Below are 72,089 nucleotides of genomic sequence, written 5' to 3'. Positions count from 1 at the left end.
TATAGACCAAACTACAGAGCGTTAGGCCGGTCTATTGTGTGCCTAATTTATCAAAAGTTGCATGGCTCTTGATGAATTCTGTGCACGGACTTCGGGATCCATGCTTTAGACTGTATTTAAACCTGCTCCAGCATGGTCTGACATTTCAGTGTACTTTTAGTCAATGTGACTAAAAAAAAGTCGCTTTTGATAAATTCAGCACCAATGCATTTTCCCGTCAAAAATAGACTAGAATGCATCATGTTCTAAAAATCCTCTAAAGCAAAAGTCGCAGAAAAGTCGCACATATTTAGACTGCGACTTTCTGTGCGACAAATTTAGACAGGAAAAAACAATCTAAATCCTTTGATAAATCTCCCCCAGTAAGTTTCAAAACCCGTTATAGATTGTAAAGAACCGAAAATTGTCATTTGTTGTGTTTGCAGCATATATACTGAAATCAAAAGCAATTTCAATCAAACTTTTAACAACATTTTAACTTTTTAAACATTTTAACAGGTCACGTTACATTTTAACATAGGACCTCTTATTTGACAGCAGCTTCACAAGTCTTGCTTCCATTGAACTTGTGAGTTTTTAGACAGTTTCTGCTTTAATTTGTTTGCAAGATGTCAGAATAGCCTCCCAGAGCTGCTGTTTGGATGTAAACGTCCTCCCACCCTCATAGATCATTTGCTTGAGGATGCTCCAAATGTTCTCAATAGGATTGAGGTTAGGGGAGGATGGAGGCCACTCTATGACTTTCTCTCCTTTTAACCCTATAGCAGCCATTAATACAGAGGCATTCTTTGCAGCATGAGATGGTGCAATGTCATGGGTGAAGATGATTTTATTACGGAAAGCATAATTCTTCCTTCTGTACCAGGGAAGAAAGTGGTCAGCCAGAAACTCCACATACTTTGCAGAGGTCATCTTTACACCTTCGGGGACCCTAAAGGTGCCGGCCAGCTCTCTTCCTAGGATTCTGGCCCAAAACATTACTCCATTACAGACTTGCTGACATTGCAGCCTTATTGGAACAGGGTGGCCATCCACCAACCATCCACTACTCCATCCATCATGACCATCCAGGGTTGCACAGCACTCATCAGTGAACAGGACTGTTTGAAAATTAGTCCTCATGTATTTTTCTGCCCAATGCAGCCATTTCTGCTGATGAGCATTGTTTAGTGGTGGCCAAATAGAAGGTTTATGCACAGTTGCAAGACTCTGGAGGACTCTATACCTTGATGTCCCTGGGACTCCAGAGGCACCAGCAGCTTCAAATATCTGTTTGCTGCTATGTAATGATATTTTTAGCAGCTGCTCTCTTGATCTGATGCATGGATCTGGCAGAAATTTTCTTTGATGTGCCTTTATCTGCACAAACCTGTCTGTGCTCTAAATCAGCCACAAAAAAAACTTTTTTTTTTAATCAACTGGTGTTAGAAAGTTAAACAGATTTGTAAACTACTTCTATTAAAAAATCTTAATACTTCCAGTACTTTTTAGGGGCTGTATACTACAGAGGAAATGTTTATCTTTTTGGATTTCTCTGTCACGACCACAGTGCTCTCTGCTGACATCTGCTTTCCATTTTAGGAACTATCCAGAGCAGCATATGTTTGCTATGCAGATTTTCTCCTGCTCGGGACAGTCCCTAAAATGAACAGCAGAGGTCAGCAGAGAACACTGTGGTCGTGACATCAGAGACATCCAAAAAAATAAACATTTCCTCTGTAGTATTGGAAGTACTGGAAGGATTAAGATTTTTTTAATAGAAGTAATTTACAAATCTGTTTAACTTTCTGGCACCAGTTGATTAAAAAAAGTTTTCCACAGTAGTACCCCTTTAAAAATGGTGCTCTGCTTAATAATGTGGAACACCCACCGTTAGTAGTTTTTCCTTAAATTGGGCTCACCTGGCAATATAATTATCACAGATGTCCGAGATTGTTTTCAGTGATCAAAAGAGCCCTGAAACACAATGCCATCCATGAGTTAAACTGAAAAACAAAATATTTAATCTTTGTGACACTTAAATAGAATTTGCACAATAATTTGGAACAGGGTATAAATCAATCATTTTGATCTTGTGAGTTTTCATAGAGATTATTAAGTACGGTGTCCATTTTAGGACATCGTCAGTCATCAGCCACAACTCTGTCCCCCATCAAGTGAAACACCGTCCTGCCTCCTCCCTTACACCAATCTCTGTCAGTCATCAGCCGCAACTCCGTCCCCCTTCAGGCGAAACACCATCCCACCTCCTCCCTCACACCAATCTTCATCTTCCTTGAGCCTACACTCCCTTCTCCCTTCTCCATCATCCAAAACTCCTTCAGACCTCAGACAATTCTCCCTCAGACGAATCTTCCTGCCATATAGCAGATCCAACACTGCACAACATGTGTAGCAGAGTAGACACTGTAAAACTGCACATGTACTACATACACTACATGTTATACAGAGTCTGTATAGCAGAGCCAACACTGAATAGCATGTATAGCAGAAGCCATATAGCAAAGCGGAAACTGAATAACATGTATAGCACAACCCGTATAGCAGGCTGACATTGAAAAGCATGGATAGCAGAGCCCATGTAGCAGAGCAAACTGCACAACATGTACTTAAGAGCCTGTATAGCAGTGCCAACACTGCCCAGTATATTTAACAGGTCCCGTATAGCAGAGCTTTGTAGTACATGCTGTACAGCGTCAGCTCTGCTATACAGGCTCAGCTACACATGCTGTTCAGTGTTGGCTCTATTATACAGGCTCTGTAGCACATGTTGTGCAGTGGCACAGTTCCGGCTCTGCTATACGGGAGGAAGTTTCGTCTGAGATCTGAGGGAGAATCGTCTGAGGTCTGAGGGAGTTTTGGATGATGGAGGAGAGAAGAGGGAGTTTTGGCTGATAACTGACAGAGACTGATGTGAGGAAGGAGTCAGGACGGTGTTTCGCCTGACGGGGGACAGAGTTGTGGCTGATGACTGATGAAGATTGGTGTGAGGGAGGAGGTGGGATGGTGTTTTGCTTGATGTGGGACGGAGTTGTGACTGATGACTGAAGATGTCCTAAAATGGACAACATGATTAAGGGTAAACTTACGCTAGACTAAGTTGCTGTAATAAAAATTTGCAGTAAATTTGCACAAAAATTCCACCTTGATTTTGAAATGGATTTTTTTAATTATTTGAATTGGTAATTTAACTGTGGATTTAATGAAGATTTAAGCTCTCCTATTAATTCAAATGGGGAAATCTGCAACGTTTTTTTTGGCAAAAGATCGTAACAAAAATACTAACTAAAATATTGACCAAAATCAATTTGTAAAGCCAGCATTTAGGGGTTATCTCTTAAGAAAGCTCTCTAACTCCACTATATCTTTCTTGTACACTGTTGCCCAGTACTGTACATAATATTCCATGTAAGGTGGATGAATTATTTCTTTGTTGTGTACATACATATGCAACTTTATATGCACCCCATGATTTTATTTGCCTGACATTGGTTGATACAGGTTAATTTACTTTCAAGCTCCTAAATCTCTTTTCCATGTTAGTCTTCCCTAGTACTTTCCTATTTAATACATAATCCTCACCTGGATTTTTCCTTCCCATGTGCGTAATCTTACATTTATCAGTGTTGAACCTCATGTGCCACTTCTCGACCAACCCTCCAACCTATCCAGATCCATTTGTAACATTGTACTGTTCTCTACTGAGCTTAATATAATCTGCAAACATTGAAAAGAATAGAGCCCAGAACTGACCTCTGGCATGAGCCAGTTATTTACACACTTACAAATATTTACCCCAGCCCAAGCAATCTCTTTTTTTATGTGCCAACCTACTATATGGCAAAGTATCAAATTCTTTGGAAGATATATATCTAGTGATTCACAATGGTCCAGTCTTGAGCGTACCTCCTCATAAAAGCTAATCAAGTTAGATTAACAGGATCACTCCCTGAACTATACCTTCCTAAAGTTCATGGTCTTGTGGCTCATCGAGGAATTCCCTTAATGAAGGACAAGTTATGATGTATTATATTGTGGTCACTTTTTCCTAGGTGTCTTCCCACCTGCACTTTAGTTACTATCTTTTTTTAACTTTCAAAACAAAAGGTTTTATTATATACTGGGTCACATAACAATGTTATACACGATGTAAATACAAGAGTGTTCAGTCGGTATGGTCAAAGCATATACATAACTAAAGCGGGCTTCAAGTGAGGGCATGTGTAAACACAGTTATCACATAAGAGTAGTAATAGCGCAGCAATGTCGTGCGTTATGGAACCACTCCCATAAGTCAAGAGTGGTCAACAGGGTCCACGGACCAGAAAGAAAAAAATAAATAAATAAATAAAAAGTAAAAGAGCAAACAACTTATTGAAAACACAGCATGGAATAGGGGAAGGTAGAGTGAGTAGGAAAAGAAAGGCGGAAGGGGATGGGGGCAGAGGAGGAGACAAGAAAAGGGATGAAGGGATGGGAGCGTGCAGAAGAAGGAAAAAAAGGGGGGGGGGGAGGGACAAAAAGCACTAACCTCAGGTCCACTGGTCGTCACCTTCGAGCCGCCAGCCATCCAATGACCAACTCGTGTATTATTCTAGGCCTACCAAGCACTAGGCCTAAGTAGGTTGGGGTCTAGGGGAGGGGACGTGTAGGGGCATCAGTCGGCTCTATAAGCAGGGGAGTCTACATGCAATATCCAGGGGCGCCAGATTGTCAGAAATCTATCATTGCGGTCTGAGGAGTCTGCCATTATCTCTTCCATTCTACACAGGAAGAGAACTTCGGAGTACTATTCGGACAGTGTCGGGGGAGCGGGGGATTTCCACTTTCTGGGTATTACTGTTCTCGCCGCCATCAGCAAAAAGTGGGCGAGGATTTTAGCAGGAGTTTTACGGGAAGAAGGTAAGATAGTCAGTAAGAGCACCTTGGGGTAATTTTGATAGACAATATCAGTAATGGATGCAATGTGTGATAGAACCACGGTCCAAAAGGAGGCAAGCAAGGGGCAGGCCCACCAAATGTGAGTCATCGTCCCCTTCTCCTGTCCACATCTCCAGCAGAGATCTGAGACCTGAGGATACATTTTGTGCAAAACCACTGGTACTCTGTACCAGCGGGAGAGGAGCTTGTAGTTGGTCTCCTGTGCTTTACAGGAGATCGAGAGCTTATGGCACAGTGTAAAGGCCGTCAACCAGTCAGACGCGGCAAAGGAAGTCTGCAGTTCCGCCTCCCACACCCCAACAAACCTTGGGGGACTGCTTTCAGTCTCAGCCATTAGAAGGGCATATATTTGTGAGACAGCCCTAGGCGCGGGAGAGGAGGAAGCGCACAGTGTTTCAAACGGGAGCAGAGACCTAGCTAAGCGTAAGCGGTCTCCCATGGATGAAACAAAGTGTTTCAATTGTAGATATTGCATGTAAGTCAGAGAGGTGCGAAGGTGTGTCGGGACAATGCTTTCATAGGGGGCTAACAGGGTGCCATCTAGAAATATTCTTAGGGGCAGTGCCGGCGGTTCTGTCTTGCCTAGGAAGGATGAGCTCAGAAGTCCCGGGGGGAACTGAGGATTACCCAATATTGGGGTCAGGGGGCCATCTGAGGAGAAGAGTTGTGTAGTGGGTAGGTAGCATTGAAGTAGCAGCCATATAGTAGGCCCTGCAGTCAGGAACCGCAAGGCCACCCGACTGTTTGCGTCTAGTCAGTGTCTCTCTGGAGACCATCGACGGCCGTCCCACCCAAACGAAGGAGCGAAGCAAACCCTCCAATTTCTTAAAAAAGGGTCTCGGGAGGGCAATAGGTATCGCCTGAAAAAGGTAAAGCAATCTTGGTAGCACATTCATTTTTATAATGTTCGCCCTGCCCAGCCAGGAGAACGTACCCTTAGTCCATCTGGTCAGATCATTAGCCAGCGTAGAGAGCAACGGTATAAAATTAAGAGTGTAACTATCGGAGGGATTAGCAGGGACCTGAATGCCTAGATAGGTAATGGACCTAGTGGCCCATCTGAATGGGTATGAGGCACGGGCCTGCCTCAGTTCGCTTCCAGGGAGGGTGATATTCATGGCAGTGCTCTTGGTCATGTTAATTTTGTGATTGCTATATTGGGAGTATGAGTGCAGGATTTGAACAATAGCAGGCAGGGAAGCGGTGGGGGAGGAGACAAATAGAAGAAGATCATCCGCGAAGGCAGAACAGAGATGGTCACTCCCACCAACCTCAAATCCTCTAATACACGGGTTGTCACGTAGAGCAATCAAAAGGTGCTCCATACACAGGATATAAAGGATCGGTGAGAGCGGACACCCCTGCCTGGTACCATTACGGATGGGGAAAGGATACGAGAGAGACCCGTTCACCCGCACCTGTGCACTGTGGTTATCATACAGGGCGAGTATACGACTCAGCATGCGTGGGCCAATACCTATTTGACTTAGCGAGGCCTCCAGGAACCCCCAGTCCACCCGATCGAACGCCTTCTCGGCATCCAAGGAGAGGAGCATCAGCGGTTGGCGGCGGGCTATGGCCGGTGTATGATCGAGAATGTGCGTACAGTGTTGTCACGAGCCTCACGAGAACACATGAAGCCAGACTGATCGGGGTGAACTAGGGGTCCCAGAACCGCCGCCAAGCGATTCGCAAGCAATTTTGCAAACAATTTCGTGTCTACGTTGAGGAGGGATATTGGCCTATAACTGGAGCACTGGTTAGGGTCCCTCCCCTCCTTTGGTATGACTGTGATGTATGCTCTGAGAGACGAGGCAGGGAATCCTGTAGAGGGGGTGATGTTATTAAAGGATTTGCACAGTATGGGGATTAATTCGGCCCTCAGTGTTCTAAAGAATTTCCCCGTGTAGCCGTCCGGTCCTGGGTTTTTCCCGGACGGCAACCCCTTAATCGCTTTCTCAATTTCCGCGAACGGCTCCTCTAATGCTACCATCGCAGATTCAGGCAGTGTGGGAAGGGCAGTCTGTCAGATAGTTACTATCTTAAATTTGCAGGTTAAAATTAAATCCAGCCAAAAATACTATAGGCTAAAGGGGTTATCTGGGCAAAGAGATCTTATTTCCTAAAGGGGATAAGATGTCTAATTGCGGGAGGCCCGCCGCTGGAACCCCCCGCCATCCGCAAGCTCTTTCTGAGACTGGAGATGTGACGTCACGCCACCCCCCCCCCCTGGTGACTTCACGTCATGACTTCAAGACACACATAGAATGCGGGTGCTGCACAGAGATTGCGGGGGGTCCCAGCGACAGGTCCCCCGTGATCAGACATCTTATCCTCTATCCTTTGGTAGGGAATAAGATGTATTTGCCCAGATAACCCCTTCAAGGTTTACAGAAAATACAGGTAGGTTGGCCTAAAATGCATATTCCATGTTCATTCTCAACACTTTTACAGCATATTTATGTAACACCCATCTACAAATACTATGAAGGAGATTTATCATTCTTTTCAAATGTATGGCTTTTATATGACAATTTTTTTTAACTTACTTTTGCTTACATGTGACCTATTTATCAAATAGTTGCACAACCTTGACACATAAATCACACATATGCAAAACCCTGGAAACCCGCTTACAAAAGCATTTTTTAAAGCAGAAAAGTTTTCCCTTATGTTAATAGCCGAAGTTCTTTATCTACCCTTTATTACTAGTAGCATTGCTAGAGAGTGACAGGGAGGGGGGCGTACCGCATCGGGTGACACCCTGACTGGCCTGCCTGGCACTAAATAGCTGCACTCCAACTATCCCACAACAACCCATCCACTCTCCACAGAAATTAAAAAATATTAAAAACATACTATGCCGCACCATGAATATCCGTACTCTGGAGGCTTTTTTGTTTAAATTTGAGTCCGCATTTTGTGATGTTGGAGAGCAAAATCTTGCGTCGCTGCGCTAAGGCCAGAGTTTACATCAGGAAGGAAGACAGCGCAGCACCAACAGGCACATAAAAAATTGTGAAGCCACAAAAAAACAAAAAAAAAGTCAGTACGTTACCCTCCCCAAAATGTGCATGAAGCTGTATTACTATGGATGTTTCTTCTTTTTACTGAAAAAATGTTATGGCACATATGGGTTATTTACGAAGACTGTAAAAATTCTTATACAATCATTTTGTGTCTTATTCTATTTTAACACGACATTAATTTCAAAATGTTGTGGGTACGCCAGCATGTACGTGTCCTAAAATTAACAAGATGTGCAATGTGTATTTTCAACCTTAAAATGAATAGAGTTATTAGTTATATAATAAATTTTTTCTATAATTAACATTAATGTAGTAGCTTTGATTCATGATGTTGTTAAAGTGGGTGTCAATTTCCTTTTCTGCAGACATATGCACTTTCTGTAAGCCAGGTTGGACCTGGAATACATATGCGACTTTTAAATGGAGATACGACTGTCACTGTCTGCGGTCAGCCCACTGCATAATGCTTTGCTCAGATTGCTTTCTATTTTATATGTGAAGGCCTCCTAGTATCAGTAGTTCCTCTGTGCAATGCTCTCTGCTCATTTTTTTTCCTCCAAGATGGCTGCTGCAATACAGTGCATAGGTTTTTATCAGCCTCTTAAACCCACTTCTGTCTCCTTATTCACCTGTAAGCTGTTTATCACATAACACAAGGTATGTTTGGTTAACCTAGGGTCATGTGAACAAGGTATGCTGGGCTAGAACCTTCACTTCGGACCAATAGGCAGACGGCTGGCAGAGGACTCGCCTTCAAAGCGTGATTCATTGCTAAAAAAAAAAAAAAAAGAACTTTACCCGGGCATAACTCGCCAGCCAGTAAAGGATAAAAAGTAAGTGACCTCTGTATGGACTCCTGTTCACCCACACTATAACCTAATGTATTGGGTTAGGTGTGGGTAAACTGGCTGACAGTTTTCCTTTAACCCCTAAAGGTTTTTCCTCCTCACCTTTTAAAAATCATAACGCTTTCGGTTTTCCTACAGCCCCATGTGATGGTTTGTATTATGCGCTACCAATTTAATGCACTAGTGGTACCATTTTTGTTTTGATGGGACGTTTTGATCTCTTTTTATACACTTTTTTAGGGTATACAAAGTGACCAAGAATATGCAATTTTCGACTTTAGAATTTTTTTTACATGTACACCTATGAACATGCAGATTAATTAACATTATATTTTTATAGTTTGGAGATTTACGCATGCAGCAATACCGCATATGTTTATATTTATTTTTGTTTCCATTCTTATGGGAAAATGGGGTGTGATTCAAACTTTTATTAGCGGAAGAGTTTAATCACATTTATAAATTTTTTTAAACTTTTTTTTTTTTTACACATTCATAGCCCCCATAGTGGACTGTAACATGCAATCTTCTGGTTGCAGACACTGATCAATGCTATGCCATAGCATATCCTTGATCAGTGTTATCGGCATTCTGCTGCTCCAGCCTGGATCTCAGGCATGGAGCAATAGATCGCTGATCGGACAGGCAGGAGGAAGGTAGGGACCCTCCTCACGTTCTCTCAGCTGATTGGGACACCGTGTCTAAGGGGTTAATACCGGACATCACCACGATCGGTGATGTCCGGTATTAGCCACGGGTCCTGGCCATTGTTAGCCGCCGAAACCGACACGCTATGAAGCGTATGGTATGCCCTGCATTCTTAAGAGGTTAAGGCATGCTGATTTCTTATTAAAATGTGCCAGACCCTGGTTGAAATATCACTGCTTACTTCTTCTCTGGGCTGGATAGAAATTTGGGTATTGGTTATTCCTAATCCTTCTAACATTCTTGGCAGATTTGAAGTGAAAAGTGGTGATTTATAACTCTCAATATGAGCGGTCAATACGAAACACCCCAACAACAAACCCCCCCCCCCAAGACACATATATATATATATATATATATATATATATATATATATATATATTTATTTATTTTTATTTTTTTTTATTGAGTTGCATAGGTTAGACAACTCCCTTTGGGGGATTAAAAATGCTTTTGATAATTATTTGCTTTAACTAACATTGAACTCTATGAAAGTACAGTAGAACCTATACATGTACTTTAAGGAAATAGAGCACATACATTTTTTTCCTCTTACACCTTATGAGTATAGTTATATAACATGAACTCCCTGAGCTGTAACATACAGAATAAAAAGCATATATGTAGCAATGATTAATGACTGGCAGGAACTAAATTCAATATACATGAATCATTATTCTGCTCTACATTTCAGTCTTGACATATAGTGCATGTGAAGGTTTAATCTCTGTAACAGGCTTCCACATCATCATTTTCCTACCATTCAGATTACTTTCTGTAATTTATCTTACAGAAAAATATAAGGAAATTATTTGATTATATTATTTTCATTGTGTATAGAGACTCTAGTGGATTTTGCTGTTAAACTTACTGCATGCTCCATATGTTGCTATTAAATATGGATCCAGCATGACCTAAATCCAAGCTTGCTAAATATAGCAATAACTGTGAATTCGAGGGGGAACAAATCTCCCGTTTGCTGTTTGATGCCGATGAGTTATATTTAAAATAAAGTCAGCAATGGATAACCACATTGATCTGACAGAAAAAAATGAAAATGTCAAATTATGAATACAGCGAAATGCAACTTAAAAATAGAACAAGCGCTGGACTATTTTCTTTAGCTGGGGTCACATATAAAAATTTGGTATTTTTTTTCCAAGTTAGAAAGCATTTGCTTATGTGGCTGTGCAGAGAGAGCTCGGTTAATCCTCTTCAATAAATATTTAAAAGAAAAAACAGAACCAGCCTTGGTAAATGTGTTTTCTGGGTCAGCAGAGATGAAGTAGAACCAGCTGATTAGTAAGGCAGAAAGAATCCACCAGGGATTGCAGAATAGCAGCTCGCTTATAGGAAGCTTTTTGTGACAGGACTTTCTTGCTAAATCCTAAGTATATATGTTAGCACAGTTTTTGTCAGTTTATTTTTTGCCCATGCTATTTTTATTTTCTACTTACCATATTACTCTCCCAGTATAATCACTGTTACCGATAATTTGTCGGATCAAACTATTTTATTACATTCACTGCGATGATCAATGATCATTCTGCTCCACATAAAAATACTTAAAAAAAATCAGTTAATATTTAATACATGTAAAAAAAAAAAAACTACAAGCTGTCTATAAACGTTCAAAAACTTTTAGTGACCAGAAAATCTATCTGGGATGAAACGGTAAGTAATGGGGAAGAGAGGGAGAAGTGGAAACTGCAGCTAGATCTAAGTGCTATGAAAGAGGAGGGTGATTGTATTAAGGCAAGAAATAAGCAAGAAAGCAAGAAGCAGAGATGTCTGATTGCTCAGAGCACAGAGAACCTCGCTTACAGCTCAACAGAACACCATCAGCACCTTCCGCAGGGTAGACCTATCAGCTACCCATTAAAGGAGTACTCCAGGATGTAAAAACTTAAGTGTCAGATCATGAGGGGTCCGACTACTGGGATCCCCTTGATCTCTTGCCCTGTGCCCAGCTCTCTTCTTGAATGGGAGGATAGGATAGCGGATACATTTTTATATCCCAGAGTACTTCTTTAAATGTAATTGAAGTGGTATTCACAGCCCATGCTGCTCTAGACACTAAGCCTGAGTATACCCCCAGTGAAGGCAAAGTTTCACTTGTCAATAGTAATTCACTCACTTTAGGGCAATCGTAATGATAATTGATTATTGTCAGGGTGAGAACACAAGTAGCAGCTGCCACATGCAGATTGTTAAAAGCCGCACAGAGTTGGGGTGTAGGGGTGGATTTAAATGCTGCATTTTTCACATTTTTATTCAGTTTTGAAGGTTAGAGTACAACCTAGCTTTCAGCTATAGATTGCAGAAGTTGTACAATGTTGTTATTGACAGTGTAGATTTATAAGATAAAAAATTTTAAAAAATTATTTTACCTGTTAACCCATTAAGGACTCAGACAATTTTCACCTTAAAGGGTAGCACCCACCATCCTATTTTTTTTTCTGTCCCTGCCTATTGCCAATCTATCCCTAACCCCCTCCCTGCTTTTAATTTTTATTTTTACTATATTAAAAATGCCTTTTGTCTGCCTGGCAGTGTGCTCACTACCAGGCAGACTTCCCCAGCAGGCACCACGTCACTGATGCCTGCTGGGGGGGGGACTTCCGCCCTTAGTTCATCTACACAGGGTTCCTCCAGCTGTTTCACCACTACAACTCCCAGCTTGCCCTGACATCTATTGGCTGTCCGGGCATGCTGGGAGTTGTAGTATTGAAACAGCTGGAGGCACCCTGTGTAGATAAACTATTAGTTAGTTACAAGCGGGGCTATGGCGCTAGCCCGTTCCCACCCCCCGCTACGGCACTAGCCCGTTCCCTCCTCCCCCCCCCACCGCCCCGCATACCCCGTTCCCTCATTTCACTTGCAGTTACTGCAGAGTCCGGCAGCGGTCGTGCAGGGACAGCGGCAGCAACGAGGCGGCGGTGGTGATGTGCGCGGGAGGAGTGGCCTCCCAGCCAGTGGCCGGGGAGCCAATGCGCTCGCTCCCGCCTGTCTGATTGACAGGCAGGGAGCGAGTGCAGCAAAACTGAAAAAGGACTGATTGCCACTCCAAAATCAGTCCTTTTTCAGTGGCCGGTTTTTAAATGTAAATTAAACCTTTTTAATGAAAGAAAATAATAATAAAAGTATATTAGAGATATGTTGTAGTACATAAGTACTACAACATATCAAAAAATAAAGTTGGTGACAGTGCCCATTTAAGGACTCAATCAATCTTTGTTTTTGCATTTTCGTATTTTCCTCCTCATCTTCTAAAAATCATAACACGTTCAATTTTGCACCTACAGACCCATATAAGGGCTTGTTTTTTATGGCACCAATTGCACTTTGTAATGACATTACTTATTTTATAACATAATCTGAGGCAAAAAAAAATTATATGTGAAAACACGCAATTTAGCAAATTTTTTGGGCTTCCGTTTCTACGCAGTGCACTTTTCGGCAAAAATGACACATTCTCTTTATTCTGTAGGTCCGTACGGTTACAGGGATACCCAATCTATGTAGGTGTTATTTATTTTACTACTTTAAAAAAACTTATAACTACATGCACCAAAATTTGTATGTTTAAAATTGTCATCTTCTGACCCCTATAACTTTTTTATTTATCCACATATGGGGCTATATGAGGGCTTATTTTTACCACCGTGGTCTGAAGTTTTTATAGGTACCATATTTGTTTTGATGGGACTTTTTGATCACTTTTTTATTAACATTTTTAGTGTGTATGAAGTGACCAAAAATTACGCCATCGACCGTGAGGTTTAGCTAACCTTATATTTTCATATTTCAGACATTTGTGGTGGATTAACTCAGCATTCTTATAGCTATCTTACTCCCGGACAACTCCGTATACAGAATGTATATAACGAAGCATAGAGAAATAAATCAGACAGAGCCATTGCGCTTTAGCGTTCTGTGTGCTGTCCACTGGTCTTTATTTCAAATCGTTCAAGCTTATATCACCTTTGTCATTAACATAAGTTCCCACCCCCTGCTAGGGGGAAAGGCATGCCACTCCTCAGTTTTTCCCAGGCTCTCTTTGTTCAAAATCTTCAGACGATGGGAGGGGTGATATGAGAGAGAGCAGATAGGGGAGGAGTGGACAAATAACAGTAATGTGGAGTCTTCACCATAAATGGGCATTTTACATATACAGTATATAAGATTTATATATATACACACATATAAATATATTTAAATCTATCACAGCCCCCCCTAAAATGACCAGTTTTCCCTTTCCCTAATTTCCATCATCCTAACTCATCTGCCCCAATGTGTTTTCTCAAACATTTCACTGTACTTTAGACGACCCATGCCTTATCCATGGACCCCCTTAGCCTCAGACTTTACACATATGGAGTCAGATGCTGTCCCTATGGGTCACTGGTGTTATAGATGGCATTGAAGCTCTGTAATGGGGTATAGGCTTCATCTGTAATCTCAAAGTCCACATTTGTCATCACTGGCGTGGTATTCTTGTCGGTCGTCTCACACTTCTTCTTTAGGCAAAACACAACACAAAACAAAGCAAGATTATTAGACTTATGAGTATGATTATTTTACCGGTCCTATACTGGCTGAGATATACATGCAACAAGTCTCCCAAACATCTTGTATACCCCCCTTTTTAGTTTTACACCATACATCATATCTAATGCCGTACCATTTTGGAATATTATAGCGGATGTGACTCTTAGTTGTTCGGTCTAACCTTCAAGAGCATTTACAAAGAAATGTATTAATCTTAGTTGGTTATAATAGATATAATTAATTTTACTCATGGAAATCTGGCATATTATTGACTCAACTCTGTCTTTTTATTTGACCTCTAGCTATAAAATTCATCTGGGACCCCCCTTGGGACTCCTTTAACATCAATATACACAAAGGGATCAAAACTCCCAGCAGGGGCTGCACATTTTCCTCTAAAGTGTGATTTAGATTTCTTTGTAGGTTTGATAATGGAAGTGTGTATAGGCAGACGTATCTTGACTAATGTGTATTCCCCAGTTTAATTCCATTCTAATTTAACTCTAAACTTCATATCCCCAAGTATTCCATACTTTGCGATAGTTATCACTTACTCATCCCGCTAGCTAGGTCTAGCCTTTCTATAATCTTACACCAAGTATTCCTTTCCTTTATAACATTATTACTCACTGAAATACTTGTTGCACCCCTCTATTTGTACATGTTCACCTACTGTTTCTCCTCATACAACGTCACATCCTAACAATCTGTTGTGATTATCTTTCCCTTTGGAACAACCATGGTTATGCACATACATAGATTTAACAGTTATCAGAGATACATCTATACGGAATCATCATATGCAATCTTCTCTTTCCTCACTTATTTCCTGCATAGGTTTTGAAGAAATGGGTGACAATTACAGAATCTGAACTAGGTACAGTTTCACAAAAGGTTCTTAATTGTATACTTTACTGTATCTATGGTTAGGGATCAGTACAATTAGACTAAGAGATACTGATATTGACCTACCCCAGGCAGTTAGATGAAGTCTACTCATATTCTCTGAAACAGGTAAGATGTTTATGGAGCGTGTTGGTCAGGTACCTTTATTGTTTTTACCTAGATCATATGTCAGATGTAAATGGTGACGTCTGTACAAACCTTCTTTCTCCATTGTTGAATCCTGAGGCGACCCAATGTACTGACATTACTATCCACATAGCTCCCCTCTGCTTAGTGTATGGGGTCATATATGTTACCATGGGGTACAAGACTGCTGGCACATACATTTTCTTACCAACTCTTTCCAGATGCCGTCTTTGCCCTGTACCACCTCTTTCTTCTTCCATTGGTCTCTCTCAGCATGCGTAGCTGGTTTCTGCAAGAGACCTAACCAGAAAATTCCACATTGCCCATCCACCTGTACACTTTGTACCATCATTGTGGGGGAACAGGAGCACTGCTGCCTTGGCAGCCTCCTTCACCATTCAATCCCCTTGGCTTCTGGGGCTGTTTCCTTCATGTGTCTCTGATCTTTACGATGGCCATTTTCTCTGGCAGCTCTCGGACTTTGAACACTTGAATTACAAATTTACAGATTGGTTCGCTCAAGGATTCAACAACACTCTTACGTCAATAGGCCCATACTTGTGGGCGGTAATTAAAGTGTACCCGTACTCATTGTGTCATACCTTTAGATATCTTACACATCTTAGTGAATACCTTCAACTCTACTTCTCTGAACCACCAGCTCAGATCGAGTGGTTTATTGCAGTAGAACTTCATTCTGCGTGTGGTCACCATATATCCTGTCTTATGTATTACATCTTTACATTACTTAGAACAAACTTACATTTATGACTCAGCATTAACCATGGATTCTCCGATATCCTATCATGGCTCTTGAATTTTTTATTTATTTAATTATTATTTTATTTTTATTTAAATTTTTTTTTATTAATTTTTTTTATCTTATAAGTTCAAGACAATCAGCATCTTCATATTATGCTAAATATCATTATAAAGTTATCCACTTAAAATTGATGTTATTCAAATAAATACAATGTAGAATGTATAGGTATATCACGTTGTGTATGCAGGTACTATAACACATCCAAGTTTAAACAGTAGATTTGTAGTTCCTTCAATTTAATTTGACTGTGTTTCCTTAGACCAAGGCTGTTCTGTCAATCTTCCTATAAGCCCCGCCTTTCTCCTCCCACTCCTCTATGTGACTGGTCACCACCCCTTTGAGTCTGGCTTTTGTCTTTCTTTAGTTTGTTCATTCCTCAAAAATTCTTGACCAATCAGTGCCTACATGGAGACATACCATACACATGTAACATGTAACAATACCAACATTTACAAATACTCAACATATAACACACACAGACAGGGCCCACATTCTCAACAAGAACAAAATGTAACAGAATAAAAAATATATAAAGAGCGCTTTCAAAAATTGGGAAAAAATCATCTTCAATTTGCATTATTTATGAGCAATAAACCATTAGCTGATTTTAAATGCTTAAAGTAATATTCATTAATTAAACAGTGATCACTTTTTCATTTATTTTATGTTTTATTTTATTCTCCTTGGCCAAACTTCTCTTGTTACTCCTATAACATAATCAGATAGCTAATTGCATTTCTTTATAAATTTCCTTTTTTTAATTTTTTTTATCCATCTTGCACTCCTGCGAAAACAAACTTACTAAGAGATTAATAAAATATCATCAAGTAGTTTCATTATGACATAATCATGTACATACACAGTTTTACCTAAATCCATTCACTGGTCATACTCCGTGTATTCCTAATTTATCATACATGTTTCAATTGACTAGGTGTGTTAAAAATGGCTGCTGGGGAGTGGAGGTGAGAACTAATTGTATGAACTAAAATGGCTGCTGGGGGAGGAACTTCCCTTTTGGGAGTGCCAAAATGGCTGCCCCATACAGAATAAGCATGTGGCAGAGACTAGCAGCCTCATGGAAAGAGACAGAGAGAAAGCATGGAATGAAGAAAGGTAAAATCTGGGTTATAACTTTAGGGATTAGTATTAGGGTGTCACTCCATAAGGGATTCTTAGCTCCAAAATAATAATAATAATAATAATATTATTATTATACAGACCAATTTTCACACTCCCTCCCCCCTGCTTACTACAAAGACTTTCTTAATTGAAGATATGATAATTCTCACCATCCTATCACCAGTTTATAAACAAATGTATGTCTGTACATCGGTGTCAACTTCAATACCTAAATATTTGCATCATATTTTCAACCGACACCTTATGCCTATCTATTCACCTCACATTCTTTTGTCTATCTATATCCATTCAGATGGTTACAATATAACTAAGTCACATCACAATTGTTCTCAAGAATCAAGATGTTATATATAACTGTATATTACACTGCTATATATATATATATATATATATATATATATATATATATAAACCTTCTTATTCTATCAACCATCAATATATTTCATACTTGCAACTGCCTTAATATCTATAATTTATCAATTCCATTTTGAACTCACCACATGCTTTCAATCAAAACTCCATTTTCTTTCTTTACAATTCTGTATAATTCCCTTCCCCCACTTCCTCTCCATATGCAATTCTATCAATGGGATCAGATTACTTCTGCACATTCCAAAGCCCTCCTTGCAGCCACAGCCCCCTCCATCTCCCAAAAACCAGAAACCAACAAGCTTAGGGTATCCCCAGCTGTTGCAAACTAAAACCCTTTAAGAAAAACCTTAATGTTAGGAGATATCTTTAAAACACTAATACATTAGATCTAGTATTAGAAGGGAAGCTATTTCCCCCTCTTTGTCTGAATTATCTAATTTCCATGGACACATTAAGACAAAACAAGACAAGACACATATCAATCAATTCGATCAGTTATAATGGGACAAGTTCCAGAAGCCTGCTATTGTCGGGAAAATCCCTTATACCCCCAGTCCTTGACAAGCTCCAATTATGACCTTATACCAGGCGACCAGCACCATATCCGTCCTGGATCACTTATTATCTATTTATGACTCTTCTGTCCTAAACATTCTGATGATGCCTTAACATCCCAATGATTAATTACGACAACGTACTCCGCAACTCAACTCCCCAATGAACAGTCCCAATTCCACTTATTCACTCACACACACTTCATACACACTCGGGTAGTAAGATAGATACATTATAAATGGGTAATTGGCTGGACGAGAATTTATCTATCTTTCTTTTCTTCATCACAAACCAGTCATCTTAAGGCATCAAGATAAACCAAAGGAGGGGCAGGGCAGGAGCACTGTGACTAGGTACAAGAAGGTGTTCTTACCGTACTTCCGGGGATGATCCACTGCGTTCCTTTGTGCCATCTCCTTTGGTTCAAAATGATTCCCCAATTCAGCGCGACTAGATTATGAACAAAATAGCCCAGCCCCCGTTGGGCGACATCTGTGGTGGATTAACTCAGCGTTCTTATAGCTATCTTACTCCCGGACAACTCCGTATACCAAATGTATATACCGAAGCATAGAGAAATAAATCAGACAGAGCCATTGTGCTTTAGCGTTCTGTATGCTGTCCACTGGTCTTTATTTCAATTTGTTCAAGCTTATATCACCTTTGTCATTAACATAAGTTCCCACCCCCTGCTAGGGGGAAAGGCACGCCACTCCTCAGTTTTTCCCGGGCTCTCTTTGTTCAAAATCTTCAGATGATGGGAGGGGTGATATGAGAGAGAGCAGATAGGGGAGGAGTGAACAAATAACAGGAATGTGGAGTCTTCACCCTAAATGGGAATTTTACATATACAGTATATAAGATTTATATATACACACATATAACTCTATATAAATCTATCACACATTTACGCATGCGGCGGTACCACATATGATTATTATTTTTTTATTATATTATTTTTAGAAATGGGCATACTTTTGAAAAATTCAGTTTGGCCCATTCGCCGAATTTTCCGAAAAAATTTGGTTCAATCTGATTTTATTTGTGGCGAATCTATATTAAAAATGGCTATTTCTGGCCTACAGAGGGACTCAATAGGGGTGTAGAACACTTTGCTTTCTTCTAACACGCATATGGAGTGTGCTGGGGTAGTGAAATAATACTGTTATTCATTATGACATGCAGATTACAGGCATCGCTTTTAAAATCACTGCCGCAGAACTGCACAATGATAGAGCCTGGAGGTGGCATCAGTATGAAGAGACCATATATAGATTGAATGACACAGGTGTTAGCAGCATGAGGAGACCATATAGTTGCTTAATGATATGGCCTGGAGCTGGCAGCAGCATGAGGAGACCATATTGTGGCTGAATAACACAGCCTGGATGTGGCGGCAGTATAAGGAGACCATATAGTGGCTGAATGACACAGCTTGGATGTGGCTGAAGCATGAGGAGACCATAAAGTGGCTGAATGACACCGCGTGGAGGTGTTGGCAGCATGAGGAGACAATATAGTGGCTGAATTACACAGCCTGGAGTTGGCAGCAGCATGAGTAGACACTAGGGCTTCAAAATACCTAAGATTAAAAGATGAATTTTGAAATTTAAATTGAAGATTTATGGTAGCTAGTGCTACCATAAACATTTTTAGGCCCAGGCCCAGTAGCATTCGTAAACCATATATTGGCTGAATGACACAGCCTGGAGTTGTCTGAAGCATGAGGAGACCATATAGTGTCTGAATGGAACAGTCTGGAGTTGGCAGAAGCATGAGGAGACCATTGAAATGTAAGATTTTGAAATAGAAATTTAAGATTTTGAAATTGAAATTGAGGATTTTGAAATAGAAATTTTAACTCCCTGGTTTTAGTGTCCCAGGCCCCGGCGTGCTGGTACAAAGGACCAAATATAACAAGGAGTCATATGTCACATGGCAGCACAATGACAGGGCCTGGAGGTGGCATCAGTGTGAGGAGACCTTATAGTGGCTGAATGACTGCCTGGAGTTTGTAGCAGCATGGGGAGACCATATATTGTCTAAATTGCACAGCCTGAAGTTGGCGGAAGCATGAGGAGACCATATAGTGTCTGAATGCCACAGCCTGGAGTTGGCAGCAGCATGAGTAGACATTAGGGTTTCACAATCCCTAAAATTAAAAGATGAATTTTGAAATTTAAATTGAACATTTATGGTAGCTAGTGCTATCATAAAACATTTTTAGGCCCAGGCCCAGCATCATCAGTAAACCATATTTTGGCTGAATGACACAGCCAGGAGGTGTCTGAAGCATGAGGAGACCATACAGTGTCTGAATGGCACAGCCTAGAGTAGGCAGAAGCATGAGGAGACCATTGAAATTGATGATTTTGAAATAGAAATTGAAGATTTTGAAATTTTAACTCCCAAGTTTTAGTGTCCCGGGCCGCGGTGTGTGCGTATATAACAATGAGTCATATGTCACATGGCAGCACACTGACAGGGCCTGGAGGTGGCATCAGTATGAGGAGACCAAATACTGGCTGAATGACTGCCTGGAGTTTGTGGCAGCATTTGGAGACCATATAGTGTCTGAATGGCACAGCCTGGAGTTGGCAGAAGCATGAGGAGACCATATAGTGTCTGAATGGCACAGTCTGGAGTTGGCAGCAGTATGAGTAGACACTAGGGTTTCACAATCTCTAATATTGAAAGATGAATTTTGAAATTTAAATTGAAGATTTATGGTACCTAGTGCTACCATAATTTTTTTTAGGCCCAGGCCCAGCTGCATCAGTAAACCATATATTGGCTGAATGATACAGCCTGGAGTTGGCAGAAGCATGAGGAGACCATTGAAATGTAAGATTAAGATTTTGAAATTGAAATTGAGGATTTTGAAATTGAAATTTTAACTCCCAAGTTTTAGTGCCCCGGGCCCTGACATGTGGGTACAAAGGACCAAATTTAACAAGGAGTCACATGACAGCACAATGACAGAGCCTGGAGATGGCATCAGTATAAAGAGACAATATTGTGTCTCAATGACTGCCTGGAGTTTGTGGCAGAATGAGAAGACCATATAATGGCTGAATGACACAGCCTGGAGATAGATGAATCATGAGACCATATAGTGGCTGAATTGAAAAGCCTGGAGGTGGCTGAATCATGAGGAGACCATTGAAATTTAAGATTTTGAAATAGAAATTTAAAATTTTTAAATTTTAACTCCCAACTTTTAGTGTCCTGGGCCCCGGCGAATGGGTTCAAAGGACAGAATTTAACAAGGAATCACATGTCACAAGGCAGCACAATGAGAGAGCCTTGAGGTGGCAGCAGCAGCATGAGGGCCATGCCAACTGAGGGTTGAGTCTGATGAACCCACCGACTTTTGACTGGGGGTGTTGGATGTCACTTGGGATGATGTGGATGACCGAGTGAACCGATCAATCACAGCTGCTGGGTTGCTGGTCGAGACACAACTGCTAGCTGACATCGGGAGTTCAGACCTCTCGCTGCGACTTCGGCTGCCACATGCCCCTACTCTGCCTCCGTCTGATGAATTTAGGCCTCTGCCACTCCACTGTGCACATCCTGGCACTACTCTGACTGACATACTTATTGCATATATGAGGGGAGTACAAAACTCATCACTACGCTTAAAACAGTATTTGTCTAGAACAGCAGCAGGTGTATACCATTGGCTGTCCTTTCACAGTACATAGGCCCTTGTAGATTAACACGTACAAAATAGTACACTATTTAGATGTAGGTATGTGGTATGTACTTATGAAGGCAGAAAAATGTGCTACAGTACACTTGAAAAAAACGTATTTTAGTAAAACACCAGCCGGTTATTACTTTTGCCGGACTTTCACAGTATCTAGGCCCTTGACAAATAAACAGGTACAAAATAGTACATTAAGTAGATGTACGTATGTGGTATTCACTTATATGGGCAATAAATGCGCTACAGTACACTTAAAAAGTATCTGAGTACAAAACCAGCCGATGAGTACTTTTGCCTGGACTTTCACAGTATCTAGGCCCTTGACAGATTAACAGGTACAAAATAGTACACTACTTAGATGTAGGTGTGTGGTATGAACTTATGAGGGCAGAAAAATGCGCTACAGTGCGCTTAATAAATGTAGTGGAGTAAAACACCAGCCGGTGATTCTTTTGGCTGTCCTTTCACAGTATGTAGGCCCTTGACTGATTAACAGGTACAAAATAGTACACCACTTAGATGTAGGTATGTGGTATGCACTTATGAGGGCAGAAAAATGTGCTACAGTACGCAAAAAAAAAAAATAATATATATATATATATATATATATATTGCCCACAGCACCAGCAGTACACAACAATGCTTGAGCACACAGTCACTGTGTACTAAATGGTAAGGCCTGCGCAGCTGGGCTGTAATTGTGGGAGGAGCGGGATGACCATAAGAACCCATGGCTCTCCCCCTTCAATGACGCCGTGGGTTCTTCGCTACGTCAGCTGACTCCGCATCAGCTGACCGGAAGTGGTCAGACGTCTTCCTCCACGCTCGAATCCTCGCTGGTGAGTAGCTGGGGATGCCGGGGGATGTGCCGTTAGGCTGCCTGGTCACGCAGGCGACCGGTGGATGGCCCGGCTTTCCCTCAGCTATCCTCGGTACATTACCTTATGCCTCTTAACGTTCGGGATGCGGTCCCGGTATACTGGTGGCAGGCCTCATCTGCCTGCCCCCATGCCTAAAAGTCGATCCGCATTCCCCCTGCTCCTGTCGGCCGCCCTACATACTTACGCCGCGCTCCACCACTCACCCCCCCCTCACCTCCCATACTGTCACGCACCCTAAAAAAAAATAATAATAAATAAATTAAAAAATGTATATAAGGGGGTTATATATAATTGATAAATATTAATGTTATAAACATTATGTGATTTCCGCAGCAGGGCAGGGGGTTAGGCTCCTGGGCGGCCCAGGGTGTTCATGACAGTTATGTCACAAGCACAACACAACGGGTCCCCCAAAACTGCTGTGGACACCTTAAGGTGGCAGGGAAGTCAACTTTCCAGTTCCCTTTCCGGCATAGCAACACCTCCTCCATAAATCATAGTACACTGAACATCTACCGCACCCTCTTCGATTATGTTCAAGCCGCAGGTTATCAGCACCTGCTACCATACTTCACATAGCTCAACTCACGACGCAATTTTAGTTTATTTATTTATTACCTCCACTGTCAATTTATTACCTCCACGGTCATACAGTTAGCCGTCTAATTTACAACGCAATATTCCCATCCGCATATCGTACGTTTACGCATTCAATCTCACGCGCACTGTCATATTTACCGTTCATAGATATTAAGCTATCAGGTTCCATATGATTAGTCTTACGCATATCGATGCTTGTGTTAGTTTAATATGATATTCGTGAGTCTCTGTTTAAATAGGTTCATCGACTACGTCTCTACGCAGCGAACCAAACCAGTTAATTCGGTAGGTTAGATTCATGTACGTCCATATGTCACTTGACTAGAGTTCATTGGTTGGCCATGTGTTTGTAGGTTCAAATTGTTGCCAGTTTTTTCGGTCCTTGGGGTTCTCTGACTCTGTCTTTTGAGCTTATCTGCTGTTCCGCCATTTAGGTAAGCGCTGAGTCTCCTCAGGTTGTTTTTTTTTTTTTTGGTCTTCTAGTCACCTCCTTCATGTGTGCACTTTGTTATTAGGTGATGTCGTGGCTCATTTGGTAGTTCCCGGATATATTTCCTAGTAGGTATTCTTCTCCGGCCGGGCACGCATTTCTGTTTATTTCAGCAGGCAGTTCGTGATATCTGCCTCAGGTTCATAGTCAGCCCGGTACTTAGAGGTTTCGTTGGTGATATATGTGATATGCTATAACTAAGTTTCTTCGCAGTAATCGGATCCCGCTTAAATTCTGCAGCCACCCGGTTCACAAGTCCCTGGCCTTCACGTTGCCTGTATCCTTTCTTAGACTCCGAAACTTAGTTCACAGGGACATAAGGTTCAGTTAAAAGTCCTTCTTCGGGTAAGAGTTGTACTTTATTGTCCAAGTAATCACCTCATGAACCTGACACGTCTTCAGGTTGTGTTTACTTGTGTTGTCGGTGCACCTCTTTTACGATGTAGTCACGTTCTTAAAAATGTAATTCACGGTGTTCTGGGTTGTTATGGTACTCGTATAACGTTTTGCACGTGCCACCGGGCACATACTTATCTAGGCCCAGTTACGCATACAATTCTCATCCGACACGTCTTCGGATACTTTCCCTCTGTCCTGGTTTAAAGAGTTGTACATTATTGTCCAAGTAATCACCTCATGAACCTGACACGTCTTCAGGTTGTGATTACTTGCATTGTCGGTGCACCCCTTTCTTCGGGTAGTCACGTTCCTAAATATGTAATTCATGGTGTTCTGGGTTGTTATGGTACTCGTATAACGTTTTGCACTTGCCACCGGGCACATACTTATCTAGGCCCAGTTACGCATACAATTCTCATCCGACACGTCTTCGGATACTTTCTCTCTGTCCTGGTTTTAGACGGTCAGGTACGTTATAGATAAGGTGTGGTGTCTTGGTGGTCAACCCCTTAGTTGTAGCTTGTTGCAAACAGGTTACTTAGTATCGGTTTGGGTTATTTTCCAGGATGTCGCACGCATCTGACATTGAGGATTCTGCTTCGGTACTGGAGAACGCAGCCAGAGGTTCCGATCAAGCTAGTGTTCCTTCCCTGAGAACATGGACTATTCCCAAGTTGACGGCAGAGCTGGTCAGAAGGGGCATCCCCTTCCCAGCTTCTGACCGCAAGGCGGAATTGTACAGGATCCTCACTGCAGAGTCTGCCGGGCACAGCAGTGAAGAAGTTTCCATGTCCACCATTCAAACTTCACTTACTCAGTTGCATGCTGCGATCAATAACCTAACCTCTGACATGAGCAACATGCGAAACAGGATGGATGCCATGGAGTCCAGAAATACTGCAGGCACTTCTACCCCGGTTCCGCCTCCTACTGTGCCACCTTCACATGCCAGTATTTCAGGTACGCCATCTGCCATCCCCAATATTTCGCCAGCCCATTTTATTCCTGCCCATATCAGGAAGGAGATCTTGGAAGGCAGGGATATTAATCTGGCATCTTTGCTTATAGCGACTCATGATTTAAATGAAAATAAGACCATAGCCATCGGAGATGTCTCTGTAGTCCTTAAGTCCAAAGATGCCAGATTGAATAGGAAGCTCACCTTATCCAAATTTGTTATGGCGTTTAGCATCTTTCGGGACGTCATATGTTCCGCCAAACCAGATAGAAGGGAAGAACTAGATCAGTACCTCTACAAGATCACTGAGTTAAGCCACAAATTCGGTGGGTATTCGTTCTACGAATACCACAAGTCCTTCTCAGCCAAAGCTGCTGCCGCCTTAAGCCAGTATAACTACAGCGTAAATTGGGCCATTGAAGACACTGAATTGTACTGCAATCACTTCTCAGGGTTCAAACCCCCAGGGTGCGCCTCTTGCCATTCCTCCTCACATACGACAGAATGGTGTGCCTCAGCCAGTTCAGAAGCTCCTCCCGAAACACCCAGCACGTCTAGATCTGCCCAACCTAGAGGTCCCAAGATGTCCGGTCTTACAGATAAGCTAGGCAGAGCCATACACTATTTAGGAAAATCGCAAATATGCAACAACTTTAACTACACCTCCTGCACTTACAGCCAATGCTGTCTACTTCACATCTGCTCAGTTTGTTTTAAGGCTCATCCTAAGACCGCATGCAGCCAAAAATCTGAGAAATCCTGACTAGCGGTGGTGGATTCGGATCTCTTGGGACATTTTCTGCAGGATCACCCCGACCAGCCTTTTGTCCGACACCTAGACGCTGGCTTCCAGCATGGTTTCCATGTCGGTTTCGTGACCCTGCCACAGATGACCCATGAGTGCGGTAATCTAGCCTCCGCTACGTCAGACCCAGACTCAGTTATCAGCCTTATACAGACTGAACTGGATAAGGGATTTATTATTGGCCCGTTTGTTGAATCTCCTTTTGACATATGGAGAGTCAGCCCTATAGGGTTAGCGACGGGCAAATTCAACAATAAAAAGTGATTAATTTATGATTTGTCTGCCCCCTATTCTTCTGCAATCCCGAGTCTCAATGCGCTTATTCCCGCTGAGGAATTTGCCCTTAAGTATTCTTCTGTTGATGAGGCCATAGCCATCATATTGAGCTTGGGGCGGGGAGCTTGGTTATCTAAGGCAGACATATCCGATGCTTTCAAGCTCCTCCCAATCATGCCTCAGCAATGGCAATGGCATGGCGTTCGCTGGCAGAACTTATACTATTTTGCTACCAAACTTACCTTTGGTGCACGCAGCAGTCCATGGTTGTTCAACCGTTTCACTTCTGCCCTCCACTGGGTACTAGAAAATCGGTTTGAGTGTAATCACGTCATTCATTATCTTGACGATTTTCTGTTAATCGAGTCTCCCAATGCCTCGCCTCGAGATCTACAGGTTCTCCGAGCAGTCTTTGATCTTCTGAGGGTCCCAGTGTCTCCCACTAAAACAGAAGATCCCTCCAGGGTCATCACGTTCCTAGGTATTGAGCTCGATTCACAGAAAATGGAAGCTAGACTTCCTGAAGCTAAGCTCATAAGGATTAGAACAGCCATACATAGGCTTAGGGAACGCCCCTACATTTCCAAGGTTGAGTTACAATCCATCCTGGGGATGCTAAATTTCGCTATGCGTATCATCCCCCAGGGTCGCACGTTCATATCTCGCCTCTTATCTTTATTACCGTCAGCCCCTAAGCAGAATAGTTTACTACACCTAGATTGCCAAGCTTTAGCAGATTTGGCAATGTGTGAGTCGTTCCTGCACGACTGGAACGGCATTTTGTTCTTCATCCCTAGCATTGGGAACGAATCGCCCATGGTTTTTTCCGACGCTGCCTCTTCAACGGGTTTCGCCGCTATCTGGGGCAATCATTGGTTCACCGGTCCTTGGCCTCCTGAGATCACCCAGATTGAAGGTTTCATGAGGAATTCGGCAGCCTTTGAACTGTACCCGATAGTGGCCGCTGCTCAGTTATGGGGTCCAGCGTGGAACAAAACCACAGTTCTATTCGTATCCGACAATGCCGCTACTGTGGATATCCTATTGAAGGGTAGGTCTAGATGCCCTATCATCATGAGCTTGGCAAGACGGTTAGTTTGGCTGTCCCTACAACATACATTTACTTTCACATGTGCTCACATTGGAGGAGTTTAGAATATTGCAGCAGATGCCTTATCTAGGAACAACCTGTCACATTTCTTTCAGGTGATGCCAGAAGCCGATTCCATAGGGGCGCAAGTTCCCCCATTCCATTCACTAGTCATGAATTGAACCAGCACCTCCGGATAGCCAAATGTTTGGTCAGTGATTCCTTGTCCGCAAACACACAAAAAATTTATGGTACGGCGTGGAACTCGTTCTCCAAATTCAGGTCCAAGCACGCCGAGGGCGACAAGGTTTCAGTTCCCTTCCTGTTAGCATATGTCGGGTTTTGCCATACCACACTGCATTTATCCCACAATACTATTAAGAGTTATCTAGCCGGTATCCAACACCATTTATCCTTAACCAATACCTGTAGTTACTCTATATTCTCTTCTCGCTTGGTGAAGTCCGCTCTGAAAGGTATCCTTAAGAAAGAAGTCCCTCGCAGCCCAGTCAGACAACCAATTACAGGCAACATGTTCAGGCAGTTGTCCGACTTGTTAGACTCCGCACCATTGGGTTTTCGCGATAGCCTCACATTGAAAGCCGCCATGTACCTTGCCTATTATGGGTTTCTCAGACCGGGTGAGTGTACTGCTCGGACCGTTAACGCACCCTTTCTTAAAGTCAGTCAGCTGTCCCATGTCTCTGATCATTTCGAACTATCCCTTAGTCAGACCAAGACCTCGTCTCCGGGTCAAACTGTGGTTGTCCGTTTTTTTCCCACTATGCACAAATGGTGCCCTGTCACAGTCCTCCGTGAATTGTTGAATGCCTGTGTTAACCTATCAGCTGACGACCCTTTACTCCGTTTCAGATCCAACCCATTAACTACTTCTCAATTCATCAAACATTTACGCATTTTGGTCAGGTCGCTGGGAGGAGACCCGACTTCATTATCCGGTCACTCCTTCCGTATTGGCGCAGCAACGGCCGCTTCTAAGCACGGGGTCCCAGCCCATGTGATCAAGAAATTAGGACGTTGGAAATCCGGGTGCTACATGCAGTATATTCCTAACCCTCGCAAAGAAATGGCTTACGCATTCCAGTCTCTTGTTCTGTAATTTGCAATAAACAAATGTTTGTTTAAATCTGGGTTTTGCCCTCTTTTCCAGGCATATTCTTTACGCCGCAGTTATGGCACACTTCAGACTGCTTAGTTGAGGTTGATAGGTTTTGGTTACAGTTGGTTGATAGGTTATTACTAGGGTTTTACGCATATCAGTCATGTAGCAACGACCACAAACCCAAAATTGCAAAAAGTCTCTCTCTCAAATACTATTAGGAATGGACTGCTGGGTATGGATTATACTGTCTTTAGACTAGTATAACCAGCACACCAGTTGTTGTGGAACAAAGACACAGATTTGCCCTAAAAAATTATTTCACCCTCCTGTGAAAACGTTTCTGCAGCTGAGGCAACCTCTGCCCCTCTCTGTAATACAATGCTGTTCACAATGACTGAGCGGTTAATTGCTGCAGTAAGAATTAATTTCTGTCCAAATATGCTGTGCAAGAGGTGAAATATTGCTGCAATAAGCTTTTCTGTGTAACACACACAGCGATATCTGTCCTATCTCTATGCAGTGTAATGAATAATATGACGAGCCTCAAAATAGCTGCCGAATATATAGGGCTGTGACATCACAGGGGTGACTGGCTGCTGATAGGCTGCATCCTGCATGTGATTAAGAGTCATCTTGCCTACTTCCCTTCCCGCCTTGCCTTCCCGCCTTCCCAGCGTTCCTTGACCCATGGAATGACATGTGGATCCGTCATTTTAAATGACCTGGAGCCTGGACCGCAGTAAATGGAGTTTAACCCCTTAAGGACCAAGGGCGTACAGGTACGCCCTTGGTCCTGCTCTCCTGATATAACGCGGGGTTACACAGTAACCCCGCGTCATATCACGGCGGGCCCGGCGTCATAGTGAAGCCAGAACCCGCCTCTAATAGCGCGCAGCGCCGATCGCGGTGCCGCACGCTATTAACTCTTTAGTCGCGCGCTCAGAGCTGAGCCGCGCGGCTAAAAGCGAAACCGAAAGTGGCCGGCTAGCTCAGTCGGGCTGTTCGGGATAGCCGCGGCTAATCGCGGCATCCCGAACAGCTGACAGGACAGCGGGAGGGCCCCTACCTGCCTCCTCGCTGTCCGATCGCCGAATGACTGCTCAGTGCCCGAGATCCAGGCATGAGCAGTCATGCGGCAGAATCGTTGATCACTGGTTTCTTATGAGAAACCAGTGATCAATGATGAAGATCAGTGTGTGCAGTGTTATAGGTCCCTATGGGACCTATGACACTGCAAAAAAAAAGTGAATAAAGATCATTTAACTCCTCCCCATTAAAAGTTTGAATCACCCCCCTTTTCCAATAAAAAAAAACACAGTGTAAATAAAAATAAACATATATGGTATCACCGCGTGCGGAAATGTCCGAATTATAAAAATATATCATTAATTAAACCGCTCGGTCAATGGCGTGCGCGCAAAAAAATTCCTATCAATGCAAAAATGGTACCTTTAAAAACTTCAGATCACGGCGCAAAAAATTTGCCCTCATACCGCCCCATACACGGAAAAATAAAAAAGTTATAGGGGTCAGAATATGACAATTTTAAACGTATTAATTTTCCTGCATGTAGTTATGATTTTTTCCAGAAGTCCGACAAAATCAAACCTATATAAGTAGGGTATCATTTTAATCGTATGGACCTACAGAATAAAGATAAGGTGTCATTTTTACCGAAAAATGTACTACGTAGAAACGGAAGCCCCCAAAATTTACAAAACAGCGTTTTTTTTTTCAATTTTGTCGCACAATGATTTTTTTTTCCGTTTCACCGTAGATTTTTTTGAAAAATGACTGACGTCCTTACAAAGTAGAATTGCTGGCGCAAAAAATAAGCCATCATATGGATTTTTAGGTGCAAAATTGAAAGAGTTATGATTTTTTAAAGGCAAGGAGCAAAAAACGAAAATGCAAAAACGGAAAAAACCCCGGTCCTTAAGGGGTTAATGAAGCGATTTGCACGATAGAATCACTGCGATATTCGCATTTGTTGCAAATTGAATATTTCATGAAATTCGTAATGAATTCGGGTTTGTCAGCTTCGATTCACTCATCTCTAATAATTTTATTTAAAAGACAGGAAAAGGGGGATCATAAATTTTTTTATTGGGGGGCTTATTCACATTTATTCTTACTTTTTTTTAACCACTTTTTGCTTTTTTTTTATTTATTTTTTAGCCCCCTTAGGGGGCATACCATGCAGTCTTTAGATTGCATACACTGTTCAATGCTATGCCACATGTGAGAATGCTTTAAACCCCGTTAGTGGTATCAGGGAGTACAGGTACGCCCTCAGTCCTTAAGGACTCAGGAACGGGGGCGTACCCATATCCCCTGCATCCTTAAGGGGTAAAAGGAACACTACCAATTACTGCATTGAAAAAGAACAGCATTTTTGTAATGTATCAGTTTCCTGACCCTGAAGTGATTAAAATACACTGCATAAACCAAAACCAAGCCGCCAATTAACAAGCTATATGAAAACCATGTTTTAAAAAAAAATTATTTCTTTACTAGCTGAGTAACCGGTGTTGCCTGTTTTTTCCTTCCTAATCCATGTTGGGGAGGAAAATCAACAAAGGAGGAAGCTTTTGACTTCATATCCGACCCTCATATATTGTTGCCAAATCCCGTCCCCATGTCCCGTCCCCATATCCCTTCCTCTTATCTCAACCTTATATCCTGACCTCATTGTCAGGATCCGGACCGGAGTGCAGGGTATGCAGGGGTAGTGGATCCCCTGTGTCAGGGAAGTGATGACATGGGCCGTACCAAGGGAATGGAGTCTAAGGGGTTCCTGGTCTTCACCAGAGCAGGACTCAACCTCCCTGACAGCTGAGGCTGGCACGGTACAAAGGGATGAGACAGAGGCGAGGTCGGATGTAGCAGAAGGTCAGGGCAGGCGGCAGAGATTCGTTGTCAATGGTAAAAGCAAGGTCAGGTACACAGGACTGGAAAACACAGGAAAGCTTTCTCAAGTGCATAAACAACAAGATCCGGCAGGGAGCGGAAGGGGAAGCAGACTTTTAAGCACATGGAACAGATGGAGCTAATTAGACTGATTGGACCAGGCACCAATTAGCGGTGCACTGGCCCTTTAAATCTGAGAGCCCAGGGCGCGCGCGCCCTAGAGAGCGGGGCTGCGCGCACCGGGACCCAGCAGGAGATCGGGATAGGTGAGTGGGCCGGGCACAACAGAACAGCATCTCCGGTCAGTGCTGCTGACTGGGGCGCTGCAGGGCAGAAGACGCCGCGAGCGCTCCGGAGGAGGAGGGGGACCCGGAGCGCTCAGCGTAACACTCATATCCCATCCTCATATCCCATCCTCCTATCCTGACCTCCTCTCTCGACATCATATCCCGTCCTCATATGCGGACCTCCTATCCCGTCCTCCTATCTCAACCTCATATCCCAACCTCATATCCCGTCCTCATATCCTGACCTCATGTCCCATCCTGATATCCCGACCTCATATCTCGTCCTCACATCCCGACTTCATACCCCAACCGCCTATCCCGTCCTCATATACTGACCTCATATCCCGACCTCATAGGAGGAAGAGATAGAAGGATGGGATATGAGGACGGGATATGAGGACAGCATATGAGGACAGGTCCTCATATCCCGTGCTTATATCCCGTCATTTCCATACATTTCCCATAGATTTGCATGGGACTTTATACAAAAACCCTGACCCTCACAAATGGGGGTAGTTAAGGGTTAAATTTAGCACCACCAAAAAAATTGCAAAAAAAATTGCAAAAAGAATTATGCACAGATAAATAACTAAGCAATAGATAAGAGAAAATTAACAAAATCTTTATTAGAGTATATCATTAGTTAAAAGACAATAGCATAAATACAACATAAAAACAAGGCACCAGAGAATACTGCAGATGGGTAGGTAAGGACTGGAGCTAGGTATAGAGAAGTACTGATAATGGATATAAATGCTAGGTCATAGGGCAAAAAGAGTATGAGTCAAACAGGGAACGCACCAGATGGCTGCTAAACGCAAGCACAGGGGCAGGGAAAGAGTAGACACAAAGGATCAAACCCAGGGACCAGAGAGAACAAGTATGCCAGACCTTACCTACCAACCTTGGTAGGTAAGGTCTGGCATACTTGTTCTCTCTGGTCCCTGGGTTTGATCCTTTGTGTCTACTCTTTCCCTGCCCCTGTGCTTGCGTTTAGCAGCCATCTGGTGCGTTCCCTGTTTGACTCATACTCTTTTTGCCCTATGACCTAGCATTTATATCCATTATCAGTACTTCTCTATACCTAGCTCCAGTCCTTACCTACCCATCTGCAGTATTCTCTGGTGCCTTGTTTTTATGTTGTATTTATGCTATTGTCTTTTAACTAATGATATACTCTAATAAAGATTTTGTTAATTTTCTCTTATCTATTGCTTAGTTATTTATCTGTGCATAATTCTTTTTGCAATTTTTTTGCAATTTTTTTGGTGGTGCTTCTATTTTGCACATTACTTACCCCTTAGAGGTATAGTCTCCTATGTAGGTGTTTAAGGGTTAAATTTACTAGCCTACATTTTAAGTGGGCATATAAGTAACATGTGACCGAGTATTATCAAAATATCTCCAGCTGTTTGGAAGTTATGCAGTAACTTATATTTCCCTTAGACTTGTATGGGACTTTAAACAAAAACCCCGCCCCTGGCAAATGGGGATGAGGAAGGGTTAAATCACCTATCCTATGTTTGTTGTTGATATACAAGTAAGTAACATGTGTGCCAAGTTTCATGTTAATATCTTTAGCCGTTTTGACGTGATGCTGGAACATACACACAAACACACATACACACATTGGGGGAGATTTATCGTTGCTTTTAGAGCATTTTTTTTTTTGTCTATGTTTTGCCGCAGTTCAGGTGCAAGCAGCATATTTAGCAACTTTTATGCGTCTTTTGATATAGACAGTTTCACTATTTTTGCCTACCAGTAGAACTTTTTCTTTTTGACCAGGCAGTGGTCACGTATTTATAATTTGCGACTTTTGTCATGATCGCTATTTTGTGCGTAAAGGTACTTCTTTAGGCGCAGAGCTCCACCACCTACCAGTAGGCATGAGAATCACTTCTACCTTTCGCATTAAAATTTTTAACCTCTTGTGGACATGCACTCTTCTATGACATGTGCTCAGGAGCTGAGCGCAGGTCATATCTGGGTGGTACTGGCGTCTATCTGCCCCCAGGACCCATCTCTAATGCCAGACATAACTGATCATGGTGATGCCTGGCTTTAACCCCTTAGACACTGCAATCAAATTAGCTTGCAGTGTCTAAAATGCAAGTAAAAATGTCACGGCAGCTCTGTGAAAATAAGTATAAACACCTAACCTGCCAAATTCAGAGCTGCGCAAAATTCATCATCCTGCTGCACCCACTTGATAAATAAGATGCACGTTAGTCAAACCCGCCACCCAAATAAACGTGGGAAAATAGCTCTTTGATAAATCTGGGCCATTGAGTTTTGTGTATATAGATTTAAAAATGTGTAAGGTTCATCCTATTTTCATTCTCAGCCAGATTCAAGGCAAGCAGCAACAGCCCATTGTTTTTGGTCGTTCCCAGTTTAAATAATGTCAACCTGTTATTTCCCAGTCCCATCTTTGATGCTACGGGTTCTAGGGTATTAGTTGGGGGGTTAGCGCTAGCTGTTTTACTGGCTAACGCTAAACCCCAGTTTAACCCCTTAAGGACATGCGCTGAGTCCTTAAGGGGTTAATAATGGACTCAGCTTCCACAATTAAGCCTGTGAAGTAAATTTAAAAAAAAAGCAAGAGGAGACCATATAGTGGCTGAATGACACAGCGTGGAGGTGGTGGCATATGAGGAGACCATATAGGGGCTGAATGACACAGCCTGGAGTTGGCAGCAGCAAGAGGAGACCATATAGTGGTTGAATGACACAGCGTGGTGGTGGGGGCAGCATGAGGAGACCATATAGTGACTGAATGAGACGCCGGAGGTGGCGTAAGCATGAGGAGACCAAATAGTGGCAAAATGACACAGCCCGGAGCTTACATCAGCTTGAGAAAAACATATGGTGGCAGAATGACACAGCCTGAAGCTGGCATCAGCATGAGGAGAACATTTGGTGGATGAATGAGACAGCCTGGAGCTGGCATCAGCATGAGGAGAACATAGGGTAGCAGAAAGAGACAGCCTGGAGCTGGCATCAGTTTGAGGAGAACATATGGTGGCAGAATGGGACAGCTTGGACCTTGCATCAGCTTGAGGAGAACATATGGTGGCAGAATGAGACAGCCTGGAGCTGGCATTAGCATAAGGAGAACATATGGTGGCAGAATGAGACAGCCTTGAGCTGGCATAAGCTTGAGGAGAACATATGGTGGCAGAATTAGACAGCCTGGAGGTGATATCAGCAACATCAGGAGTCAGAAAGTGACCCAGTGACAGAGTGGGGCGGTGGGTGCAATAGAGTACCCGGTGACGAAGGTGAGTGAAAGAAGGAGAACTTGGCATCAAATGTGTGGAATCAGGCGGGTGGCAGGATCAGAATAGTAGCTGAGGCAGGTAGGCAGAAGAAAATGGTCTCTTTTGTAAAAGTGTTAGTTTGCACAATTAAATATTGAGGATATGCATTCCGTAAAACGTAACTTTTTATAAAATATTCTTATGATAAAATATATATGGACCCAAATGTTTTATTTTAGTAAACAAAAGGAAAGATGTGCCACCTACACCACCAAGTATTGATGAAGGGGTTACTGTATTGTATGTATCCATCACACAGTGTCTTTATCCTGTCAGCATTTAATGTTATCTCTTTGCTAGGAATGTAGCCGCGAAGGTTAATTAACCATATTAGGACTTCCTATTCTTACATGTGTTATGGCTTTCTCGACCATCTGTCTCTCCCATGAATTCTCTCAGAAACCTCCGTATACCTAATATTATAGGCTAGAGATTATACCAAATATTTGAGTGACGGAAGGAGGGGTGCAACCCCCCCCCCCCCCTATATTATGTGCTTACGGACTACTGAATAAACTAGAGTGAATTTGACCAGACAAACTGTTGTTACGTGTTATTTCTGGTAGATTCATTCTCCTGGATCCAGATAAAGACTTAAATCAAGCTAACCACCGAAGTTCGGTACCAGGGGTACCTAGATAAGATCAGATCTCCTTACAATCTGGGGGCTCAGTCCGGGGTCGAGAAAGTCATCCCCGGATCCGTATGAGGGATATCTGTTTTATCCTCTGGCTGATCCGAGGGCACTGACAGCGTCTCGATCCAAGTAAGTAGAAACTTCGGGGGGTTGCTGTGTCTGGGACACAATAGACAAAGGCTCAGGGAGTCATAGGTGATTATAAGAGGTGCTCCGGGAGCCCCATATCACCTTAGTCAGAGATAAGTGCACTTAAAACTAAAAGAAGCTGTTCGGGGAACAGAAGGTTACAAGCTTGATTTAACTCTTATATATATATGTAGTTTGCAATAATAAGAAATTTTAGAAGTGATAAGATCATTTGTTTGTGTGAGACGTTGACCGGGTGGTAAGTGTACGGTCAAATCTCACTGTGATTTTTTTGTACTAACATCATTGACTGTGTAAAACTGCATGCGTTGTGGAGAGCTGCAAGACGCCCCACCCCTCTGGCTAGGAGAGAATCTGTTGACCCAGAGACCGGTGAACGCAAGTGGCGGCTCAAAACAGCACTAGTCGATAGGGGTTTTGGGAGAGTGAGCAAACATTAAGACAAGAGTCCGCTGATCAGTTGACAGAAATTGTCGGAGCCTCTGCGGCTCAGTACAGCCAGTCCTGACAGTGATTGTATGATCACACTCCAAAACCAAACATACTAACATGGGAGCAAAAGGCTCTAAAACTAAGTACCCTAAACCAGAGCCAGGGGAAACTTGCAAATGTTATGTAACCTGTGTTAGTCCAAAAAAAACTATTACCTGATCAATCCATGGGTAGACGATTTAGCAGGCTGGACTGAGGTAATGGATGCTGCAGATCCATTCCCCAGAGACGGTGACAATAGTGTGTATCATATGGATATGGTCAAAGGACTATGTCTGGGTGATAAGGCAGCCTGGCCGCATTTCGATGCGGACCCTTCCTGGGACATGGATTATATGTCCAAGGGAGGGGAACAGTGGCTAGAAATAGCCCCCCATTGGTATGATGCAGGTAATAAGAAAAGGAATAAGAACCACAGCTGTCCCAAAGATGATAGGTCCCTTCATGAGATAGAACGGGAAATAAGTTTGAAAGGGAGAGACCAGAAATTTCCACCACCACCCCCTTCACCGTATAACAGACCCCCTCCAGTAGTGCCTCAGTACCCAGTTTTGACTCCAGATGAAGAAGATGCAGTCACAGCAGTCGTAGCTAGGAGAGCTCCCCAGCCACAACCTTTAGCAGAATTAGCAGGAGGGGAGGGAGCTGCAGGAAGAGATAAGGACGCTGGTGCTCAAGGAGTTACTAGTGGGGGGGTCCAGACCCGCAGTATGTCTGATAAACAAGAAGTAAGTGAAGAAGTTAAAATGTTTGCCCCTTTTCTAACAGCAGGACAGCATCTTATAAAAAAAGCCCATAGATCTAGATATCCTCAACAAAATCATCAAACATTGTCCAAAGCCCTCTGTAACCCCATTAGGGACAGTTTCATATCTGAAAAAGGCATGTGAAGGAAGGAATTATACACAGGAGGATTTAAGGCTTATTATAGATGGCATAGTAGGCAAATATACAGCATGGAATTGGGAAAATGTAACATCCATATCAGAAATAGAGGGAGACATAGATGCCCCAAATTATGTATGTAACACAGAAGAAGGACGGAAAAAGATATGGAAGGAAATAAAAGAGGAAATGAACCAGGTGTTCAAACAGAAATCCTCACTGCCCGTAGCAGTTGCATCCAGACAGAAGTCTGCTGAGACTGTCACTGAGTTTTGGAAGAGATTTATGGATTGTTGGAAAACTGAGGCAGGATTGGCTGTAAAGGACAATGATAACCTAATCATTTCCACATTTGTGAATAATCCGCCAGATAAACTAATCCTGATAGTAAAACAAAATGTATCCACCTGGACCTCAGATTCCATTGCTGAATTTGAGAAACATCTTTATGAGAAAGAGTCTGCAGGCTGCTTTGACGTCAAGAGAGTAACCCTCCCTACACACGCATACAGCAGTAGAGGAAGAGGGAGGAACAGCAGCAGATCCCACAGTGTAGGACAGGGCTACAAGAGAGAGCAGGGCTCATACATAGCTAATGATTGCTGCTACAATTGTGGGAAGAGTGGACATTGGGCTAGACAGTGCCGCGCACCAAAGAAAGCTGCTCAAACACAAAACGCACAGGGACCTGATGTTCAGTCACAACACAATCAAGTGGGTCAGACACTTCAGGCACAGGGTTCACAGGGATCCACACAGGGACAGCCCAGATTCCCACTGGACTGGAGCCAGCAACAGCCCTACTGAGGGTGCCCGGAGGGACAAAACCCGACTTTCACACAGGTCACAACACATTGGAAAAAAAGGTGGGATTCATGGTAGACAGTGGAGCTACTTCTAGTGTGTTGAACAGTTCAATGTACAAGGGACCATTGAGAAAGTCTGAGCCCTCTATGGGAATAAATGGGGTTTTAACAAAGACCTATTGCCAGTAGAGACCATTGACAGGGAATACATTACAGATCACACTTTCAGCATTATACCTGAGTGCCCCGTGAGTCTTCTTGGGAGAGATCTGTTTGTAAAGCTGGGATTGCAGCTCACAGTTGAAAACAACGGTATCAGTATATACTCTGATGCTTTGCCCATTGTAACTCCACTGATTTTTACAAACATACAGGAACACCCAGAGCTAGGGGACATAGACCCATCACTGTGGGCAAATGGGGACTATGACACAGGGCTCATTGATTGCACACCATACAAAGCTACCCTAAGGGAAGGCAGTACACCTGTATATCAGAAACAATACCCCCTTTCAAGAGAAAAACTTGATGGACTTAGGCCAATGATAGAAGAATTCCTTAAAAAAGGAATCCTGGAAGAGGTGATTTCACCCTACAGCACGCCCGTCAATCCAGTGACAAAGGCAGATGGTACTACCCGCTTTGTACAGGATTTGAGGGCAATAAACAACATTATTGTGCCTATTGCTCCTATTGTCCCAGATGTCAATTCACTTCTTTCTGCCATTCCTGCAGACGCTGTCTATTTCAGTGCGATAGATCTGAAAAATGCTTTCTTTTCTATCCCAGTTGATAAGGCGACCAGACCACTTTTTGCTTTTTCCTTTGACGGACGTCAACTGACCTGGTGCAGAATGCCCCAGGGATATGCTGATTCACCTGTTGTATACAGCATAGTCCTCCAAGCCACATTAAAACCATGGTACCCCCCCCCCCCCCCAAGGTTCTGTGCTGCTGCAATATGTCGATGATTTGTTGTTATGTAGCATGTCAGCGGAGGCCAGCATTCAGGATGGTTTATCACTGTTACAATGGTTATCAGGATGTGGTCACAAAGTGGCACTTAAGAAAATGCAATGGTGTAAAACGCAGGTGAAATATTTAGGGTTTGTCCTCACGAAGGGAGAAAGGAGAATCAGCACGGAAAGGGTCAAGTCTATTGCGGGCCTGGTCACCCCGCACACCAAGAAAGAAATGCTTTCCTTCCTTGGTATGATAAACTACTGTAGACAATGGATCCCTGATTGCTCCTACTATGACAATGTTCTGAGGCAAGCCACTCTGGAACAGAGTCCAGATTTGGTAAAATGGTCTCCTGGAATGTATGATGCATTTGATTATTTGAAATGTTCGCTCATGTCGAGTCCAGGGCTTGGCCTCCCTGACTATAAAATGCCTTTTCACATGTTTGCACGCCAAAATTGTAAAACCATGGCGGGGGTACTGACACAAGAACATGGAGGCAAGTTACGTCCTTGTGTATTTTTCTCAAAGGTGATGCCCACCTCTGTACAGGGGATGCCGGCATGTCTGCGTTCCCTTGCAGCCTGTGCAATGATGGTAGAACTGACAACTCCTATTACCCTGGGACACTAGACCTTCCTGCACACCACACATGATGTTGTAGGCTTACTTAAAGGTGTACATACACAGCACATGTCAGCACAAAGATTGGTGCTATCCAATTTTGCAGAAAAATCCAAAAACAGGATTGATCTGCAAAGAGGGGAAGCTGTGCCTACCAAAACACAACGCATCTGTCTTCATTGCACATTTTTATACAGTTTCAGCTCTGCTAATCCTACATTCCTCACACTGCTTCACATGCTTTTCCCTTCACAACCTTGAGTCTCTCTACTGATGTTTCCACAGCACTGATGCCAAGCAGTTAGTCACAGACTACATACACAGATGCATAACATGTTTGAGAAACAATCCTAACATCCCATTGATGATTCCTCACCAACACCTTGACTACCCCACTACACCATTCACTCACTTGCAGGTTGATTACACGCATATACCTAAAACAAAAGGAAAACAGGAATATGCATTAGTGATAGTGGACATGTTCTCCAGATGGCCAGAAGTCTTTCCTACAAAGTCAGAGGATGCTAAAACTACAGCCAAAATCCTGACCCAACAGATAGTCCCAAGGTGGGGCCGTCCTCTGGTCATTGAATCAGACCGTGGGCCGGCCTTTACCTCAAAGCTCAACAAGGAGATAGCAAGACTATTACAGGTGGAGTGGAAATTCCATATTCCATATCACCCAGAGAGTTCAGGGGTCGTAGAACGGATGAACAGAACAGTGAAAGACAAACTTAGGAAGGCCACTGCTGGAACATTCGAAAAATGGAAACAAATCCTGCCCATAATACTTGCAGAGATCAGAATGACACCTAATAAGAAGCTAGGGTTGTCACCATTTGAAATTCTAATGGATAGGCCCTTCCCTACACCCTGGGCACAGCGCCCCCCTAGTGATACAGGAAGGGGATTTGGACCTGATCAGAGATGAGTATGTTATTAATCTGATCAAGGTCCTCAGTAAAACTGAAGAAAAAGTTGCTTGTAAATCTCCCTCTCTTCCACAGGAACCAACTCACCCATTCCGGGTAGGAGACCAGGTGATTGTCAAGGCCCTCCAGAAGGGAAAGAAGCCGGGGAGCTTCATCTACGGACAACCCACCGAGGTAGTCACCATCACCAGAACAGCAGTCCTTACAGAGCAGTCACCCACCTGGATCCACACCACAAGGATCAAGCTGTTAAAGAAAAGAGAGGTACTAACGGAGGCAGACAGCCTTGACCTCGAAAAAGGCGGAAAAGGGGTACAAACGGGGGCAGACAGCCCTGACCCCCAACTAAGCGAAAGTCTCCATGAGTTCTGGCAGTTAATTGACAAGAATGACACCCCAAATCATACTGATAACAATCTCATTGACTTTTCTGACATGTAGTGACACGGAGAGCTATAAGCAAAATTACAAGCAGCAGAATCCTCTAATACCCCACACCATGGCTTTCAAGAATAAAAGAGCGGTATCTGATTCAACATATGAGGACACTTTAGCAATGGAAACAGGAGTCTCAGATGCCAATCTTTGGGTAGAATGGATGAAATACACAGCAGCTTCCATCAATAAAAGTAATTGTTATATTTGCGGGACTGCGAAACCACATTTGGGTACGGTGCCATTCACGCTTCCCTCAAATATAGAAAAATGTTTTTTAAATCTTTTCAAGAATATTTCTAATAATGACACAGATTGTGGAACCTGGAAAATGAAATACCCTTTGCTAACAGAGACCCCACACTCAGGGGCAGGTATACACATATACCCAGGGAATTACACATGCTATAGGGGAGAAAAGGAAGGTGTCAATAGAAAGAACTCTACAAAGAGATATTGTGCTAGTTATAGCTCTGTAGAAGTGTCACTCACTCAGAACCAAGTTTTTTCAATAGGTGACATTTACTGGATCTGTGGCGATGGTAAAATAAGGTTCAAGCTAGAGGGCAAGTGGAAAGGAGAGTGTGCTCTAGCTAAAGCCATTATGAACATTCACATATTCACAGAAGGGGGAGAACACGTAAACTCTGCCACAAAAAGGATAAAGAGGTCAACACCTGCAGGTAGCTTCGATCCACATGTATACATAGACACAATAGGGGTCCCAAGAGGGGTCCCTGATGAGTTCAAAGCCAGGAATCAAGTCGCTGCGGGCTTTGAATCTATTCTTTCTATAATCACTGTGAACAAAAATGTAGACTGGATTAATTACATTTACTATAATCAACAAAGGTTTGTAAACTACACAAGGGATGCGTTACGAGGTGTTGCAGAGCAGCTCCAAGCTGATTCAATTATGACATTTCAGAACAGAATGGTCTTAGATATGATTCTGGCAGAAAAAGGTGGGGTGTGCAAAGTGCTTGTGGATCCTACATCATGCTGCACCTTCATACCCAACAACACTGGTCCCAATGGGAAAGTAACTATTGCAATACAAAAGTTAGAGGACCTGTCTGCCGAACTAAAAAAGAACTCAGGTATTACAGATCCCTGGGGTCAATATTTTGGATGGTTTACTAACTGGAAACATGATTAACACAATTAGCCATTATAATTTTTGTAATCATTATAGTTATTGCTGCATTTTCTCTATGTGTGATACCATGTATTAGGAGGTTGCTACGGCCACATTTTACCAGGCCTCGCCCTCATTGGCTAATGAAGACACTACACCCAGTGGATACATGCAATACCTAAAACTCTACAGAGAAAGGAAGTTAAAAAAAGGAGAACCGTATAGTATAAAATAATATAAGGTTCTAAGAGGGGATTGAAGGGGTTACTGTATTGTATGTATCCATCACACAGTGTCTTTATCCTGTCAGCATTTAATGTTATCTCTTTGCTAGGAATGTAGCCGCGAAGGTTAATTAACCATATTAGGACTTCCTATTCTTACATGTGTTATGGCTTTCTCGACCATCTGTCTCTCCCATGAATTCTCTCAGAAACCTCCGTATACCTAATATTATAGGCTAGAGATTATACCAAATATTTGAGTGACGGAAGGAGGGGTGCAACCCCCCCCCCCCTATATTATGTGCTTACGGACTACTGAATAAACTAGAGTGAATTTGACCAGACAAACTGTTGTTACGTGTTATTTCTGGTAGATTCATTCTCCTGGATCCAGATAAAGACTTAAATCAAGCTAACCACCGAAGTTCGGTACCAGGGGTACCTAGATAAGATCAGATCTCCTTACAATTGATGTGATGCAAAGACCTCTAAAAGGTGGAAGGAAACAGCGTATGGTCTATTGTAACCGGTGGGGGTAAAAACTTCCCCTGTAAGGCCCTACTCTTGCACTATTAATTCCCTTCGTGGTAAGTGTTACTCGCCCTAGAAAGGGCGGCCCCCACAAAGGAAACTCTCCCTATTTCAGAATGGCAGTGTTTTTTTAGGTGGAAATAGGGAGAGGTTCTTGTGTGGGGCTGCCATTTTTAGAACGAGTAACACTTGCCTCCAAAAGGTGGAAGGGCACAACCTATTGTCCATTGTAGCAGGTGGGGGTAAAAACTTCCCCTGTAAGGCCCTACTCTCTCCCTATTAATTCCCTTCTTGGCTAGTGTTACTCGCCCTTAAAAGGGCGGCCCACACAGGAAACTCTCCCTATTTCCAAATGGCAGTGTTTTTAGGTGGAAATAGGGAGAGGTTCCTGTGTGGGGCCGCACTTCTTAGGGTGAGTAACACTTGCCAAGAAGGTAATTAATTGTGCGAGAGTAGGGCCTTATAGGGGAAGTTTTTACCCCACCTGTTACAAAGGACCATACATTGTTCTCTTCCACGTTTTAGAGATCTTTGCATCACATTAATACTTGGTGGTGTAGGTGGCACAAGGTGTTTTTTGCACAACTTTCCTTTTCTCAGATATAAAAAAAAATAGATGTCCATATATTTTATCCTAAGAAAAGCTAAGTTTTAGCTAATGCATATCCTCAATACTTACCTGATGTTAAGGAATGTCTGTAACTGGGGAGCAGAGCCTTAAATATGTTTAGCACTCTCCATATTTGTGAAGTGTTGGTGTGGCACCATATTCAATCTACTCTGATGCATCAGGCATTGATGGGTGGAAATCCTGGCTGATCCATGTCTAATTCATCTTCACAAAGGTCAGTCTCTCCACATTTTTCGTATACAGATGAGTACTCCTTGGGGTTACTATAGCCCCTGCCACACTAAACGCCTGTTCTGATTCTGATGGCACACTATGGCCGGGCAGGACAGCTATTCCAGGGCAAACTCTGCTAGCTGCAGCCACATCCACGACTGTAGACTCAGACTGCTGCTGATGGAGCTGGTACCACTCCCCAGCAGCTATGGCAGAGGAAGGTGAGCGCAGAGGGCCGCCATTGTCAGACCTGCGAGAGGATGGATGATGGCGCAGATAGGCATCGGCCAATTGACTAAGTAGGAAATCTCTGTAGTAGGTCAGTTTGTCCTCCCTCTCAGTGGGTGAAAAAAAAAGCCCCCCCATTTTGTGCCGGTAGGGAGGGTCCATGAAGGTGGAGAGCCAGAAGTCATCCTGCTGCCGAATGGTGACAACTTGGCTGTCACTACACAAGCAAGTGAGCATGCATCATGCCATGTGTGCAAGTGACTGGGAGGGACTCCCTGCCTCCATCTCCACTGCATACTGCCATGGTGTGTCGCGGTCCTCCCTTCCTCATAACCCTCTAGCTCCTCTGGCTGCTCCTCCTCTCCTGTCAGATGACTATAAAAGCCACCCATTTCGCAAAACCTTGTCTGTGCTCCACTGTCCCCCTCCTCCTCCTCCTCCTTTTCCAGTTCAGCCCCCACAGGGCTCATGTGACCATGAGATGTAGGCGCCACGGCTCCAGTGCCCTTACCAGCCATAGTTTCCAACACATGTTGTAGGAAATGAAGCAGTGGAATGACGTTGTTCATCCCGTAATCCTGGGCTAATAATGTGGCTTCCTCAAAGGGCCTGAGTAAACTGCAGGTGTCACGTATGAGCTGTCACTGGTTGACATTGAAGTTACACAGGGGTGTCCCTCTATGCGCTTGGATCATCAAGAAATCGGTGATGGCTTTTCTCTGTTCATATCGGTCTAACATATGGAGGGTGGAATTCCAATGTGTGGAAACATCGCAAATCAGACTATGCTGGGGGATACCGTTCTGACGCTGCAGCTCAAGGAGGGTGTGCTTTGCAGTGTACGAGTGGCTGAAGTGCATGCAAAGTTTCCTTCCCATTGTTAGGATGTCTTGCAGATGGGGGGAACACTTCAGGAAGCACTTGACAACCAGATTGAACACGTACGCCATGCAGGGCACATGTGTCAGGCTTCCTTGTCGCAGCGCAGACAAGATGTTCTTCCCGTTGTCGGTCATCATGGTTCCCATTTCCAGTTTTTGTGAATTATACCATGATTCAATTTCGTGATGAATGAATTTTAGCAGTTCCTCCCCTGAGTGATTCTGTTTGCCAAGGCAAACCATGTGAAGAACAGCATGACACCGCCGTGCCCTGCACATATGGTATGCTGAAGGGGCACTGAGACTTGTCCGTGCATTGGAGGCTGAGGACATGGTGGAGGATGAGGAGATGGAGTTGCACACTGTCACAGGACCAACGGCGTGAGAGCGTGAAGGCGAAAGTGGCGTGACCTGTCCAAGTTTCTGTTGTGGCTGTGCAGGAACTACATTTATCCAGTGGGCCATAAAGGACATGCATTGTTCCTGACCGTAGTAACAGCTCCACACGTTGACACTGCTGTGCACAGGCTCAAGGACTTTCCCACCTTCTGTTCCACAAAATTGTGCAGGGCTGGTACTGCCTTTTTCGCAAAGAAATGATGGCTTGCAACTCTCCCCCTCGGCTCGGCACAAGCCATTAGATCTCTGAAAGGTGCAGAGTCCAACTCATTAAAAGGGAGGTACTGCAGCACCAGCAACTTGGACAGGAGCACATTCAGCTTGAATGAGTGGGCGCATACTGTTGTCTCTTGGACATGGCTTTGCTGATGAATTACTGGCGTAATAACTGACTCGAAGTAGGAGGAGCAGAAGCGTCTGGAGCGACAGAAGATGGGTATGACAGACAGCTCCCTTCAGCTGAGGTGGTGGAGCCTTGGCTGGCTGAAACAAGGAGCAGCGTGCCACTTGATGATGCAGCAGACTGGACCACTGCATGCAGCAGACTGGAAGCTGCATATGTTGACGCATTGCCGTGGTGCCAACATTGGGACCCTGGCCATGCTCCACCTTCTGCCAACACTTCTTGCATGTGGCTAGGTTAACATCCGGATGCTTGATGAAAAACAGCCACACCTCCCAACAGTCCTCACTGATTGACTGCTACTGTCACCGACTCCAGGAACCCCTGTTTCACTACCTCCCGGGAAGGTAGGCTGCCACAAACCAGGTGGTCTACCCCGGCACGTTTGGCTCAAGACTTTCCACTACTGCCACCATGCTGACTGCCATCCATGCTACCACCTTGCTGGCTCAGCTGCTGCCTTACAGAAAACCTGCGACCCTCTTCTCCTGATGAAGCCCCTTTTGCCCCCGTCTCTCAAGTGAGATCAGCTTCATCATCATCATCATCATCGAGTTGTGTCTGCACATCACTGATGTCCTCCTCAGGTTCCTCAACAGTGTCTGCTTCAGGAGTCTGAACGCTCACTACACCACCTCCCATGCCACAATCCTTATCACTACGTGCCCGCCTATGTCTCCTCCACTTCTTGGTTAGGCAGTAACTGCTGACTGCCCTCTAGTAGATCCTCCTCACTAAATAGTGGAGCTAAACCCACAGCATATGATACTTCTGGGGGGGGAGGGAACAGCATAGGACAGAGGCAATGGGAAGAAAAGGGACTGCTCTTTTGCCATGCTAACTGAAGGTTGTGTCTGAGGAACCCACCAACTGTTGACTGAGTTTGTCAGATGTCACTTGTGATGAAAAGGATGACCGAGTTAGCCAATCGATGACGGCAGATGGGTTGCTGGTCGAGACACTGGAGCTCCTGCTGCCACTCACCCCTTGTCTGCTGCGACCTCTGCCTGATGAATTGAGGCCTCTGCCACTCCTCTGTGCATGTCCAGGCACTTCTTAGCCTTACATACTTATGCACCAGCTGAGTGCATGTATGTTACACTTATGAGAGCTGGACAATACGCTCCGCTTAAAACTGTATAAGGCTACAGAAACAAGGGTGTAGCTTTGGCTGGCCTTTCACAGTAACTAGGCCAAAATTAGTTTTTCAGGAAAAGAAAAAAAGGTACACCACCTATGTACGCACTGGTTACACTTATGAGTGGACAATAAGTTCCGCTACACAACCTTTTTTAGGCACTGTAATCAGGTGACTATGGCTTTTTGTGCTCACCCTAACTGGCCCCTGTTAGCTTAACAGTTGTTGTACAACCAACTGCAGCAGTACTGAATCGCTGTATAGTAGAACCCAGTACAGTATTACTAGGCACTAATAGCAGGTGACTATGTCTTTTAGTGCTCTGCCATATTGGCCCCTTTAAGCTTTAGAGTTGCTGTACACCCCACTGCAGCAGTAGATTCGCTGTGCATTACACCCAAAAGTGCACTCTCTCTCTATCTCTGTCAGTGCTTTTATGCAGTGATTTGGGCTTGTGGTGAATCACTGCTGTAAAGCTGTTTTTCTGTGCAACGCACACAATGCTCTATTTCTCCCTGCAATGAAATGCTCTCTCTGAAATAAAACTCTGAAGTGAATGGCCGCAAGATGGCTGCCGATTATATAGGGCTGTGACATCACGGGGGCGGCTGGCTGCTGATAGGCTACATGCGATTCTGGGTCATAACGCTTACCCGCCTTCCCAGAGTTCATTGCCCCATGTCCTCACATCTGGATCCGCCATTTTAGATGCCCTGTAGCCTGGACCACACTATTTGAAGTTTAATGAAGCGATTTGTGCGATCGAATCGCGTCGATATTTGGATTTACTGCAAAGGGAACTTTTCCTGAAATATGTAACAAATTTGGATTCATCAGATTCCATTAGCTCATGCCTAATAGGCTCCTATAGGCATATCATTGATCAGTGTCTAGGTGTTAAAAATTACATCTGTGTCTCCAGCTGTTGCAAAACTATAACTCCCAGCATGCACTGACAGACCATGCATGCTGGGAGTTGCAGTTGTGGGGTGTAAATGCTCACTGAACTCACGTGTGTTTGTGTGGAGGGGGTCCACTGTTCTGGCACGATGGGGGCTTTGTAAACGCACATGGCCCCTGACTTCCATTCCAAACAAATTCTCTCTCCAAAAGCCCAATGGTGCTCCTTCTCTTCTGGGCATTGTAGTTCGCCCGGAGAGCACTTTACATCCACATATGGGGTATTTCCCTACTCAGAAGAAATGGGGTTCGAAATTTTGGAAGGCTTCTTCTCCTATTACCCCTTGTGAAAATACAAGTATTTTAGTGAAAAAAATAAATTCATTTTCATGTCCAAATTTTGTGGAAATTTGTCAAACACCTGTGGGGTGTAAAGGCTCACTGTATCCCTTGTTAAGTTCCTTGATGGGTGTAGTTTCCAAAATAGTATGCCATGTGTTTTTTTTTGCTGTTCTGGCAGCATAGGGGCTTCCAAAATGTGACATGCCCCTCAAAAACCATTTCAGAAAATCTCCCTCTTCAAAATCCCATTGTCTCTCCTTCCCTTCTGAGCCCATTAGTGCACCCACAGAGTACTTAACATCCACATATTAGGTATTTCCTTACTCAAGAGAAATTGGGTTACAAATTTTAAGGTGATTTCTCTCCTTTTACCCCTTTTAAAAAATCAAAAACTAGGTCTGTAAACTAGGAGTGTAAAAAATTGAACATTTTACATTTTCTCCTTCACCTTGCTGCTATTCCTGTGAAACACCTAAAGGGTTAACACACTTTCTGAATGTCATTTTGAATACTTTGAGGGGTGCAGTTTTTATAATGGGGTCATTTATGGGGTATTTCTAATATGAAAATCCATTTCAAAACTGAACTGGTCCATGAAAAATTTTGAATTTGAAATATTTTTTTTAAATTAGAAAATTGCTGCTGAACTTTGAAGCCCTCTGATGTCTTCCAAAAGTAAAAACATGTCAACTTTATGATGCAAATATAAAGTAGACATATTTTATATGTGAATTAATATATCATTTATTTGGGATGTGCATTTTTCTTATAAGCAGAGAGTTTCAAAGTAAAAAAAAATGCACAATTTTCAAATTTTTCATAAAATTTGGGATTTTTTTTTAACCAAGAAATTATCCAAGTATCGACAAAAATTTACCACTAACATAAATATGGGAAAAAGGGGAAGAAGTTGTAATCATAGTTCCATTGTATAGATATCGTACAGATATTGTGATGAAAAGTAAAAGCATCCCAGAGTTATTAAAGGGGTATTCCAGGCAAAAACTTTTTTATATATATCAACTGGCTCCAGAAAGTTAAACAGATTTGTAAATTACTTCTATTAAAAAAATCTTAATTCTTTCAGTATTTATGAGCTTCTGAAGTTAAGGTTTTTCTTTTCCGTCTAAGTGCTCTCTGATGACACCTGTCTCGGGAAACGCCCAGTTTAGAAGAGGTTTGCTATGGGGATTTTCTTCTAAACTGGGTGTTTAGCCGAGACAGGTGTCATCAGAGAAGATTTAGACAGAAAAGAACAACCTTAAATTCAGAAGCTCATAAGTACTGAAAGGATTAAGATTTTTTAATAGAAGTAATTTACAAATCTGTTTAACTTTCTGGAGCCAGTTGATATATATAAAAAAGTTTTTGGCTGGAATACCCCTTTAATGCTTGAAGGAGTACTCCAGTGCAAAATAACTTATCCCCTATCCAAAGGATAGGAGATAAGTTATAGATCGCGGGGGGTCCGATCGCTGGGGCCCCTGGGATCTCCTGGACGGGGTTGCGGAAGTCTGCCGGGAGTGAAGTTTCGTCCCCAGCACAAAGCTGCAGCAGACACTCCCCCTCCATGTATCTCCATGGGATTCATGGAGGGGGCGTGTCGGCCGCCGCATAATGAGGGGACGAAACGCCCCCTTTCCTGTATATTGCCGCGGCCCCGTACAGGAGATCGTGGAGGCCCCAGCGCTCGGACCCCCTGCGATCTATAACTTATCCCCCTATCCTTCAGATAGGGGATAAGTTATTTTGCACTATAGATGTCCTTTAAGGTGACAGTGGTCAGATGTGCAAAAAATGGCCGGGTCCTTAAGGTGAAAATGGTCTGAGTCCTTAAGGGGGTTAAGCATACTGATTTATTTTTAAGATATAAGGGGGTGATTTATCTAAATGTGCTGAGGAAAAATGGAATAGTTACCCATAGAATAAGACAGGTGTGTACACCTATAGTGTGTCCTGGAGTCAATGTATGGTGAGTGGAAGTGCTGTGGCTCTGAGCTCGGCCAGTACCTTCTATAGCCACCCCGCATCACCTTCAAGTACTAAAAAATTCTGATAATACAATTTTACAAAAACTATATTGAAAAAAGGGAGTGGGGCAATACATTTTCGGTTTTGGTTTTCGGCCAAGCACAGCCTAAATTTTTGGTTTTGGCCCAAAATTTCCCTTTCGGTGCATCCCTAGAATTAAACTAATGTTAGCAACTTACATCTACATAATATTAATTCCTAAAGAGATAGGAACATATGTAGAACATTATTGCAGCATAGTAAGCTTATCTTAGTAGTTACAGTAAAACTACACCTTACAAAAAAATTGTATCAGTTTGCAACAATGGTTAATCAATATATCACAGTATTACTCTGAGAGAAAATGATAATGAATGCTCCAATTTCTAATCTCTGGATATATTGAATAGGGGTGACTTGTATGAACCCTCCAGCCCATCTAACTAACCACACAAATCTTTAAATACAGATATAACATCTGTGGTACTAAATTTGGAGGAAATATCTGGTAGTAGATGTTTAGGTACAATACCATATTTATTTCTTTTAGGTAGCTCATAATTTGGAGAAATACTTGATTATGTCTCCTTGTGGATATATTTTTATTTATTTCAAATTAGTTAGTATAGGATCAGAGACTATGCTATAGGCACTTATATAATGAACTGAGATGCATTGCCCATGCATGTCCTCTGCAGGAGGGAATGTGGCCGTATCCTAGACCCTATTACAATCTCATCCTGGACATTTTGAGAGATTATCCATTATCCAAATTTGATATAATTCCATCCACTTCAAATGATCACAGTCACATGAGAACTAGTACGCTACCAGATTTATGTGAGACCTCTAACTTTAAGTTATGGGAAAAAGGGTAGAAAGGTGTAATCATAGTACCATTGTTTAGATATCTTACAGTCGTATGGCTGCATCTGACAGGACCTCTCTAGCTCCTCATGGCCTCGCCTTTCAGGTAACCTCCAGGGGAAGGCTTATTGTCCCATTATTCCTTTATCCCTCATGGTGCTTCCATGCAGGCCCCCCTTCTCTTAGAAGATTATATAATTATATTATAACTATAGGGGCTTCTTATCTCCCATGTGTGCCCCTATTTTCTAGAAGACTATATTATTACATGATACCTCCTGCTGGCATCTGATCTCCCATGTGCCCCCCTATTTTCTAGAAGACTATATTATTACATGACATAATACCTCCTGTTGGCTACTGATCTCCAATACGGCCCCCTTACTATGGCTTTGTAATATATTTATAAGTCATGGCTATCTATGACATATGCCCCTGGGTATGAAACTCTTAACCAATAGGGACATAGAAAGCACCCCTGGGACAGTGACAAAGCAATTCCTTCTAGGTGTCACTATAACACCACGTATTATGCCTGGGACCCTATTTAGTGATTAAGAAGTTAAACAATTTAATACCAAAAATATAAGAAAAATAAGGAGAGATATGACCTCGTAACAACTCCATATTGTTTATAGTTATTGTCTCATTATGAAGGACATTGTAAGCTGGGACCTTCAGAATTACATCAAACAAAGCTGATATGGTGTTCTGAGAACCTCATTTGTTATTGTGGAGAAAAGAATGTTTATGAGAAATGTGTTATTTACTTACAGTAACATTCAACTCATTGATTGTGTGGAATATTACAGATCTATCAAAAATGGCTGCTGTTATTTTATACTTAACCCCTTAAGGACTCAAGGTCTCTCCGTTTTTGCACTTTCGTTTTTTCCTCCTCACCTTTTAAAAATCATAACACTTTCAGTTTTCCACCTACAGACCCATATGAGGGCTTGTTTTCTGCTCTACCAATCTTAACCCCTTAACCCCTTAAGGACTCAGGGTTTTTCCGTTTTTTCACTTTCGTTTTTTCCTCCTTACCTTTTAAAAATCATAACCCTTTCAATTTTCCACCTAAAAATCCATATTATGGCTTATTTTTTGCGTCGCCAATTCTACTTTGCAGTGACATTAGTCATTTTACCCAAAAATGCACGGCGAAATGGAAAAAAAATCATTGTGCGATAAAATCGGAAAAAAAACGCCATTTTGTAACTTTTGGGGGCTTCTGTTTCTACGCAGTGCATATTTCGGTAAAAATGACACCTTATCATTATTCTGTAGGTCCATACAGTTAAAATTATACCCTACTTATATAGGTTTGATTTTGTCGCACTTCTGGAAAAAATCATAACTACATGCAGGAAAATGTATACGTTTAAAAATGTCATCTTCTGACCCCTATAACTTTTTTATTTTTCCATGTACAGGACGGTATGAGGATTCATTTTTTGTGCCGTGATCTGAAGTTTTTATCGGTATGATTTTTGTTTTGATCGGACTTTTTGATCACTTTTTATTCATTTTTTTAATGGTATAAAAAGTGACCAAAATACGCTTTTTTGGACTTTGGAATTTTTTTGCGCGTACGCCATTGACCGTGCGGTTTAATTAATGATATATTTTTATAGTTCGGACATTTACACACGCGGCGATACCACATATGTTTATTTATTGTTTTTTTTACACTGTTTTATTTTTTTTATGGGAAAAGGAGGGTGATTCAAACTTTTATTAGGGAAGGGTTTAAATGACCTTTATTAACACTTTTTTTTTTACATTTTTTTTTTGCAGTGTTATAGGTCCCATAGGGACCTATAACACTGCACACACTGATCTCCTTCCTATGCTGATCACTGGCGTGTATTAACACACCTGTGATCAGCATTATCGGCGCTTGACTGCTCCAGCCTGGATCTCAGGCACGGAGCAGTCATTCATCGATCGGACACCGAGGAGGCAGGTAAGGGCCCTCCCGGTGTCCGGTCAGCTGTTCAGGACGCCCCGATTTCACCGCAGCGGTCCCGAACAGCCCGACTGAGCAGCCGGGTCACTTTCAGTTTCACTTTAGAAGCGGCGGTAAGCTTTGACCGGCGCTTCTAAAGGGTTAATACCGCACATCGCCGCGATCGGCGATGTGTGGTATTAGCCGCGGGTCCCGGCCATTGATCAGCGCCGGGACCGACACGATATGATGCAGGATCGCAGCGCGATCCCGCTTCATAACGCGGGAGCCGGCGCAGGATGTAAATATACGTCCTGCGTCGTTAAGGGGTTAAGGACCCCTTTCACCATGGTGTTCCCAATCAGCCCGACTGAGCTGCCAGAATGCAATTTTTTCAACTTTAGACACGGCGATCAACTTTGATCACAGTGTCTAAAGGGTAAATAGTGCATGGCACAACGATTGGTGCCGCACACTATTAGCCCAAGGTCCCAGCTTTTGTCAGCCGCCGAGACCGACCCACTATGACGCAGGGTTACGGCGTGACCCCGCGTTATAGACCGTGGCTGGGCGCAGAGCGTACAGGTATGTCCTTCATCCTTAAGACGTTAATTTGTAATGACATCAGTCATTTTTCAAAAAAATCTACAGAGAAACTTTTGGGGCTTCCGTTTCTATGCAGTGCACTTTTCGGTAAAAAATGAAAATTATTAGGTCCATACGATTAAAATTATACCCAACTTATATAGATTGGATTTTGTTTTACTACTGTTAAAAAATTATAACTTTTTGCATGAAAAATTATATGTTTAAAAATGTCCTCTTCTGACCCCTATAACTTTTTTATTTTTTTCACATACAGAGCAGTGTGAGGGCTAATTTTTGCACCGTAATCTGAAGTTTTTAATGGTACCATTTTTGTTTTGATGGGACTTTTTGATCTCTTTTTACACATTTTTGTAGGGTATACAAAGTGACCAAAATGTAAAAATTTTAACACTAAATTTTTACGACATTGACCGTGGGGTTTAACCCATTGGGGACGAAGCCCATTTTGACCTTAAGGACAAGGCCAATTTTTATATTTTATATTTTTATACTTTCATTTTTTCCTCCTCCCCTTCTAAAAATCATAACTCTTTCAATTTTCCACCTACAGACCCATATAAGAGCTTGTTTTTTGTGTCACCAATTGTACTGACATCCCTTATTTTATAACATAATCTGTGGCGAAGCAAAAAAAAATGTATTTGTTGGGTAAAATAAAATAAAAAATCCATTTTGTAACTTTTGGGGCTTCCGTTTCTACGCAGGCACTTTTCGGTAAAAATTACACATAGGGCCTCATTTACTAAGAGTGTCGGTTTTACTAGTGGGAAATGGTGTTTTAGACTTGCAGGAATCCTCTCTATTTACTATCGGGAACATTTTCTGATCAGCTTTTTCTAGGTGGAAATTTCCAGCCGATTATCCGCAGGATTTTCTGTGAATTCAATAGTAAATAGGTTGGGTTGTGAAATCACGCCACCTGTTGGGCCGACCACGCCCCCTTTGCGGCAGACCATGCCCCTTTTTCGGCTTTTCACAGTGCAATGTTGGGTTTGTCGGATTTTCCAGGCGCACACTGTCGCACACTGACGAGGACTGGTGCAGACATGTCGCAGACACTCTGCGCCAAAATAACCCGACAAAAACTGGTCAGTTTCCCCTCCTACCCCAAACCTGTTGCTCCCCCCCCTCCTGCCCACCCTCCTCTCATTTCAAACCTACTTCCCCATTTTCTCTTTCGCCTCTGACACCAACAATGTGCTCTTTAGGTATGACATAAGCTTCAACCCTCTAACGATTAGATTTATTGCTGCCCTCAAGTTTACCGAAGTTCCATGAAAAGTTAATAAGGGGTTTGTAGGAAGCTTTTTACCCTGTTTTTTTGCCTGTGATTTGTCGCAATTTTTCCTTTATGTAATTTTTTGCGACAAATGGTTTAGAACAAAATCACTGATTTCACTTTGTTAGTCGTGATTTCAGTTACAATCATGCCTTGGTATGAAATTCATCATTTGCAACTTTTGTTTTGGCGCATTTGTGGGCGCAATCATGCCCGTTAGGTCGCAAACTTGCACCAAGAAAAAAGTGATACAGAAAGTACCGTATATACTCGAGTATAAGCCGAGTTTTTCAGCACGATTTTTCGTGCTGAAAACACCCCCCTCGGCTTATACTCGAGTGAACTCCCCCACCCGCAGTGGTCTTCAACCTGCGGACTTCCAGAGGTTTCAAAACTACAACTCCCAGCAAGCCAAGGCAGCCATCGGCTGTCCGGGCTTGCTGGGAGTTGTAGTTTTGAAACCTCCGGAGGTCCGCAGGTTGAAGACCACTGCGGCCTTCAACATCATCCAGCCCCCTCTCACCCCCTTTAGTTCTGAGTACTCACCTCCGCTCGGCGCTGGTCCGGTCCTGCAGGGCTGTCCGGTAAGGAGGTGGTCCGGTGAGGAGGTGGTCCGGGCTGCTATCTTCACCGGGGAGGCCTCTTCTAAGCGCTTCGGGCCCGGCCTCAGAATAGTCACGTTGCCTTGACAACGACGCAGATGCGTCGTTGTCAAGGCAACGGCTCTATTCCGGGCCGGAAGCGCGGAGAAGAGGCGCCCCCGGTGAAGATAGCAGCCCGGACCACCTCCTCACCGGACCACCTCCTTACCGGACAGCCCTGCAGGACCGGACCAGCGCCGAGCGGAGGTGAGTACTCAGAACTAAAGGGGGTGAGAGGGGGCTGGATGATGTTGAAGGCCGCAGTGGTCTTCAACCTGCGGACCTCCGGAGGTTTCAAAACTACAACTCCCAGCAAGCCCGGACAGCCGATGGCTGCCCGGGCTTGCTGGGAGTTGTAGTTTTGAAACCTCTGGAGGTCCGCATGTTGAAGGCCGCAGTGGTCTTCAACCTGCGGACCTCCGGAGGTTTCAAAACTACAACTCCCAGCAAGCCCGGACAGCCGATGGCTGCCCGGGCTTGCTGGGAGTTGTAGTTTTGAAACCTCTGGAGGTCCGCATGTTGAAGGCCGCAGTGGTCTTCAACCTGCGGACCTCCGGAGGTTTCAAAACTACAACTCCCAGCAAGCCCGGACAGCCGATGGCTGCCCGGGCTTGCTGGGAGTTGTAGTTTTGAAACCTCTGGAGGTCCGCAGGTTGAAGACCACTGAGGGCGAATGATGAGAAGAGGATGATGAAGGGGGGGGGGGGGTGTGGGGATGATGAAGGGGGGTGGGGATGATGAAGGGGGGGGGTGTGGGATGATTACAAGGGGATGATGAAGGGGGGATGTGTGGGATGATAAGGGGATGTGTGGGATGATGACAAGGGGATGATGAAGGGGGGATGTGTGGGATGATAAGGGGATGTGTGGGATGATGACAAGGGGATGATGAAGGGGGGATGTGTGGGATGATAAGGGGATGTGTGGGATGATGACAAGGGGATGATGAAGGGGGGATGTGTGGGATGATGACAAGGGGATGATGAAGGGGGGATGTGTGGGATAAGGGGATGTGTGGGATGATGACAAGGGGATGATGAAGGGGGGATGTGTGGGATAAGGGGATGTGTGGGATGATGACAAGGGGATGATGAAGGGGGGATGTGTGGGATGATGACAAGGGGATGATGAAGGGGGGATGTGTGGGATGATAAGGGGATGTGTGGGATGATGACAAGGGGATGATGAAGGGGGGATGTGTGGGATGATAAGGGGATGTGTGGGATGATGACAAGGGGATGATGAAGGGGGGATGTGTGGGATGATGACAAGGGGATGATGAGGATGTTAATGACGGGTCTGGATGATGACAGGGGGGGATGAGGTATTTCCCACCCTAGGCTTATACTCGAGTCAATAACTTTTCCTGGGATTTTGGGTTGAAATTAGGGGTCTCGGCTTATACTCGGGTCGGCTTATACTCGAGTATATACGGTAGTTAAACAACATTACAAGGTAGAACACAGGCCAAACAAAGTGGCTTAACAATGTCGTAGTACGTGGCTGTTTTCAAGTTCACAAACAAAACAAAAACCTTAACCCATGTAAAGAAGAAAAAAAGAGCTTGTTTAAAAGGACTACAAAGCAAAAAAAAAAAAAAAATGATGTTTAGCTAAGGTAAAAAGAAACATTTATCCCAGTCAAACATTTATCAACCCTAGGAACAGATTTTTAAGTTGGAAAAAGGAACTAACCGGGTTAGATTCAGCAGACAGCTCTGTGTTTCAAATGGGAAAGAATTTCCACTGTAGTATTCAGCAGCTAATAAGTACATGAAGGATTAAAATTTTTTTTTAAGAAGTAACTTACAAATTGGTTTAACTTTCTGGCACCAGTTGATTTAAATAAGAAAAGTTTTTCACCGGAGTACCCCTTTAAGTTAGAAAAAGGAACTACATGTGTTAGATTTACCTCTGTGAAGCAGGGCAAAATCCAAGTGGATAATTAACAAGTTTCAGCTGCTACAACAAAACCAGAAAATGTTGCCTGGAATTCTGGGGCAGGATTCTGCACATTTTTTAGGCGCATCAATTGCGTCAAATTTAACAAGTGGTTTGCGACAAATGATAAATCTGGTGCAAAAACGTACCATTTGCCGCAAAAAAAACATACATAAAATCACACATTGCTACACCATTATTGATACATGTCCCTCAATGTCTTTACTGACCTAGCTCTATAGTGGAGATCTAGGTGTAATGGTGTGTTCTTGATTAATGCTTGTGTGCAAATACTTTGTTAGGGTGGGTTCACACTACGTTTTCTCCCATACGGGAGCGCATACGGCAGGGGGGAGCTAAAATCTCGCGCTCCCGTATGTCACCGTATGCGCTCCCGTATGTCATTCATTTCAATGAGCCGGCCGGAGTGAAACGTTCGGTCCGGTCGGCTCATTTTTGCGCCGTATGCGCTTTTACAACCGGACCTAAAACCGTGGTTGACCACAGTTTTAGGTCCGGTTGTAAAAGCGCATACGGCGCAAAAATGAGCCGACCGGACCGAACGTTTCACTCCGGCCGGCTCATTGAAATGAATGACATACGGGAGCGCATACGGTGACATACGGGAGCGCGATATTTTAGCTCCCCCCTGCCGTATGCGCTCCCGTATGGGAGAAAACGTAGTGTGAACCCAGCCTTACTGTGGTTCGTTTTACCATTCATGCCATGTTTGTACTTTTGTAGATGTTGAAAATGTGGAATAAAACATATATTTAAAAAAAAAAAAAAACTGGTCAGTTTCAGCTTAGTAAATGAGGCCCATTATCTTTATTCTGTAGGTCCATATGGTTACAAGGATGCTCAATTTATGAAGGTCTTATTTTATTTTACCTACTTTAACCCCTTCCCACAGAATGTCATATATAAACGCCGGGTTGTGCAGTGCGTTCGCGCATCCTGGCGTTTATATATGCCATTCAGTTAACCCGGCGATGCGCAGCATCGCACGGGTTAACTGGCAGAAGTCCCGCTGTTTCCAGCAGGGGACAACTTCTGCTTCACCCCCAGGACCATCCATTGATGGTCCTGGTCAGCGATCACTGTGATTGGTCCCTGTGGACCAATCACAGTGATCTGGGGTGAAAGTTCAGATCCCCCGCACTGCCCGCCCCTGGAAGTCGGGCAGAACGGGGGACGAAGGCTGCAGGGGCTCGCGGGGACCTGCGGCATTCGGGGGGAACACGTGGGGACCGGCGGACTTACCTGATCCAGCGGCGGGACCGAGGAGCAGCGCGGGACCGGCCACGTGGACGAGCAGCGACGGGTAAGTATGTGGTCCTCAGAGGCAGCAGTGAAGATCTTCACTGCTGCTTCTAGGAGTCTGAAAACTACAACTCCCAGCATGCCTAGACAGCCTTTGGCTGTCTGGGCATGCTGGGAGTTGTAGTTTTGCAACATCTGGAGGGCCCCCGTTTGGAGACCATTGTATAATGGTCTCCAATCTGTGCTCTTCCAGCTGTTGCAAAACTACAACTCCCAGCATGCACTGACTGTCCAGGCATGCTGGGAGTTTTAGTTCAGCAACATCTGGCCCTTCAGATGTTGCCGAACTACAACTCCCAGCATGCCCTTCAGCTGTCTGGGCATGCTGGGAGTTGTAGTTTTGCAACAACTGGAGACACTGGTTGGGAAACATTGTTTCTAACTCAGTGTTTCCTAACCTGTGTGCCTCCAGCTGTTGCAAAACTATAACTCCCAGCATGCACTAACAGACCATGCATGCTGGGAGTTGTAGTTTTGCAACATCTGGAGGGCCCCAGTTTGGAGACCATTGTATAATGGTCTCCAATCTGTGCTCTTCCAGCTGTTGCAAAACTACAACTCCCAGTATGCACTGACTGTCCAGGCATGCTGGGAGTTTTAGTTCAGCAACATCTGGCCCTTCAGATGTTGCCGAACTACAACTCCCAGCATGCCCTTCAGCTGTCTGGGCATGCTGGGAGTTGTAGTTTTGCAACAACTGGAGACACACTGGTTGGGAAACATTGTCTGTTTCTAACTCAGTGTTTCCTAACCTGTGTGCCTCCAGCTGTTGCAAAACTATAACTCCAAGCATGCACTAACAGACCATGCATGCTGGGAGTTGTTGTTTTGCAACAGCTGGTGCACCCCCCCCCCCCCCTGTGAATGTACAGGGTACATTCACATGGGCGAGGCTTTTACAGTGGGTTTCTCGCATCTTGAGATGCAGCAAATTTTGCGCTGGGAAACTCGCTGTAATCCCCCGCCCATGTGACTGTACCCTAAAAACACTACACTACACTACACTAACACAAAATAAAATAAAAAGTTAAAAACACTACATATACACATACCCCTACACAGCCCCCCTCCCCCAATAACAAGGTCCGGTACACCACTGTTTCCAAAGCAGAGCCTCCAGCTGTTGAAAAACAACAACTCCCAGTATTGCCGGACAGCCGTTGACTGTCCATGCATGCTGGGAGTTTTGCAACAGCTGGAGGCACCCTGTTTGGGAATCACGGGCGTAGAATACCCCTATGTCCACCCCTATGCAAATCCCTAATTTAGGCCTCAAATGCGCACGGCGCTCTCACTTTGGAGCCCTGTCGTATTTCAAGGCAACAGTTTAGGGCGACATATGGGGTATCGCCGTACTCGGGAGAAATTGCGTTACAAGGTTTGGGGGGCTTTTTCTTCTTTAACCCTTCATGAAAAGGAAATGTTGGGGTCTACACCAGAATGTTAGTGTAAAAAAATTAAATTTTTTACACTAACATGCTGATGTTGCCCTATACTTTACATTTTCACAAGAGGTAAAAGGGAAAAAAGCCCCCCAAAATTTGTAACGCAATTTCTCCCGACTACAGAGATACCCCACATGTGAGCGCAAAGTGCTCTGGGGGCGCACAACAAGGCCCAGAAGGGAGAGTGCGCCATGTACATTTGAGGTGATTTGCACAGGGGTGGCTGATTGTTACAGCGGTTTTGACAAACGCAAAAAAAACAAAACCCCACATGTGACCCCATTTCGGAAACGAAACCCCTCACGGAATGTAATGAGGGGTGCAGTGAGAATTTACTCCCCACAGGTGTCTGACGGATCTTTGGAACAGTGGTCCGTGAAAATGAAAACTTGTACAGCCCACTGTTCCAAAGATCTGTCAGACACCAGTGGGGGGCAAATGCTCACTGTATCCCTTGTTACGTTCCTCAAGGGGTCTCGTTTCCAAAATGGTATGCCATGTGTTTTTTTTTTGCTGTTCTGGCACCATAGGGGCTTCCTAAATGCGACATGCCCCCCGAGCAAAATTTGCTCTCAAAAAGCCAAATATGACTCCTTCTCTTCTGAGCATTGTAGTTCGCCCATAGTGCACTTCAGGTCAACTTATGGAGTACCTCCATACTCAGAAGAGAAGGGGTTACAAATATTGGGGGGTATTTCCTGCTATTAACCCTTGGAAAAATGTGAAATTTGGGGGGAAACACACATTTTAGTGAAAAAAAATAATTTTTTTTTTACATATGCCAAAGTCGTGAAACACCTGTGGGGTATTAAGGCTCACTTTATTCCTTGTTATGTTCCTCAAGGGGTCTAGTTTCCAAAATGGTATGCCATGTGAGGGGTTTTTGCTGTTCTGGCACCATAGGGGCTTCCTAAATGCAACATGCCCCCCAAAAACCATTTCAGAAAAACGTACTCTCCAAAATCCCCTTGTCGCTCTTTCCCTTCTGAGCCCTCTACTGCGCCCGCCGAACAATTTACATAGACATATGAGGTATGTGCTTACTCGAGAGAAATTGGGCTACAAATATAAGTATACATTTTCTCCTTTTCCCCCTTTAAAAATTCAAAAATTGGGTCTACAAGAACATGCGAGTGTAAAAAATGAAGATTGTGAATTTTCTCCTTCACTTTGCTTCTATTCCTGTGAAACACCTAAAGGGTTAAAATGATGACTGAATGTCATTTTGAATACTTTGGGGGGTGCAGTTTTTATAATGGGGTCTTTTGTGGGGTATTTCTAATATGAAGACCCTTCAAATCCACTTCAAACCTGAACTGGTCCCTGAAAAATAGTGTGTTTGAAAATTTTGTGAAAAATTGGAAAATTGCTGCTGAACTTTGAAGCCCTCTGGTGTCTTCCAAAAGTAAAAACTCGTCACTTTTATGATGCAAACATAAAGTAGACATATTGTATATGTGAATAAAAATTTTTTTATTTGTAATATACATTTTCCTTACAAGCAGAGAGCTTCAAAGTTAGAAAAATGCAAAATTTTCAAATTTTTCATCAAATTTTAGGATTTTTCACAAGGAAAGGATGCAAGTTACCACAAAAATTTACCACCATGTTAAAGTAGAATATGTCACGAAAAAACAATCTCGGAATCAGAATGATAACTAAAAGCATTCCAGAGTTATTAATGTTTAAAGTGACAGTGGTCAGATGTGCAAAAAATGCTCTGGTCCTTAAGGCCAAAATGGGCTTGGTCCTGAAGGGGTTAAAAAATTACAATTACATGCACCAAAGTTGGTATGTTTAAAAATGTCATCTTCTTGCCCCTATAACTAATTTATTTTTATGTATATTGGGCTCTAATTTTTTGTGTTGTGGTCTGTAGTTTTTATTGGTACCATTTTTGTTTTAACCCCTTAAGGACTTAGCCCTTTTTCACCTTAAGGACTCAGCCGTTTTTTGCAATTCTGACCACTGTCACTTTAAACATTAATAACTCTGGAATGCTTTTAGTTATCATTCTGATTCCGAGATTGTTTTTTCGTGACATATTATACTCTAACAAAGTGGTAAATTTTAGTGGAAACTTGCATCCTTTCTTGGTAAAAACTCCCAAAATTTGATGAAAAAATAGAAAATTTTGCATTTTTCTAACTCTGAAGCTCTCTGCTTGTAAGAAAAATGGATATTCAAAATATTTTTTTTTTGGTTCACATATGCAATATGTCTACTTTATGTTTGCATCATAAAATGTATCAGTTTTTACTTTTGGAAGACACCAGAGGGCTATCAAGTTCAGCAGCAATTTTCAAATTTTTCAAAAAATTTTCAAACTCACTATTTTTCAGTGACCTGTTCAGTTTTGAAGTGGATTTGAAGGGTCTTCATATTAGAAATACCCCACAAATGACTCCATTATAAAAACTGCACCCTTCAAAGTATTCAAAATGATATTCAGTCAGCGTTTTAACCCTTTAAGTGTTTCACAGGAATAGCAGCAAAGTGAAGGAGAAAATTCACAATCCTCATTTTTTACACTCGCATGTTCTTGTAAACCCAACTTTTGAATTTTTGCAAGGGGTAAAAAGGAGAAAATTTTTACTTGTATTTGAAACCCAATTTTTCTCGAGTAAGGACATACCTCATATGTCTATGTAAAGTGTTTGGCGGGCGCAGTAGAGGGCTCAGAAGGGAAGGAGCGACAAATGGTTTTTGGGAGCCCCTATGGTGCCAGAACAGCAAAAAAAAAAAACACATGGCATACCATTTTGGAAACTGGACCCCTAGGGGAACATAACAAGGGGTAAAGTGAACCTTAATACCCCACAGGTGATTCACGACTTTTGCATATGTAAAAAATATTTTTTTCCTAAAATGCTTGTTTTCCCAAAAGTTTAACATTTTTAAAAAGGGTAATAGCAGAAAATACCCTGCAAAAATTTGAAGCCCAATTTCTCCCGATTCAGAAAACACCCCACATGGGGGTGAAAAGTGCTCTGCTGGCACACTACAGGTCTCAGAAGAGAAGGAGTCACATTTGGCTTTTTGAAAGCAAATTTTGCTCTGGGGGCATGCCGCAGTTAGGAAGCCCCTATGGTGCCAGAACAGCAAAAAAAAAAAAAACTATTTTGGAAACTAGACCCCTCGGGGAACGTAACAAGGGGTAAAGGGAACCTTAATACCCCACAGGTGTTTCACGACTTTTGCATATGTAAAAAAAATATAATTTTTTTCCTAAAATACTTGTTTTCCCAAAAATTTTACATTTTTAAAAAGGGTAAAAGCAGAAAATACCCACCAAAATTTGTAACACAATTTCTCCCGAGTACGGAGATACCCCATATGTGACCCTAAACTGTTGCCTTGAAATACGACAGGGCTCTAAAGTGAGAGCGCAATGCGCATTTGAGGCCTAAATTAGGGACTTGCATAGGGGTGGACATAGGGGTATTCTATGCCAGTGATTCCCAAACAGGGTGCCTCCAGATATTGTAAAACTCCCAGCATGCCTGGACAGTCAGTGGCTGTCTGGTAATACTGGGAGTAGTTGTTTAACAACAGTTTTTAACTTTTTATTTTATTTTGTGTTAGTGTAGTGCAGTGTAGTGTAGTGTTTTTAGGGTACAGTCACACGGGCGGGGGTTCACAGTAGTTTCTCGCTGGCAGTTTGAGCTGCGGCAGAAAATTTGCCGCAGCTCAAACTTGCACCCGGATACTTACTGTAAACCTCAGCCCATGTCAGTGTACCCTGTAAGTTCACATTGGGGGGGAACATCCAGCTGTTGCAAAACCACAACTCCCAGCATGCACTGACAGACTGTACATGCTGAGCGTTTTAGTTTTGCAACAGCTGTAGGCACACTGGTTATGTATCACTGAGTTTGTGACCTAACTCAGTGTTTCACAACCAGTGTGCATCCAGTTGTTGCAAAACTACAACTCCCAGCATGTACGGTGCATGCTGGGAGTTGTAGTTTGCAACAGCTGGAGGCACACCGGTCGTGAAACACTGAGTTAGGTAAAAAAAAAAAACTTGGGTTTCACAACCAGTGTGCCTTCAGCTGTTGCAAAACTACAACTCTCAGCAGTCACCGACAGCCAACGGGCTTGCTGGGAGTTGTAGTTATGCAACCAGCAGATGTACCACTACAACTCCCAGCATGCACTTTAGCTGTTTGTGCAAGCTAGGAGTTGTAATTATACAACAGCTGAAGGTACACTTTTCCATAGAAAACATGTGCCTCCAGCTGTTGCAAAACTATAAGTCCCAGCATGCCCATAAGGGAATGCTGGGAGTTGTGGTGGTCTGCCTCCTGCTGTTGCATAGCTACAGCTCCCAGCATGCCCTTTTTGCATGCTGGGAGCTGTTGCTAAGCAACAGCAGGAGGCTGTCACTCATCTCCAACTGGTGATCCACACTGTTTCAGGTCAGTCCCCTGCTCCTGGGGCCCTGATCCCAACATCTTCCCGCGCCCGATCACATCCTCCGGAAGAGGGGCGGAGCGGGTTGCGGGAGTGACACCCACAACAGGTGCCCTGATTGGTCGGCCGGTAAACCGGCCAACGAATCAGGGCGATCGTGAGGTGGCACCAGTGCCCCCTCACCCCTGCTGGCTATGGCGGCCCCGAACAGCTTGTAATTCCAGGTCCCCGGGTCACTAGAGACCCGATTGACCCGTAATCTGCCGCAGATTGCTGGGCTGAATTGTCCAGCGATCTGCGGCCATCGCCGACATGTGGGGTCATCATAACCCCCCTGGGCGATATGCCGCGATGCCTGCTGAACGATTTCAGCAGGCATCGGGCACCGGCTTCCCTCCAGCTAGTGGCGGGGGGCCGGGATTTGACAGGACGTACTCAAACGTCCTGTGTCCTTAAGGGGTTAATGGGACTTTTTGATTGCTTGTTATCTATTTTTTTCAGTATATAAAGTGACCAAAAATGCACAATTTTGGACTTTGGTATTTTTTTTCCGTGTATACCAATAAGCGTGCTGCTTAATTAACATTATAGTTTAATAGTTCAGAGATTTACTCATGCAGCAGTACCTTATATGATTTTTATTTTATTATTTTATTTAAAAAAATGGGAAAGGGGGGATTCTAACTTTTATAAGCAGGGGTTAATCAACTTTTATAAACTTTTTTTTAACACTTTTTTTAAGCCCCCATAGGGAGCTACAACAGGTAATCTGTTGATTACATATACTGATCAATGCTATGCCATAGCATAGCATTGATAAGTGTTATCGGTGCTCTGCTGCCCCAGCCTGTTGAGCAGGCATGGAGCAGCAGAACACCAATCGGACAGCGAGAAGGCAGGTGAGCACACTCCTGCTGTCCCCTCAGCTGATTGGGTCATCGCAATTTTGTTGCGATAGTCCCGATCAGCTCCGCTGAGCTGCCGGGACATGTTACTTTAGTTTTTAGACACTGCGGTTAACTTTGATTGCGATGTCTAAAGGGTTAATGCCGGGGGCATCGGCCTGATTGGCGGTGCCAGGCATTAACCCTGGGTCCTCGCTGCTTATAGCAGTCGGAACCCACCAGGTTTGAGCGCGCTTCAAACCCTGGTATCGGGACTCAGGGCATACAGGTACGCCCTCTGGCCGACATTTATCATTGTCTTTAGACTGTTTTTTGTGTCTACAAGACTCTTTTTTTGTGTCACAAAAAGGCGCAAGCAGGGTTTATTTGTGCCTTTTTTGTGCCTTTTTGTTTACAAATTTCAGCTGATTTTGAGTTGCAATCCACTGATTTTGAGTTGCGATCCACTGATTTTGGCAATACACATGATATAGAAGGGATTTATGAACTGCGCCTTTTTACAAAAATGGCGCAAAGCCACTGAAAAGTCTCTAAAACTAGCCATCCCAGACCTGGCGTAGCTTTTTAGTGTATGTGAAGAGAGAAATTTTAGAAAATGTTTACCTGCACAAAATTTCTCAAATGCTCTGTGAACATTTAATAAATTTGGTGCTCCTACACATTACCAGCACACACAAAAAAAGGTGGAAAAAAATGCTTCACTTACACCTACAATCATAAATATGGGCCGCTGTCCTTAAATACCGGGACGCGAGGGCATACCCCTACGCCCTCCATCCCCAACATTATATTTTTATAGTTTGGACATTTTCGCACATGGCAATACCACATATGTTTATTTTTGTTAACTTTTTTTTATCTTAAAAGGGGGGGTGATTCAAACTTTCATTAGGGAAAGGGTTAAATCACATTTATTAACTTTTATTTTGACATATTTATTGCCCCTATAGGCGACTATTACATGCAATCTTCTGATTGCATACACTGTTCAATGCTATACCATAGCATAGCATTGATCAGTGTTATTGGTGCTCTGCTGCTCCAGCCTGTATCTAAGGCATGGAGCAATAGAGCAACGATCGGACACCGAGGAGGAAGATAGGAACCCTCCTTCCATCCTCTTGCTGATTTGGACACTGCTGAGCTGCAGGGAAGAATTTTTTTTTTTTTTTATTTTAGACGCGGCGATCAACTTTGATCTCCACATCTAAGAGGTTAATATCAGACATCACTGCGATCGGTGATGTCCGGTATTAGCCACAGTCCAGTTAATAGCCACCGGGACCGGCCCACTTTGACGCGGGGTCAGCTTGTGACCCCGTGTGATAGCAGGGGAGCGGGCACAGGGCGTACAGGTATGCCCTGCGTACAGGTTTGCCCTGCCCTGGAGGTAGCAGGATCCTGGAACACTATGATTTACTCTAAGACACCGAAGCATTTTAGAGAAATCACAGCTGAAAAAAGACGTTGGGAACTTGGTAAGTAGTCACAGGAGTGTCCTTGCTGGCCCGTACTGACCCTTCCCTCAGGAAACACACATGCTTTACTACTTCTCTGTTCAGTCTATGGGACTTCTGAACATATCCCAGTCTAATAGAAAATGAAGGGAGCAACAATTGAATAGGTGTGAACACTGAACTCTGCTATATTCAGAAGTCAATAGGCAGTAAATGGAGCATGCGTGCTGAAGATGCATTGTGATTGGGGACAAATGATTACCCTTATTGTGATTGATAAAAATCCCAGTGGTTGGGCCCCCACCAACCAGTTTTCTATCCCCTTCCAGTAGATTTTGGCCTGAAGACCACTGGAATTTCTTTGCTTTGTCATATTTCATATCATGGTGGGTATAGGAGTTATAAAGGTGCAATTTCCTTTCTACTCATGGTTTAGGGTCCATAAGTAGAGATTTTATACATAAAAAATAGGGACCCGGGCAAGTAGCAAGACAGGGCCTCTTCATTCACTATTTTATTTTAAATTCTTTTATTATCATTATTATTTATGAAAACCTTAATTCAATAAAAAGTAAACAATTCAATCTTCATTAGACTTTTTTTTAGGCTCCTTTTACAATGCCATTAGTGCCCTGCAGTGTGACGGCCGTTAGAAGATAGCGTGAGAAAATATTGTGCTTGCAACGTCTTTTTCTCCCTCTACCTTCTGGCGGAATAACGGTTGCAATAACGGACATCAGAGAATGCCATTCAAGTGAATGGGATCCTCTGTGCCCTTTATGCCTCCCGTTGGGCTCCGTCACACTACCATTAAAGGCAAAAACAACCATTAAAGGAAAAAAAAGAAATAAAAAAATAGAGCCTGAACAGCCATTTGTGGCAGAACTCATTAACTATTCATTAAAATCAACCCTTGAGTTGCTGGAACCTTGGCGACCACCTTGTGACCTGATCTCTCCATCTTTATCCAACTACCTCCTCACAACCACCAAGAAGGGGAAGGGAAAAAAATGATGTAAGTTCTCTGTTCAGAGTCATACAATTTGCCACTTTGTTCATATCAACATTAAGCCATCTGGCCTAATATCTGAAGGCTGCATTCACTGCTTATATCAATCCTCAGCCTACTTTACTCTCAATTTTTTTTAAGAGAGTTTAGTAGCTGTACCACACATAATCCCTCAGTTCAGTAACTCTTCCCTCAGCCCTATATAATGGACTGCCAGGAGTACCAAACTGGTCACTCTCAGATGTACAAGAAAATGATGTGGATGTTACTGGGTCGATTACAAGATCATTCACTTTAGGCTACAATTAAGCACATTAGATTGTTTCTATTTCTTATAGAAGGGCCTTATCATAGGCTTCCAACGTTAAGCTGTCGGAGACACTTACCACATACGAAATATAAAAACCACCTAGAAAAAGAAAAGAGAAAAAGATAAATTAGATTATTATTAGAGTAAAACCTCTTACCCCAACCAGTCCATATTTATAAGAGGTCAGGCTTTATCCGCCGCAATCCCTCAAATTCTGCCCCCCCCCCCATTCCACTCAATTTCATATAAAAACTCAAGCCCTAATAACCTCACTATTTTAGATTTTAGTTTTATATTTAGCCTTGTATAATATCAACACAGCACCATAAAGTACCAAGATGATGCTGGCATATGCAATCCCCATCATACTACTATGTAGTGTCCAAACAAAATAAAATATTAAACAAAAAACAGTGGCTACTGGGTGGTTTAATTTTGCTACCATTATTGGGAACCTCATATAGTAAACAGTGGAACTGGGCAAATTACCCAGTTTTCCACATTCTAAAATTAATCCCTGTATCAAAAGGAAGATTGGATCTCTCCTCAAAGAAGGGTCAAAACAAGTTTCCTACAATGCAAGAGTGAAATAATGGTGTTAAATACTGTCACATCTCAATTCTCATAGATTTTTTAATTGTAATTGATATATCTATTTTAACCAAAAAGTTAAACAGATTTGTAAATTATAAAATAAAAATTTTGTAACCAATCCTTCAAGGATTTTACCCTGAAAAAGGTACACAATGATAATCAAATCAATATTATAGGATTGCTTCAATTAATAATTAATTGTTTTTATTAAACATTTATAAAACAGTATAGTAAAAATTATATAATCCTAGCACAGATATATAAAAAAAGGTGAAAATCCACTAGGCCCTAGTGGTATTGATCACCATAAAACTTTTAGACTCTGGCAGCCATATAGTATATGGTAAAGATTGCTAAATGTTCCGGTCTGGAAAGAAATGTAACAGTCCTTTTCAATGTAGCTGGTACAAAAGTCTTTGCAATATGATGTAACAAATAAAGTCTCTGTAATAGATGCTATAATGGATAATGTAACATATGTATTGTTACTTATTACAGTCTTTAGACTGTTACAGTCTTTTATCTAAGCCAAATAGAACACTGCTGTTACAGTGTGTCTCACCCGCTCCCGACAGATGGTATCCTCTCCGCTCACCACACGCCGGCAGCGCTGGCACAGGGCTGTAGTTGCTGCAAAGATGTACTTATGCAGGGGTACATTTGGCACAACGTCCCCGGTAGCCTCCGTGTTACTCCGGTGGATGTAATGGAGTCTTAGGGTGGGTGGATGGATGGATCTTCCCAGCAGGTTCCGGCCAAAGCAGAAGCACAGTGAAGATCCGGACCAGACCGTAGCTACAATGGTTTGCCAGTTTTCAATGGGTCACAGGTGTCGGTGCCAGGTTCACACCATATGTATATTGCAAGGTGCGGTAATAGATGAATTTAATCCTAGACGTGTTTCAGGGTTCTTTTTACATGTATCGCACGACCCTTTCTTCAGTAGGAACATTTGGCAGCGGGTCAGTAATGGTGTGGGGTGGCATTTCTTTGGGGGGGCCGTAGCCCTCCATGTGCTGGTCAGAGGTAGCCGGACTGCAATTAGGTACCGAGATGAGATCCTCAGACCCCTTGTGAAAACATATGCTGGTGCAGTTGGCCCTGGGTTCTAATGCAAGACAATGCTAGACCTCATGTGGCTGGAGTGTGTCAGCAGTTCCTGCAAGAGGAAGGCATTGATGCTATGGACTGGCCCACCCGTTCCCCAGACCTGAATCCAACTAAGCACATCTGGGACATTATGTCTCGCTCCATCCACCAACTCTACATTGCACCACAGACTGTCCAAGAGTTGGTGTATGCTCTAGTACAGGTCTGGGAGGACATCCCTCAGTAGACCATCCACCACCTCATCAGGAGCATGCCCAGGTATTGTAGGGAGGTCATACGGGCACATGGAGGCCACACAAACTACTGAGCCTCATTTTGATGTGTTTTAAGGACATTACATCAAAGTTGGATCAGCCTGTAGTGTGCTTTTCCACTTTGATTTGAGTGTGACTCCATATCCAGACCTCCATGGGTTGATACATTTGATTTCCATTGATCATTTTTGTGTGAGTTTGTTGTCAGCACATTCAACTATGCAAAGACGAAAGTATTTCATACAATTCTTTCATTCAGATCTAGGATGTGTTATGTTAATGTTCCCTTTATTTTTTGAGCAGTGTATTTATCAGTTAAACTAGCATGGCGGGTTGCATTTCAATGAATAATTCGGCTCTGTCAGATTAGCAATGCACTCTCTGGGATTGTGACAGCTACAAAAGTAGTTATCTGATTTAGAATCTGTAAATTCTTTGTAACTCTGAAAAACATAATTACATTACTTCTGTAATGAATGTGATTGTTTCTCAAAGACAAGCTCTGATATTATAGTAAAGCGTCTTTCCAGTCCTTTTACAGTGTATTGTTAGATATGCTTTCACTTCTGTTCCTATAATGGCAAACTGGACTATCAGTTAATTCTCTGCAATCCAATGACAGCCATTAAGAAATAGATGAGATGAGATAAAGACAAGCAGGATGTTCTGTATTTCCCGATAAGGCTTTTCACAGGCACTTCTTTCCTCCCAGGAGATGCTTTCTAAAGCCTGCCATCAAGGAACTTTGATTATGGAACTGAGAAAGAGCAAACCAGCTTGATGAAGATAAGATTATGAAGTCTCAGATGTGTAACTTAAAATAGAAAGGTAAAATTAAAGAAAGCAGTTTTTGGATGGAAACTTCCCAGTATGGTGTAAAGGCCAACTGTCCTGTGAGATGGATTATGTACACATCTTTTATACTTGTATTATGAGATTTCTAACTTATTGTTAGCGGGCATCCATGCAAAACACAAATACCATTTAATAGAGTTAAAGTACAAATATCTGTAGTGTGTCCATTTTGGGTGTGCAGAAGAACAATGTAGACAAAAAGTGTATTTCTTATCATGGAAATATCGGTAAGAGGACATAAAAATATAAAAAAAATATAAATGTAATTTTTAAATGAAGAGGGTACTACAAACAATACATAACAATAGATGTACATTATTTTAACAATCAGACATAAAGTAACATAAATAGAGTCTCCAATTAGTCCCTTTATAAATAAAGTCAATATCTATAAGGCTAGGTTTCCACATGGGTTTTTTCAGGCATTTTTTTTTCTTGTAAAACTGCCACTACAGTTTTTGAACCCAAGCCGAGTAGGGTATTCAAAAGAAATGAATAATATAAAAGAAAGGCTTATACTTCTTCCTACTGGATCAATTTCTGACATTGTCTCAAAAACTGCAGTAACAGTTTTCAAGAAAAAAAATGCCAGAAGAAAAACTATGTTGAAACCTAGCCTAATGTATTTATAAAGTCTTCAGACCCCATTACTTTTTGTTTTATATTTTGTTAAATTGTGGCCTTGTGTTCAAATAAAATGAATACATGCTCACATGATTCTTCACTCAATATTTCATAATGACAAAGTGAAATTAGAATGTTAGAAATATTTTTTATTTAATTGAAAAGGAAAAACTAAAATATTGCATTGACATAAGTATTCAGACCTTCAGAAATTAGTTAAAGTACTTTTGGCAGGGATTACAGTTGCCAGTCTTCCGGGTGATGATGTCACAAGTTTTGCACACCTGATTTTGCTGCCTGTCAGTGGACAGCCATTTTACGCCTCTCCAGAGATGATTGATTTGGTTCAAGTTAGGGCTCTGGCTTAGGCTCTCAAGGATATTCCTACAGTTGTCACAAAGCCACTCCTATGCTGTCTTGGTTGTGTTTGTATGGTTCTTGTTGGGTTGGTAAGTAAACCTTTGACCCAGTCTGAGGCCTGGAACATTCTGGATCAGATTTTCATTCATAATATCTCTGTCCTTTGCTCCATTCATATTTTCTACTACCCTAACCAGTATCCCTGTCCCAGACACAAAAAAACACACCCATAGCATGTTGCTGCCACCACCATGCTTCACTGTAGGAATGATATTGAGTAGGTGGTGAGCAGTGCCTGGTTTCCTACAGGCATGACACTTAGAAT

The 72,089-nt window shown here is 42.9% G+C and overlaps 1 protein-coding gene across 3 annotated transcripts; it reads left to right on the top strand.

Annotated features, from left to right (window-relative positions):
- Nucleotides 1-35,086: 35,086 nt before the first annotated feature.
- LOC130273907 (uncharacterized) lies at nt 35,087-42,587 on the top strand. Of its 3 annotated transcripts, none has more exons than XM_056521423.1 (2): nt 35,087-35,619; nt 40,421-42,587. In XM_056521423.1, the coding sequence occupies exon 2, from the start codon at nt 40,734-40,736 to the stop codon at nt 41,937-41,939; it is 1,206 nt and encodes a 401-aa protein (XP_056377398.1). In that variant the 5' UTR covers nt 35,087-35,619; nt 40,421-40,733; the 3' UTR covers nt 41,940-42,587. The 3 variants fall into 3 exon arrangements, with proteins under 3 accessions (XP_056377398.1, XP_056377405.1, XP_056377414.1); XM_056521430.1 differs by having other exon boundaries at nt 35,375-35,415; XM_056521439.1 differs by lacking the exon at nt 35,087-35,619 and adding an exon at nt 35,684-35,776.
- The last annotated feature ends 29,502 nt before the right edge of the window (nt 42,588-72,089 follow it).

The sequence above is a fragment of the Hyla sarda genome, chromosome 1 (genome assembly GCF_029499605.1).
Source record: "Hyla sarda isolate aHylSar1 chromosome 1, aHylSar1.hap1, whole genome shotgun sequence".
Classification (NCBI taxonomy): domain Eukaryota; kingdom Metazoa; phylum Chordata; class Amphibia; order Anura; family Hylidae; genus Hyla; species Hyla sarda.
This window is presented reverse-complemented; position numbering and strand designations above follow the sequence as displayed.

Coding starts and splice junctions, on each gene's coding strand:
- LOC130273907 (XM_056521423.1), top strand. CDS start 40,734: ATGACACCCCAAATCATACTGATAACAATCTCATTGACTTTTCTGACA.